Source organism: Lygodium microphyllum, chromosome 25, assembly GCF_053477565.2.
Source record: "Lygodium microphyllum isolate KBCC chromosome 25, Lygodium_microphyllum_v1.1.10, whole genome shotgun sequence".
In the NCBI taxonomy this organism is placed as follows: Eukaryota; Viridiplantae; Streptophyta; class Polypodiopsida; order Schizaeales; family Lygodiaceae; genus Lygodium; species Lygodium microphyllum.
Genome location: NC_141159.1, coordinates 27,965,666 through 28,037,754, shown reverse-complemented (window position 1 = coordinate 28,037,754; position 72,089 = coordinate 27,965,666). Strand labels below are relative to the sequence as shown.

The 72,089-nt window shown below is 42.4% G+C and overlaps 1 protein-coding gene across 2 annotated transcripts; it reads right to left on the bottom strand.

Moving 5' to 3' along the window:
* Positions 1-21,649: 21,649 nt before the first annotated feature.
* Positions 21,650-68,235, bottom strand: LOC148014009 (adenosine/AMP deaminase family protein). 2 transcript variants are annotated; one of them, XM_087666292.1, is made up of 11 exons: positions 67,929-68,235; positions 67,767-67,837; positions 67,369-67,460; positions 66,984-67,043; positions 65,767-66,000; positions 65,558-65,634; positions 65,348-65,417; positions 65,129-65,242; positions 24,020-24,086; positions 22,645-22,749; positions 21,650-22,554 (listed from the first exon to the last, which is right to left on the bottom strand). In XM_087666292.1, the coding sequence occupies exons 1-11, from the start codon at positions 68,081-68,083 to the stop codon at positions 22,430-22,432; spliced, it is 1,170 nt and encodes a 389-aa protein (XP_087522418.1). In that variant the 5' UTR covers positions 68,084-68,235; the 3' UTR covers positions 21,650-22,429. The 2 variants fall into 2 exon arrangements, with proteins under 2 accessions (XP_087522418.1, XP_087522419.1); XM_087666293.1 differs by having other exon boundaries at positions 22,416-22,554; positions 24,007-24,086.
* Positions 68,236-72,089: the final 3,854 nt, after the last annotated feature.

Genomic DNA, 72,089 nt, shown 5'->3' with positions numbered 1-72,089 from the left:
TGGATATCACACCCTTTTATCGGCACATCATCATGAAAGGGTAAGGTCAACTGGGGAATATACTCCCTCAAAACTTTATGCATAGCATTCATCATATGCGTCACTGAATTGGTTGCTCCCTGTGGAAGTGTACACATCCTAACCAATCCAAGCGGTGTCTTCATGGTAGTGATATCTCAGCTTTTTAATGCAAGCTGGAACTAATCATATCTTGAATATAAATCACCCATAGAGTAAATTACCTTGCCTACAAATGCTTCTGCAAATTCATCCACTAAAGAGTCGGACCAACATGTATAGCCGATTGTTCCACCATAGCTACAGGTGCCTTGGCTGCAAGTTCAGCCCTCTTTTGAGCACTGGCAAGTGTGGTGCATGTACCCCATCTTAATTTCATCCGCTCTCTCTTTACCAACATATGCATTGCCTCAGTTACATTAGCCCAATCTGATTTCAACCCTATTTCAAAAGAGGCATCTTATAAACGGTCAGTCAACTTCTCTTACAAGATAGGATCTGCAATCAATTTTCTAACTCTCCAATGATTGCTGATTATCGACATCCAATTGCGCATACCGACTTTAAATTCATGGAGCAAAGCTGTAGCAACAATCAACCCTTTATTGGGCTTTTCAATCCAATCAGTAAATGTCTTTTTAGTTACTAATCCTACATCTTCCAAGAAAAACTCTTCTCTCAAAGCTTTCTTAAAAGTTTCCCAATCAGCATGCACGGCCAAATGGGAGAAATATTGACTCCATACATACTGCGGTACCCCGTGAAACAACATATTTTCTTCATACAGACGGATGAAGGACGAAACATTTTAACCCTTAAATTGCTTTAATTCTTGTCCCACTTCTTGTAATGCATTCATAGCTAAGGAATCAATTATTTCTGCTTCCTGCCGAGTTTGCATCTGTTGTTGTAACAACAACTGCTACTGTTGTTGTTGCTGCAACAAAGCAATCATCTGTTGCAAAGCATCATCACTGCTTGAACATGTAGAATCCCCCATCTTTATACACCTGCTACAAACTTTCACATCAGGTTCACCACTATCGGAGTGTTTGGGGTCGAAAGTCTACTGTGGGAGTAAGAGATAGCAGGGTGAAGGGAGGTTCAGGGAGAGGAGTAGACAGAAGAGAAGGGGTTCAAAGAACTAGAAGATGTAGAAGAATACTCATAGAGGTGAAGCCTTCCTCTATGCTTCTCAGACTACCAAATTGATGCTTCCATTGTCTCTAAAAGGGGGGTAAAATACCAGGACACTTGGCCAGAATTCTACATCACTCCTTCATCTCCTAGTTCTTCGGAGTGCTGTTCACTGCCTGAAAATTGTGATCGTGCATCGCACGATTTCACCAATCCTTCTTTTTACATAAAATCTTCCAAAAATGACTGAAAACTACATGCTTTCTTTTACATGTCATCCTATTCTAGAAGTTGTATACAGTTTTTTAGATTTTTACAAGAGATAATATCTAAAAGATAAAAAATTGGCTAAACTTGTCCAAAAATCTAGTATTTTTGAACCATCCACACTAGGACACTGACATTAATGACTAATATGGCATTGGCTCTCTAGATCAATAAGAAAGCCACATTGAGTTTTTCACACTGTGTTCGCGTAGTGGCATGACAACATGGACAATCCCACAGTAAGTCTCGTGGTTATAAGTCCACATTGACTTATCACTATTATGGGAAGCAAGGTCATATTTAGCCACAATGCCATAAAAGGTGTGATGACAAGTGCAAAGAAAAGGGAAATAATAAAGTGTAGGAAAATAATAATGATCGGAGCATTGTTCTTAGCAAATCCAATGTCAAGATTGGAGAGATTAATGCTATGTATACTGATTTTGATTATGATTGCATCTTGGTAGCTTATTCTCCTGATATTTCATAGTTGACTAATGCCTTCTCTACCTATGCTCAGTGTTGCTTGTTTGATTCAGGGGCTTCATTTCATGTCATCCCTCATCGAGAGTGGTTCCACTCTTATCACAGTATGACAAGATCTGTTAGATTGGGTAATGACTTAACATTGGATATTGTTGGCATTGGAGATGTCCATCTGTAGTTCCCTTTAGGCACTATATTTACTTTACATGATGTATACCATGTTCTAGCTTTAACTAAAAGCCTACTTCTAGGTAGACAATTGGATGATGCAGGTTATATCGTCTCTTTTGGTGATTCCTCATGGAAGCTTGCCCATGGAAATCTTGTCCTAGCACTAAGGTGCCAAGTTTGGCACTCTTTATCCCTTACTTATATTTGGGTCTATAGACCATGTTTTGGCAATGGCTACAATACCACATGTATCCTTATGGTATCGTTGCCTTGGGGACATATAATTAAAGGGAATGAAAATGGTTACCCATTTGCAGTAACTTTCATTATTTGAATATAAGTGCTTTAATTCTTGTAATAATTATCTTTATGCTAGGAAGACATGTAACTTGCATAAGAAGTCTGGCATTATGCGCATAGGTAAGCCTCTAGCTCTTATTCGTTTTGATGTTTGTGGACCTATGCCCTATAAGTCTTTAGGTGGGGTGAAGTATTTGTTACTTTCATTGATGATTACTTGCATGAGGCTTGACCATACCCCATAAAGTAAAAATCAAAAGTCTTGGCTATATTTTAGCATTAACTTGCTTTTGTTGAGAACTAGTCCAAGTATAGGTTGAAATGCATATGATTTGACAATGGGGTTGAGTATATATCTAAAGCCTTTGAGCAATTTTGTGATGAGAGGGGTATTAAGCATCGCTTGGCCTCCTTGTACATCTCACCCTAGAATGGTATGGCTAAGTGCATGAATAGGATGATTCAGGAGCGAGTTCATAGTATGCTTAGCCAAACAAGCTTAATGCAATACTTTTGGGTTGAGGTAGTTACTATTGTCGTACATTTGATTAATCGATCCCCATGCACTTCGCTTAATTATCAGGTTACAAATGACATATTGTTTAGAAAACCTCCATCATATGCTCATTTGCATGTCTTTGGTTGTGAGGCTGTTTGCCATATTTCCAAGGACAAGTGTAATAAATTGGATCCTAAGTTCATGAAATGCATCTTTCTTGGTTATGGTAATGTAGGTGAGATGGGCTATCACCTATGGGATTCACATGCTCGAAAGATCATTTGCAGCCTTGATGTTGTTTTCTATGTGGAAAAAATGTATGAGAAGGTTGTTGATGTACACAAGGATATATGTCAAGAGGAGTCTCATGCCACTGTACAATTGGCTAGATAGCCTATAGCAACTAACACTCCAATGGCCCAGGACCATGATGTTAGGAGATATAGACTCCACAACCTTTTTTGCAATGATCTACTAGAGATATGATCGATTTGCACCCTCTATGGATTATGTGATAGTGATAGATGCTAGTGAGCCATTTACCTATGATAAGCCATGCGTAGAGGTGATAGTCATTCTTGGGAGAGGGCCATGTAGTCAAAGTATGCCTCTCTGTAGAAAAATCATACGTGGGATTTAGTTTCTTTTTGTAGTGAAAAACATGCTTTGCCTTGCAAGTGGGTATACAAGTTGCAGAGTACCCTTGCATGCCCAAAGCTAGCCTATAAGGCTAGATTGGTTGCTAAGGCTTTTAAGCAGGAGCATGGTGTTGAATTTGATGAAATCTTCTCTCCTATTGTCAAGATGACTACCCTATGCTTGATTTTGGCTTTGTTTGCACAGCTCATTCTGGACCTCTATTATATGGATATCAAGACAGCTTTCTTATCTAGGGACTTGCTTGCATGATGAGATTAATATGTAGCAGCCTAAGGACTTTGAGAAAAAAGGCAGGAAACATCTAGTGTACAAGTTGAGAAAGAGCCTTTATAGTCTTAAGCATGCACCTAGGGAATGGTACCTACTTTCATGTATTCACAAGGATATACCCACAATGATATAGGTCTGTGTTTATATACGAAGAAGGCCTGTGATGGCAGCCTTATGGTTTTGGTACTATATGTGAATGATATACTAATTGTTGGGTGAAGGGCATGGGATAGACCTCGAATATTCTTGGGATGCATATCACGTGTGATCACTCTAAGGGGATCCTTCATAGAAGGAGTATATCCAAAAGGTCATTGAGTAGTTTCATATGCATGATGTTAAGCCTATTGGTTCTCCTTTACCTTCTCATGTGAAGGTTACTCAGGCCAATTGTAATAAGCAGAAGATTGAGATGGCCAAGATCCCTTATGCATCCACAATGGGCTATTTGATGTATGCCATAATAACCACTCATCTTGAATAGCATTTGCAATGGGATTTGTGGTGTGCTATATGGCTATATTTGGCAAGTAGTAGCATCCAGATGCTGTAAAGTACCATGGGGTGCCTTAAGGGCATTCTAGACATATGAATATGTTATGGTGGCCAGGATATAAGAGTCATGGGTTATACTAACTTTGATAATAGAGGACATGCAAACAATAGAAAGTCCACCTCTGGCTATTTCTTCACCTTTGTTAGAGATGCTATTTTCAGATATCTAGGGTACACAAATGCATGGCCCTTTTCTAGTATAGAGGTAGAGTATGTTCCATTTAGTTTGCCAAGAATCCGATCTTCCATGCAAAGACAAAGCACATTGAGATGTACTATCACTTCATCAGGGGGTGATAAGTCTGTTGAGCTTATCGAGTTCTCAATTGAAGAGAATCCTATAGATCTGCTTACTAAAAGTCTCTCAGCAGAACATTTTGCCTTTCTTAGGAAGATGATGGGTGTAGGTCCTAGGATGAGATGACCTCTATTCCTTATCTTATTGTACTTTATATACATTTGTACTTTGTCACGTTTTTCTTATTCTCTCCTCACTAGGAGCACATTTACCTTTAAGTGGGAGGTTGTTGGGGTAAAGTTGCATATGCCTAACCACCCATGTGTATTCAATACACTGATAGTACCACACATCTGTATACTGCAAGTGGCAGGTGTCCATTACTGCCACTTTATTCTTTATTCTTTTAGTGGCATTTGAATAAGGGAAGGCCGGTTACACATTGTGTCTATTGGAGTTCTCACATACGGTGTCTCTCGATCTCTTGCTCTCTTGCTCCATTCTCCATAGCTCTTGCTTCCGCTCATGTGCTTCCACTTGGACCTACCTTTCACTTGACAGGTTGGATTTTCTCATTGGCTACTCCCATCATAATTGGTGAGCAAGGTGAAAATCCATACATAAGCATGAATGGACTAAACCTCATAGTCATATGCTTAGTGTTGGGGTAAAAGGCCCTTGGACTTGCCCGTGTACAGTGACCGCCCATATTCTTTATTCATATATATATGAAAGTGCAATAAGGCTGTCATAACATTGTTGACAACACCTACATTGTGTGTGCTCTTCTCTCCCGTGTCTCTTGCATCCCTTTCAACTGGTATCAGAGCCACTCCTTCGCGAAATTTTCCCAGCATCTACATGAGGTATGAGATCTTGTTCTCTCTCATTCTTTAGTCCACATAGGTACAACAGGGTTTACGGGTTGGGGCAGCCATTGATGAGCTTCCCCCTTAAAGCTTGAAGCTTCCCACCTTGCTTGGCTTGTTGAGGCTTTATTTGGGCCTTCATTGGCACCTATTGAGCCCCCTTGTGGCTCCCTTGAGACCTTCCTTCATAAAAAATGTGATCAGCCCCATTCAGGACAGTTTGTACCATTTTTTATAGGCCCTGGACAACACGTGATCATTCTCCAGCTTCCCCACCCACTTGGCTACTCATTGGCACTTGATCTTGGTCCATTGGACCCCCCGACACTTGGCATTTGACCCCTGGCACTTAGCATTTGACTTGGCATTGATTTTTGGGCTGATTTGCTTCAGTCCAGGATTGTTCACATACAATTTACAACAGTGCTACATTAGTATTTTATGTTTGGGCCACATTGGCATTGACACTGGTCGCCCGGTTGGTCCTGAATGCTCCCCGAATGATGTGGGAATGTATGCCTATTATGTGAGATGGTTTTGGAGCTGATCTTGCTCAACCATTAACTGTTTTACACAGTCCACAGGTAGCCCAAATAGGGCAGCCCCCTGTCATTACATTTTATGCTCATGCTACATGGTCATTTGATGCCCAATTATGCCCGGTTGGTGCCTACATGCCAGGGAATGTATGCCTATGAGTTGGCACTTGATTTGAGCTTGGTTTGAGCATTATTTTCCTCAGTTTTGGACTATTATTTGCTGCTGGAAACTTCAGGGCTGAAGCTATTTATGCTACAATTGGGTTATGCCTATTGGTCACGGGGTGCTCCCGGCTACTCGGTATGATGTCATGATGTATTTGGACTATGCCACATATCTTGTTTATGCTTCGGAATGCTTTTGAGCTGACATTAGAGCTCGATTTGGGTTTTATTGTCACTTCTTTGCAACTGGCATTTCATCTATGACATGGTTTATGCCTAGGCTATCCAGTACGGGTTATTATGATGTCTTGGTGAATGCTTTATGCTTTGGCTGTGTGGATGGCAGTTGTTTGAGCTCGTCTCAACATTCATTTGAGTATTTCCTTGAGCAGTTGGATATTGACTTGGATTTTTCCGTTACGACCTTGGATGCTATATGGGATTTGATGCTCTGATTATGGATCTTGGCTATTACCTGGATGCACTTACAGGTATTGAGCAGTGAACTGCTCCCTTGTTTTGGCAGTTGCCTATTGAGCTGTGATTGCTCCTTTTCATTTGCTATGCGGGATACTTACTGATCAATGGACTTGGATAGTGCTTGGGATTTACAGTTATGGCCATCCTGCTTCTCTGTTGTATGGCATCTATGCTATTTGGGCTGCTATTGCCCGTATATGTCAGGGAGCAATTGATCTTTATGGCCACCTATGTATGCATATGGTCAGCTGCTATGTATTTTTCAGAGCCTCTTACTTGGATGCTTTTACACAGATATTTGGGCTTTTATTGGAGCTTGATTCTTGCAGGTTTATTTGCCACCTGCCGTTCTTGGCTGGACATGTATGTCAGTACATGGTATGAGACACTGCAAAGTTATGTATACTCCGATGTTTCGGGGATGCTTATGCATTTATGGCTCTGAGGCATGCTCATGCTTTTATGGCTGCGAGCTACAGTGGTTGGATATGTCATGCTTTTGTCTACTAGGCTTGTCTGTGTGGGAGCTTTTGCATCCGTGGTTGTGATGCCTTTGTGTTCTCTCCTTCTGGTTTGGATGAGTCCCCTTTGTAGTATGCGATGATGACTTCTAGCTCTTCTAGTCATGCAGATAGTCCTCTTAATGAGCCTGTTCTCTCTTATGAGAGTTCCCTTGATTTTTTGAGCTCCTTGGATGTATTGGACAGCCCTACTCATGCTATTACAGAGCAATTGTCCTCTTCTACAGGTTTTACAGGTTCTGTTTGCTTTCATTGTGGAAAGAAAGGGCATGTGAATTGTAAATGCTTCAAGTGGATTAGAGAGCAAAAAAGATTGCGCTCCACTAGACATGAGAGCAGAGTCAGTGATACAGTAGGTGAGATCACTATTAATAGTAGTACGGTGCATGTAGTTACCCATGATGATGCAGCTGAGCCTAGACTCCTGGCATCGTGTTACCCTGCACATTACTTGCTCAGTGATATGGCCTATACCTTTGATTGGCTTTTAGATAGTATGGCATCTTGTCATGTTACTCCGCATATAGAGCTTTGTTCTCTTCTTACAGGGAGGTTGACGGATGTATTTCTTTGGGCCTTGAGCAGGATTGTCATGTTATTGGTACAGGGGATATACACTTGGCTTTGCCAAATGGGTCTTCTCTTATGCTCCGTGATGTCTTGCATATACCTACGCTCAGTAAGAGCATGATCTCTGTCAGTCAGTTGCATGGTGCAATATATTGTCTCTCTTGGGGATACTTCATGGAAAATCTGTTGTGGTTGCTTGGTATTGGCCAGAGGTGCTAGATATGGCAGTGATTATGTAGTGCATGTCTCTCATGTGGGAGATTCTATGGTTGCAGTTACGCAGATACCACATGCATTGTTATGGCATTGTCGCCTAGGCCATGTATGACACACTGAGATGGATGCTTTATGTGATATGGGCTTATTGCCTACTCTTCCCCATGCTACTTGCCCTCATTGTACTCATGGTCTGTGCAGAGCCTCTTTGGCTTATGGTGATCGTGTGATGCATGCTCCTCTAGGTCTAGTCCATGTTGCAGTATATGGACCTATGCCTTCCTAGTCACTTGGTGGAGCGTTGTATTTTGTGACCTTCATGGATCATGCTACCCACCGTGTTTGGGCTTACCCTTTGGTACGGATTGAGGATGCTATTACTATGCTTGACAGGTTTATGAATTTTGCTGGTAGTAGGCCTAGATGCTTGTAGATGGATTATGAGAGTCATGCTATCTCTCCCAGCTTACGGATCTCTTGTTAGCAATATGGTATTGATTTCTTATGCCCACGGTATTATGGGATTGCTCATGGCATGTGCCTGACTTTACAGGCAAAGGTTGCTTCTATGCTTACCACAGCTAGGTTGTCTTATGGCTTTTGGGCTGAGGCCCTTATGATGGAAATCTACTTGGTTAATCAGACGTCGTGTTTCTCTTTGGATGTTATTACTCCGCATGAGGCATGGAGTGGCATGAGACCCTCCTATGATCACTTGAGGATGTTTCGTTGCCCAGCATCTGTCAGTATGCCACATGAGCCTATGTCACGCAGATGCATACTCCTTGGTTATGGAGATGGTGACTTTACAGCTTACAGGTTTTGGGATTTAGATGCCCAACAGGTTCTACGCAACCGTCATGCTATATTTTATGAGATGCAGACACCTCTTAGGCCTCTTGATGCACATTCAGTGCGCTTTATGGCTGATTTTATAGCCGTATGTTAGTCTTCCGCTTTGCTGAGGCCGGATACTGTCTTGAGACCCTGTTTGACTTGTGTCCGGGATGTTGGCCCTCTTTCGATGATTGACCTTGGAGAGTTTGTATGTTCTCCGTTGTCTTTTATGCACTGTGTTGATGCTATGCGCCACTCTCATGCTTGACAGTCGTGCACTTATGAGTTATGTTGCTTGCTTCATGGGAAGAAGTCATGGATTGCTCTATTGTCTAGAGCTATGGGATCGCTTATCTCCTGGATGTCATGGACTTGGGGATACATGACTCTTCTTGTGAGGAGGTTCCTGCCACTTATTGCACAGCTCGCTTTTTGATTGGGCATTGGGTGAGATGTCATGATTCCTCACCCTATCTCTTTTCTTTTGTTTTGTTTTTTCACTCCCTGGTCCATTTTCCTTTTAGTGGAAGGTTATTGGGGTAAAAGGCCCTTGGGCCTGCCCGCGTATAGTGATCGCCCTTTTTTTTATTCATATATATATGAAAGTACAATAAGGCTATCATAACATTGTTGATAGCACCTACATTGTGTGTGCTCTTCTCTCCCGTGTCTCCTGCATCCTTGAGGTAAAATGCCCTTGGGCCTGCTCATGTACAGTGACTGCCCATATTCTTTATTCATATATATATATATATATGAAAGTGCAATAATGCTGTCATAACATTGTTGACAGTACCTACATTGTGTGCTCTTCTTTCCCGCGTCTCCTGCATCCCTTTCACTTAGCACTATTTTAAGCAAACTCTAACATGGGTAAATAATCTTCCTAATTAGATTGTTTTTTGCTTACATATACTTGTAGCATATCTTCTAGAACTTGGTTTACTTGCCCAATTTGACCATCCATTTGAGGGTGATCCACAATGTACTGAGATTAAGCATTGTATCTAACCTTTTGAATATAGCTCTCCAATAGTATTTTTACCACATCAGAGTTTGCAATTGCTACAGCTGCAACAACTTCCTCTTTAGAATCTGCAACAATTGATTCCTCTAGTTGTTGCTCCAATACTATCTCTATTGTTTTCAAAACATCTTCCAAACTAAAAGAGATAATCATCGATGAACTAAGTTGACTGATTTGCAACACATCCACAAAAAAAAGGCCTCCAAATCAACGTTAACCACTAAGAAAGCACCTTTTTCGTCATTGTCCAAGCCTTGCACCATCTTGACTATCTCTACCCACCACTGTGAAAGGGAAGTGGAACGTAGGAGGAAGAAGCTTGGCGGTGAGAGCTATGCTAGATGGAGAGCAAGAGCCAAGAGAGAGAGAGACTCAAAAGTGGGAACTCCAACCACCACAATGTGTGGCCGGGCCTTCCTTTATTCAAACTGTCACTAAAAGAATAAAGAATAAGTGACAGGCGCCCGCCACCTGCAATGTGCAGTGGCGGGTACTGTCAGTGTAGTAATACAAGGGCGGCTAGGGGGAGGCACCTTTATCCCCAACAACCTCCCACTTAAAGAAGAATCTGCCCCAGTGAGAGAGAAAAAAGAAAAGACAGTACAACATGTACGCATGTACAACAGGATGAGGAAAAAGACATCATCTCATCCTATGCCCATCAAACTCCTGAGGAAGGCAAAATGCTCAGTCGAAATCTTGAAAAGGTCAACAGACCTGTCCTCAACGACCTCGCAAATGAAGTGATACCTCACTTCAATATGTTTCGTCTTCGCATTGAAGACCAGATTCTTGGCCAACTGAATGGCACTCATAGAATCCGAGTGCAGTGTAGGCAAAGCATTTATCATACCAAGGTCTGCAATCAAACGGCCTAACCAGATAGCCTCCTCGAAAGCCTCTATGGCTGCAATATACTCGGCCTCCGCAGTAGAAAGGGTCGTACACTTCTGCACCCTGGATATCAAAGAAATAGCCCCTCCAGCATAAGTGAACACATAGCTAGAAGTGGACTTCCTACTATTTGCATGTCCTGCATAATCAGAGTCAGTGTATCCCACGACTCTTGTATCCTGGCTGCCATAATAAAGACACATATTTACTATGCCTTTCACGTATCTCATGATACCCTTCACGGCATCCCAATGTTTCTTGCCAGGTGTAGCCATATAACGTGCGACAACCCCAACTGCAAAAGTAATATCTAGATGGGTGGCTATCATGGCATACATAAGACTGCCCACGGCTGATGCATAGGGAATATTAGCTATCTCGGCCCTATGCTCATCTATCTATGGACAACAATCGGCCTGTGAAACCTTCACATGAGAAGCTAATGGACAGCCAATAGGCTTAACATCCTGCATACAGAAGCACTCAAGGACTTTATGAATGTACTCCCTCTTTGACAGATAGAGTAGTCCCTGAGATCGATCACGCGTAATGTGCATACCAAGTATATGAGAGGCCTGTCCCAGATCTTTCATCTCAAAGCTCTTCTTGAGTTGAGCCGTAAGAGCATCTAGCTCCTCATGAGTTGTCCTTGCTAAAAGCATGTCATCCACATAGAGTACCAAAATTAGTAAAGAACCGTCATGGGATTTCTTTGTGTACAAGCACCACGGATCCATAGCACTGCGGCTGTAGCCCTATGACTGCATGAATGCATCAAACTTATGGTATCATTCCCTAGGTTCTTGCTTCAAGCCATATAGACTTTTGTTTAGCTTGCACACTAGGTGTTCCCTGCTAGGGTCTACAAAGCCCTTAGGCTGCTCCATGTAAATCTCATCATGCAAGTCTCCATGTAAAAAAGCTATCTTAACATCCATATGGTAAAAGTCCAGGTCAAGCTGTGCAATCAAGGCCAAGACTAAGGGTAGGGTGGTCATCTTGACCACAGGAGAAAAGACTTCATCAAAGTCAACACCATGCTCCTGCTTAAAACCCTTAGCAACCAATTGAGGCTTGTATGCCGGCTTGGGGTGTCCAGTTGTATGGCAAAGCCTTCTTACCTTAAGGCAAGGAAACCAAATCCCAAGTCTGATTCTTATGCAATGAGTCAAGCTCAGACTGCATAGCCCTCTTCCAAGAGTGACAGTCACCCTTGCGCATAGCCTCATCATAAGTGAGAGGCTCTCTTGCATTTGTAACCAGTACATAATCCATAGAGGGTGTAAAACGGTCGGGAGGTCGTCTATCTCTAGTAGACACCTCAATCCAGGCCCTACTGCTTGACCAACATCTTGTCGAATATCAGCATGTCTAGCATTTGGGGGGCCATGAGCATCAAGTGATGATGTACGCTGTCTAGCTGGCCGTGGAGTGGGCTGAACGAGAGAAAAAGGCTCCTCTTGAAAGATAACTCTACGTACCTCAACCACTTTCTCAGGCTGCATATGCATTTTGTCCTTATGAAAGATGATATCATGGCTGCGAATCACTTTCCGCACCTGAGGATCCCTTAGACGGTAACCCATCTCTCCTGCATCTCCATAGCCAATGAAAATGCATTTGACACTTTTAGGATCCAGCTTATTACATTTTTCCTTGGGCACATGGCAGAATTCTTCACATCTAAAGACACGCAAATGATTATAAGAGGGGGGCTTGCCTGCCCATGCCTCCTCTGCAACCTGAAAGTCAATGCCACTGCTAGGTGACTTGTTAATGATATGCACTTCAGTAGTAATTGTCTCAGCCCAAAAGTGTTGCGGTAAGCCAGCCCGACTGAGCATGCTACGGACCCTTTTCTGAATGGTCATATTCATGCGTTCAGCCATACCATTCTAGGGTGGGGTGTAAGGGGCGGTCAACTGACGCTTAATACCCCGCTCATCACAAACTGCTCAAAAGCACGTGATACATACTCACCCCCATTATCTAACCTTAGGCATTTGAGCATTTTCCCAGATTGGTTTTCTGCCAATGCAAGCCAACGCTGAAATGTGTCTAAGACATCGGATTTGCTTTTTATGGGATAAGCCCAAACTGTACGTGAGTAATCATCTATGAAAGTAACAAAGTACTTTGCCCCACCAAGTGACTGACAGGGCATGGGCTCACATATATCTGAGTGCACAAGAGCCAAGGGCTCACCCATGTATTTCTTACCAGACTTTTTATGCGTATTTCTAGTCTACCTGCCATACAAACAATGATCACAAGAATCAAAATGCGAAGAGTCAAAAAGGGAAAGATACTACAAGCACTGAGCATTTTCATTCCTTTAAGAGACATATGCCCCAAACGAGCATGCCAAAGGGATACATAGGGGATAGAACCCACAGACAAAACATGATCCAATGTAGCTTCAGATACAAGTAAGGGATAGAGGCTGCCAGGCTTGGCACCTCTTGCAAGTACAAGCCTGCCACGAGTAAACTTCCATTCAGAGTCTCCAAAGGACACAAAATACCCTGCATCATCAAGCTGTCCAGTTGACATAAGGTTGCGAGTCAACGCAGGTACATGACATACATCATGCAAAACAAAAGAACTGCCAAAAGGAAACTGCAACTTAACATCTCTAATGCCCACAATGTCAAGAGACCTGTCATCACCAAGACGCACAGAACCAGACATGGTACGATAAGTATGAAACCAATCTCTACAGGGCGTCACATGGAAGGACGCACCCGAATCCAAGAGCCAGCACTGTGTATACATAGAATGTATCTTAGAAGTCTGTAAGGCATTGCATGCAGAAGCTGCAAGTATGTAATCATCATCTGAATCAGTGGCATGCATGACATTAGCCTCTTCTATCTTCACACTGGACTTTGCAGGTACAATATTGCACTCAGAAGACTTTTTCTACACTTTTTCTTTTCCCTTTTCCTCCTTGCACTTATCATCGCGCATTTTATGGCACTGCGGCCTAATATATCTTGCTTTCCCACAATAATGATAGGTAAGATTAGACTTCCGTCCACGGAACTTACTGCAACCACGTGACTTGGACCTGGACTTCTGAGAGTCCCTGCCCTTATGATCATTATCATGCCTACCATTTCTGCCACCTCTAATGGTCAATGCATGTGAAGAGCGGGAAGCATCATTGTTTCTCCCATTGATTTCCTCAGTCAATAAAGCACTCTCAACATCTTTGATTTTTAGCCCATCAAGCTTGTTTGTGCATATGGCAGTACGGAATACATCCCATGATTCAGGCAAGGTGCCAAGCAGAAACAATTGGTGCAAGTTGTCTTTGAACTCAATACCATGTGACAACAAACTCTTCATGATAGCATGAAATTGACTGAAATGAGATGAAAGGGAGATCCCCTCGTTCATGCGAAGGTCCATTAACTGCTTCAGCCAATACATCTGTGACACAGGACTTTGCTGCACATAGAGCTCCTGAATCTTCTCCCATAAATCCCATGCACTTTGATTTTCATCTTCAACAATATTATGATGGACCTCTTCTGAGAGTGACAAAATAATGGTAGACTTGCATAGCTCATCAACTTCCATCCAAACATCATCATCCATATCCTCAGGTTTGACACCCTTGAAATGCAAGGATTTAATCTGCAACTTCACCTGCCATATTTGGGACGTCCAATACCCATAGTTGGTACCATCCAACTTGGAAATGTTAAAGAGAGCTATATCTTTTAGATGACCAGCCATACTGTCCCAAATCAAAGCAAAAATGCAAAATTGCAGGTTGTTGTAATTAGAAGAAAATGCACTGAAACCACTGCTAAAACTGGCTGAAAGGGTGGATTTCACCAAGAGAAGCACCTGTCCACCAAATATGACCAAGATAACATCAAATAGTAAGCATTACCCTCATAGAAGTGGTCAAAATCTGCAGATTTCAGCTTACTGTAATAAATGACAGCAGTATGTAAAACTGTCCCAAAATGAAGCAATCGTTGATACATATGTCACTGCAACTGCCAGGTAGCAAGATACATCCAACAGTGAGTTTCTAGGGGCAAGAAGGTACCAATAACTGTCAAACCAATAACCTGTCAGGCAAGAGACATCTCATAGGTCCAGAAGTCATGTATGTAATGGGTCTCGGGGTAAGAGAAGAGACCAAGCACAAGCATAATTGATAAAGCCAGAAGCTCAATACATAATCATCCAAGATGCATACAAAACTGACAAACCTGTGACAGAGATAGGTGCCTGCCCCAGTAGGCGTATCAAATCGGCCCACTACAGACAAACTACAGACATAAAGCTCTCAAGAGAGCAAATGCATGTAATTATCCCACAAGCTCATCTGTAAATAAGTCTCTGTGTACAGCCAAATATACCAAGAGGCTCCCATTGGAAGTAAAGTCAGATGCAAAGAGAGCAAACAACACTCTAATATATCAAATACATAGCATCAGACATGCCAAATCCCAGTAGGGTAGATTCGGAGCATAAATCCCAAGCTATCTCAGACACGTAAAGGATAAGCCTGAAAGCATTCAAAGAGCATGTAACTGACAACCAAATGTAATGCCCAGTAGATCCAAAATGCTCAAATATATCTGAAGATGAAGCTCCAAGTAACTGTCAAGCGTGGGCAAACCAAGTGGCATCCATATCTAACCAAAGCATAGATGCAAGAAGCCTAAATGTCAAGCAGTGACAATAGGCATAAACTGGTCCAAAATATGCCAACTGAAGCCAAATGCCATTGAAGAACGACCAAGTCGGAGCTTAATCCAAGCTCAAAAGCATTCCGGAACCAAGAAGAAGCATTTGAAAACCTCCAAATACATCGGTATGATTATTCAAACCTCCAGGAAGCACCCCCGTATCCATGAACCAATGCATACACCAAGTAAATGAGCTTCAGCCCATTGTATTACAGCAAGCAATTTACTGCTATATGAAGCTTAAACAGTGCTCAAATCTGCTCCAAATCAGTCCCAAAGCATAGACATAGAATCCCATAACATCCAGGCATCATCGGGCATCAATAGGCACCAAACAGGCTATGCCAAGAAGCATTAAACAGTAAATGTCAAGTGCTATATTTTTTGACAGTCATGGGACTGTGTATACAGCAAAGGGCTGAAGGGGGAAGCACTCGAATCGATTAGTGGGAGTGAAGCACCAATGCCGGGGAGTCAAAGAATGCTCAGGAAGGTTGCCAAGAGTGCTGGGAAGCTGAGGAGGAGCAAGGAAATCCCGGGGAGCAGATCAGCCCAGCCCCCTAAAAATGCGCCGAAAATTGTGCTGGCTATTCCTGGGGGCTGGAAGATATACAACAGCCCTCGGGGGCACTTGGCAAGGTCAAGGGGGCTCTAATGCAGCCCGGGAAGAAGCCAATGAAGGTCCGGAAGCTCGGGGAGGAGGCGGGAGATCAAAACGTACATGCAAATGAAGGTGCCATGGCTGCCATTGAAGCTCGGGTTGAAGCTCTTCAAATCCGGGTTAACGAGAATGCCGGGCAAGCTCCAATGCCTTTGCTCTGATACCAGTTGAAAAGGAAGTGGAACCTAGGAGGAAGAAGCTTGGCGGTGAGAGCTATGGCGGATGGAGAGCAAGAGCCAAGAGAGAGAGAGACTCAAAAGTGGGAACTCTAACGACCACAATGTGTGGCCGGGCCTTCCTTTATTCAAAATGTCACTAAAAGAATAAAGAATAAGTGACTGTGACGGGCGCCCGCCACCTGCAATGTGCAGTGGCGGGTACTGTTAGTGTAGTAATACACAGTCGGCTAGGCGGAGGTGCCATTACCCCCAACAACACTGGTCAAAATACGAGAAGTAGGTGAGAAATCTTATAGAGTGAGAAACGAACCTTGTGATAATGACGACAAATGGTCAGCCCATGATCACAATCCCAATAGCCACCAATGATCACAATCCCAGTAATAGTTGACTCTAGCCTACCAATTGCAACCAAGGCCTCTCTAACAAGAGGTAATAATCTTCTCCCACTTGCTCCATGTTGAGAACCACCACGGCAACTAGGAAGGGAATATCGACCACTTCAATTAGCACTGATGGATTCTTGATTAGCCTTGCGAACTAAAAATGGGACTAGCTCCCAATCTATTAGCCCAAAAGTTGTGCATGTTGCCACTATAATGATTTGACCTCATATCCACTATCTAGAATAACATCATTAATAACTTTGCTACCACATCGAATAGAGATGACCAGAATAGTCGGATCCAATAAGAGACTTAGGGCCATAGGCGCCTGTTGAACCTTTTGAATTTCTTTGGATATGACTTTTGCCATCAGAGCCATGACCTCCACGTGCTATATAGGATGATCCAATTGAATCCTTTTTAGGAGATGGTCCTTGAATGACAGAACCAAATTTAGCAAATAATCCAAAGGAATAGTGATGAAAAATGGCAAATAGCCCGAGTCAAAGGAAGTACATCCATTACATATTGTTAGAAGCATTTGTAAGTAGTGTTACATATTATATTCATAAATAGAAACATCCTTTACAAATTATATCTTACCAATAGTATTTCCACATTTCCTTGTCTTCCAGATATTTCGTTCTGCATTTCATACTAAAAACATTGGAAAGTCTTGATAAAGAATCGTTCTAGCCTCAAGATGAATTCTATTGTACACAAACCATTTGGTGAGAGTAGCTTTTTGGATATTCTCATTTTGCACGACACTAGTTATATTATCTATATCTTTAAAAACCACAAATTTCTCACCCAAAAAGTGCACATGTGGTTTGCCCTAGATTGAGTGGGACTAGATCCTCTGCGGATTGGACTACAAGTGGTGGAACAGGAATAGGCTGTGGATATTGCAGTGCCACCAGCTCTGGTGCGGACCATCCCACCACCTGATGATAGAGCACCTCTTGTTCCACCAGTGCCCTTCTTGCAAGTAGAAGAAACATTGTTGTCTCTGAGGGGGGCGAGGAAAACCACCCACCCCAACCACCTCAACTCTGTCCTCGACCTCCGTGACCGATGCTCTAAGTCAGTTAGTCTTGTTGAGTATAAGTGATTGATGGCGCTAACACCACCGATGGCCTCAGACCGCGCTCCAATTGGCAAGAAGATTCCCTCCTAAGCCTTTCCATCCTCCTGGGCACGCCATCGGAGTACGCGAGTTATACTAATAGACCTTAGTAGTGTGAGTTGTGAAGTCTTGCAATTTCCCCACCATCATTGATTAAGATCACAATCAGCCACACTAACTGGCTTGGATTATTACACTTGATGTGTCACCAGAGGGTCTTCCTAGTAGATTTGTGAGTGCCCCCTCCAAGGATTTGTGGATCTTGTCCTCCTTGGGATTCTTCTCTACCTCCTCGTTAGAGGCCTCTTCATCATTGCTACTATCCTTCTTGGTATTCGAGTTCCAACCTGAGCCACCATCATCTGAACTATATCATTTTTCAACAGACTTGCTTGACTTTTTCCCCCTTCCCTTTGTACGTTTAGAAAGCACTTACTCCACCCACAGAGCTTGTCCCACAAAATGATTCATATCATGTGATCCTAGATCCTATATAGCCAGTGCACAACAAAGATATGGTGTAACCCTCAGACATATATGGAGTGAAGCATTTCTCCTCCTGGCTTATTGGTTGGGGTAGAAATTTGGTCCAATAACACCTGAAAGCGAGCCACGTAGTTTCGAACAATAGAATCACCGTGCTTTAGACTACACAAATGATCCAGCTTTTAGGTATCAGTCATGTCTTGTTAAAACCGCTTGGCGAATGCCACCTTTATGTGGGCCATCCTTACTTCTTAGCTAGCCATGCCGCCACCTTCTTTCACATATAGGACTCAAACACTGCCTCAAACTGTTAGATTGGGAAAATTGATCTCATAAGCCACCTCAAACTGTTAGATGAAGGCATCTAGGTCCTAAGAATCCATACTTTTGTAATGAGAAAAATCCACCTGAGGCACCATCTTGCGACCAAAAGGAGGGATAGAAGGTATAATAACCGGAATATGAGAGGAGAATACTTGGCCAACCAATTTAAGTGGGGTTTGAGGGGCAATAGCTAGAACTAAGGGAGAACCCCAAGCTGGAGGAAGGGATGGTGACCAGTAAGGGCACAATGACGCAGGAATTTCATCCTCCTCAAGTTCTTTATTGCTCCGAGAAGTATGTAATCCAGGAACCTCCAGAGTACGAACCCGCCTTGGTTTATGCCACAAACGATTCCCAACCATAGGAGTACTGGGGAGCATTGTTGGAGCTTGAGATCACATGTGCATCCAAACTCACAATAGAGGGAAATATCATTGTGGTCACCAAGTGTAATCAGGTTTAGCAAAGATCAAACACCACAATACTCGAACCCAACACATGGAACTTCATATTGTCAATTCATTACTTCATTGCATAAAAGAACAAAAAGAATGCTGAGTGAAGACAAAACAAAAGATTCATTGCACTTCATTATTGCTCTCAGAATACATCATCATTGTCATTGACACACTAGAATACATTATAATACAAGAATACATTCTACTCAATCAATACATGACAAATAGACACAACTCCAAACATGACTCTTGACTCTTCCACATGCACCTCCTAACTCCATGACATTGGGTCCACATCCTAACTCCAAAAATGTATAAGGAACTAACTTGATCTAGGATAATTACACTCATATTCACATATATATACTTGAATGTTTTTCTATTATGATATCTGAATGGAGAAATTTCTAAAGTAAATGCATTTTATCTATCTACTGCAATGTCTTAATCTAGCACATGAAACTTAAAGACAATTGTTTATTTCAATGTATCAACTCAGATAGGGGCAACCATGCCAAACTAACATAAGCTCTGTCTTACATGCTCAAAGAAAAAAAAGAAATTATCCAAAATGCATGCTTCATTAAATGCGTTTAAAAACAACAAAATTCAAATGCTCGTTTGTATTATGTGAATCCTTGTTTGTTCCATTGTCTCTCTTAAGTCTTCTATAGTTTTGAACTCCTTGTCTTCACAAACAATACACTCATATATTTATAGTAATGGTCAACTGCAGATGTATATTACATGCATCCTTGTTTGTTCCATTGTCTCTCGAAAATCTTTAATAATGTTGAACTCTTTGTCTTCACAAAAAGTACATTTTACATTTATAGTAATGATTGAGGTATTGGATTTAATAAAATCCAAGTTTGATTTTGAAGTATTTAAGCCCTCTCATTTCTTAATTTAAAAATATTCAATACGCCAATAAAGGGGCACCCTCAAATAAAGAGGATAGCACCCTCCGTTCTTTATTAATTTTCTCCATTGATAGCAAATTTGCCAACATATCAAATTGTTTTGATTTCGTGGAAGGGAAGGCAACGATTGGGTTGGGTGTGACTTTACTATTGGCCTTTTTGATTTTTGTATTTCCATGAAGAGTTTATACCTTTATGTGATAAAATTATAACAAGTCATTCAAACCACTGCTTCTTCATGAAATAGATACATTTTATGAAGAACTGCAGAAGTAATTGCCCACCTCCCCTTCATGGTATTAGCATGTTACTCTCTATGAAAAATCACTTATTATCATTACAATAGATATAATGAGAATATCTATATCTAGAAAAACAAGAATAGTATACTATGATGGAAAACCAATGCCCTCATTATGATAGCTCAAACTTTAACAAGGTTAGGAATCAATACTAGTTGTCATCACAAGAAGTTGCTTTAGGTCATGCAAACTTGAAGCGGATCACATCATCCAAGTTTAGGGCAAAATTTTAGCTACATACTGACCAATAAATTCACAATGAATGGCAATGGAGATATGTTGAGCATTGTCATTTTCATGTGCTAATAATTTATAGTCTTCAATTGTATTCGTTTTCAAACCTTGAAATTCTATTTTTATATCCATATATCAATAGAATTAAATGGTGCTAATAATGTAAGATATGATCGCAAATAATCATTTAAAAATACCAAACAAAATTCCAAGTATACTTCGAGTTAGCATTGCCAAAAGAGCAATCTATAACAAATGTGTCAAAGCTTTAACATGAGCTATTAGACACTCACACAATCAAATTCGATGTATTTGCTTTCTCACAATTAAAGGTTTTTGCTTTGTGTTTAAATTTATTCTAGTCAATTAATTAATTGGTCATGTTCCTCTTCCTTCCTACTATTGAGAACATAGGGGCACACTAAGTTTCCATCTATTTCTCTTACATGTGGAAATATTGTTTTCTCTATCACCTGATCTTTTCATGCAATGCTCTTACTAGTAGGGTTAGTGGATTGATTAAAAGATTCGCCCCCATGTTGAATTGCAATAATACTACACCAACCATAATCATTCAATAATGAAAGATTAGTAAAATAGTTTTGTGCCTTTAAATCCCTTTGAAAAGTAAAGGGGAGCTCCTATGAGGCCTTCCAAATCAAAAGTTAGGAAAACCTTCAAATTAGAAGTTGTGGGGAAGCTTGCAATGTTTTCACAAGATACCCATTGCCATAATGCTCATAAAGTATTACAAAGAAGGCCTATAAAAGGAAAGTTAAATGACGTGCAACTGCAAAGCTATATCCAACACTTGGCTTTTTTCACCTCACAACATTTAATTGAAGGAATAGCTCTTACCACAACTACCATTATAATGTCTAAAAATTGTTTGTGGTCAAGGATTGACCTAGTAGACCTAGTGCAAGTGTAATTCAACAAAACATTGGCAAATTTGAGCTTTCTGCAATGTTTACAATTTGTTAATAGATACAAAGACCTTTTAGCTCAAGGGATTTTTCGATCAAATTTATTTGCCATTTTTATAACTTTTTTTTTCATGTTTTAAGATTTTTAAACCTCATTTTGAAAATTCTATAGGCTTTTCTTGAAAATTTTGCAATTAATTATACATCAAACCTTGGTAATTTATGAACATTGGGTCTTAGAGAAAGGCGCCAATAGCTCCCATAATATTGGCCCATTACTAACCCTATGAACCTTACTTCATCATAGGCACTCGCCCCTCCCAAAAGAAAAAAAAAACCCAAAAGAAAAGAGCGTGACATTACTTGTTGTAGCATTGTATTGACCTATGAAAGCTGTTTGTGATGAAGAGCTGTTAGAGATATGTCATTAAAATTTTGCGTTTTTTTGCACTTCACAACATCTAGTCAAAGAAGTTGCACGGACAATGCCATAAGTTGCTATCTTACCCTGTAACATCTTATTTGTGGTCAAATACGTGATCTTGTCGAGGTATCGTAAGATCGTCCAAGAAAGCCTTGGCATAGGTTGCATTATCCAACTCGAAAGACGTGTACACAAAGGTAAGGGCTCTAGCTTAAGGGCCGCTCACACCTAGTTAGTGTTTTGATTGAGCTTTTGAGCGGCGCCCCTTTACTGTAGAGTTGTTATTGTCTTCTTCTTCGCATGCTTTTGTCGCACACGATCAAGCTTTAAACGTGCCAATCCCATCCTAATAGAAACAAGAAGGAAAGTTGGTGGTGGTTGTGATCCTCCCCCACCACTGGAGGTGCTATTAGGTCCCTTTGCACGATGTTTAGGCACTTCAATGTTTTTGCTCTGTACAATTTAAGCTGAGCATTCTTCAAAATGATACAAGTAAAACCCATGATCTGTGATTCGAATGATGAATGCATGGCAAATGTACAGTTTTGAGGAAGGCTGCGGGTTCAACAGCCGAGCTGCTTTTCCACCGCGTTGTAGATGTCCTGTAATGCATCCTTCACATCAACCGTGGCAAAAATATACTGGACTGCGTTACTCGCCAATTCCAGGAGCTTTAGCTTCGTCAGTCCTGCGGGCAAAGCCGAACCACCACGCATGTTAAAAGGCTGCGATAAACCCGTGGGTGGCGTGGCGTCAGACAGAAGTTTGAATCTCTCACCAAAGCAGACTGCCGTAAGCGCGTATTCACGTGAGATGTCTGTATTAAATATTCCAGGATCGTCCGTGCAGATAACCAGCGGATGCCTTGACCTGTACAAGGAGGCTGCGGCAGCAACAATTGTTAACGCTACCTGGGCCTCTCAAGTTGCAGCACGACCTAACTCACTCGGGAAACATCCAGTACTGGTTCCACACATAACAGCATTTCAAGGCAAAGGATGTGAAGAAAAAGGGAAAGTAAGAAACCAGCTAAATAAGAGATGTGCATACAAAAAGATGTCAATGAACCAGCTTAGAGGGAAAGAGTTTCCTGGGATCTAACAAAAGTCTAAAACTTACAAAAAGAGAACGTCAAAACGCAATTACGTATCCCCAAGTAAAACGTCTGTGACTTTGGCTGAAGAAGCATCTCCTTTGTGCCTTGTATAATTTTACTAAAGGTTGGCCATTGAATGCTGTGAGAGCTCTTCCATTGGTGTCTAGAATCTCTGTTATAAAATCAGCGCTAGAAGCAATTTCAGACTCATCGGAGGCTGTGTGATTCATGAATTTCTGGATTTTCCTTCAGAGGGGGTCACTTTCTATTCTCCTCATTCATCAAAAGAACCATGCTTTTCCCCCTCCATATTGCACCTTGGTTAGGGCCGTGGTTTTCATCCTTCTCTTTTGCCACTGACACCCTGGATCTACAGGCTCTACCTAGGTTGGTGCCTTGGATGTTTCATAGCCATGACTTGATGGCTATGCCTTCACATTCTTACGAACATGGAAACACACTATTAGCACTATTAGCACACCCTGTCTACTATTCTTCCTTACGGGTTAAAATACTTGGATTACCACAGAAATCTGACACGACACCACAGTAGCCTCACCACTTCACCTTTCATGATGTATCAATGTAAATACAATTAGGGCATTTGTGAGTCTTGCATATCTAATTAAAAAATCTACAACAAATGGATAGAAACAATTTGTCAAACCAGGTAAAATTCACTACTCCAGAAGAAAACCTGCCTAATTAAAACAGAAATAGCCTCATACATCTCTGATTCTTTAGTTGCACATGGTGTCAACACTGCAAGTGGGGAACTCAATTATACCAAAAAATTCATCCACAATTCAAGCCTAAACTACCTTTGCCAAGACACCTACAACACTGCAAAGAGCAATGAGCACTAATCAAGGTGCACATGGTGTCAACACCTTTCAACTCTCCAGCTGTAAATTTATTCACAAGAGATCATCCACAATTCCAGATACTCAAAACTATATTTGTGAGCACAATACATACAAATGCTACACATCATTAACCAAAACAAACAGATGTAAAATAGCATACAAGGGGTGAACTCATTACTTATAGAACGCACCAAAATGATGATCCCGTATAACAGGCACAGTTTCAGTGCGGACATTTGAAGTCAGGCAAACTTCAACCTGTTTATCAATTGTTTCAAAGCGTTAGAAGCATAATTCTTTGACCTCAAGTTCCACTCTGAATAAAATGATCATTTCACATATGTCTTACACAAGCAGACCTGGAAACTTACTATATTACATACTTCAAACTCCTGAATTATTTACTTTCCTCTAGGCTTTTTCCAAGGACTTACTGAACCTAGCTTTTGCTATATGTATTTACCATGTGGCCAATCACATGTCATAAGAGCACTCTCTCTCTTTCCCTCTCTCACACTAGGGAGGGTTTTGGACCTCTACACCTCTTTAGGCAGGGTTTCAGAACTTATGCCAGATCATGTACTTTGAAGATCAAAGATGTTTGGGGCTATTTCTATCAGAGCTCCAGCAACATACGGAGACCCTCGAGAGAGATAGGAGGGCAGCGATATTGGACTGACCCACACAGACAGTCATCACCGACTTCTTTTCTACGGCAACATTCCCCATTCCCTCACAAGAGACTACTCCTCTAGGTCAAGGCAGACCATCATCATGAGGAATCACCTTGAAACGAGCCTTGGCCCTAGCAGCAGACTTAGGAGACCGTCCCACCACCCTTACCATCAATGGATTAAAGCCATCACATGCACCACAGGAGGCGCCCATTGAGACAGCTCAACCCCAACATGATAGGCTGTAGAGTAGGTCTTACAGTGGCCCATGAGATAGATACTAGCTGCCAGACCAACCTTGTGATGTCATTACTTCAGTCTTTTGTTGGGACTAGATTGTTTTCTCATCACCTTCTATCCATTCATAGACATAGGAGCTTTCATGTTTTACAGCTATACAGCTTTATCTAGAATTTTCATAGCCCTTTTTAAATACCATAGTCTACAAAGTCTCACAATATCATAGTCTACACAATCTAGGCTTATTGTGTTGGAGCTCAGGAGATGCAGGGAGACACTTCTGAGAGATCAAGACTACTTTTACCAACCTCAGGTCCACTTGGCAAGAGACCCCTCAAAGTTCTTCACTACAGCCATTGCTAGAGAACCCACCCCTCCACCAACAGGTACCACACCCTCCTTCCCCACATTGATGGCTCTGCATAGACCATCCTTAGATTACATGATATCCTAGTTAATAAGATTTAAAGACTTTATTTAAAAAGTTAGATTTATCAATATGCAAGAACTTTTAGTTGTAAGTTGGAACATGTTAATGAAGCTAGAAGCTGGAATGCATTATAAGGTAGAGAGAGAGAGAGAGAGAGAGAGAGAGAGAGAGAGATGAACGGACTATAGTTAGAACCAAATTGTGGGCACAATCCTCATTTCAATTGTTCATTTTTAATGTTCGTGTGGAAGAATCAAGATTTTTCTTTTATGAAAGGTCATGATTGAAAGGGCTAGTAAAGATCCCTTTTAACTTGTAACAGGTTGTATTGAAATGGCTCATGTGATTACGCTTGATCAACACTCAAAATGGCACATTTGTGACTTAAAATTTATTATGTTTTCCCAAACCTTCAATTTTTGACCATAAACATTGCATCCTATTCCATGCAGACATTTTATGTCCCAAAACATTTTCTGAAATGCCATGTGGCACCATTTCGCAGTTCCGAAACGTTTCAGTCTAGAAAACACGTTTCAGGAGATTTTGACCTTGTTTCGGCGTTTCGCCTCTTCCTAAGTGCCGTTTCAGGCCGTTTCGCGTAACTATGCCACAGAGCCCAAGGAGAAGAGCTCACAGCCCATGTCCGTCAGCATCTGACATAGGAGACACCCACCTAGATACTTGAGCATAATGAGATAGAGCAGCAACAATAGAATCCCACGGCGGACCACAGCCTATAAAGAAAGACTCAAAACCTTTGTATTTGTAGTTCTTTCTTTTAGTGATTGTCTTTTGCTTTCAGACTCTGCAACTCTCTCTCTCTTTTTCTGTAAAGGTAATTGTATTAATTACTAGAAAAGTACAAAATTCACCAAAAAACTAAATAGGCAGTAGAGGAATAGACGAAACTGCCATATGCCAAGAGACCAAATCATTCTTAGGGAGAACACCTACATACCACATGATTCCAAACTATTAGTGAAGAAGACCTCTGAGTTGAGCAATGCAGCGCTGCACTCCTAAATTGGAATAAAAAATGAAGGCAATCCGGGTAGTCCAATTATTATCAAAAGTGGATGTACTGATGGAAGCGTGGAAAACTGTTGTAATAGACTACTAAACAGAAGATAGAAGGAAAAGAGAAACATTGCAAAAGAAAAGAACACTGCACAAAGAACTCAGTAGCAAGGAGATACTCAAAAAATGGAATCCATATACCAAGATATGAGACAGTACAAATCCAATGTGAGTCACTGGTTGTCAAGGCACCAGCACCGGCTCCCTCTCTCCACCAAAACCTGGAGGTGAATGACAATGACTGAGGAGATAGCATAAAAAATGCCAAATTGACATGAAATGTCACCAAAAGAAAATGCCTAAAATAACTACAATGTGCCTAGCCCTAAATGGCATGCATTGACTCATGCATGAACTAGCATATCCACTAACACCCTCTCTCAAATCATGGGTGATTTGGTATAATATAATGATATAATGATAAGAACCCATCGAAGGACCAGAAGAAGAAGAAGGAAGGAAGACAAATCTAGGAAGAACAAAGACAAGGAGTCTACTTGTCACATTTGTGGTAAAACAGGTCACTGGAAGAAGGATTGCCCCGACAAGGAGAAGAAGAAGAAGGAGAAGAATGAGAAATCTTCAAAGGATTCTGGAGCGATGGTTGTTCCCTCATCGACTGCTTTCCTCCATTTGGAGGTGGTTGAGGATTCGACCCTGCCGGCTTCTAATGCTGCGTTAACGGCCCCATTTACTCGGGAGTGGATTGTTAACAGTGGTGCCTCTAGACACATGACCCCTTCTATAGCAAGTGTTACTCATTTGCGGCCTTCTCATGGTCAATTTCTTATCGGCGATAGTTCGTCTATTCCTATTCAGGGACAGGGCAACATGCATCTTATTCCAGATGGGCATGGTGGTGTCCATGCTTCTGAGGTACTTTATGTGCCGGCTTTGGGGTATCATCTTCTCTTGGTGCACAAGATTTTTGCCCTCGGCCTCTCAGTTGAATTTGGTGTGGATTCTTTTTGAATTCTTGATCAAGGATCGAGAGCGGTTCTTTCTTCAAGTTATAAGAAGAATGGAGTCTACAAGTTGCGGTCTCCTTCTGCCTTGACTTCTCTTCTTCTTACCTCCTAAACTCAGTCTGAGCTTTGGCATGCTCGGTTTGGTCACCTCAATTATAAATACCTTCGGAAGGCGTCTAAGGACCAGTTTGTTGGAGGATTGCCAGATCTTGTGGTGAGTCAGCAGCCTTGTGTATCCTGCATCCATGGAAAGCAGTCTCGTGATGTTGTTCCCAACAAGGCTTTGAGGCAGTCTTCAGCACCCTTGGAGCTTGTTTCCACTGATCTTTGTAGACCGATGAGGACGGAATCCCTTTGAGGGAGTTTGTATTTCATGCTCATTGTAGATGATTATAGCAGGATGACATGGGCCTATTTCTTAAAGCTAAAGTTGGAGGTTTTCTCCAAATTCGAGGATTGGTTGCTCTTTGAGGAGAACTGATCGGGGCGGAAGTTGAAGACCTTACGAACGGATAAGGGCAGAGACTTTGTTTCTAATGAGTTTGCTCGGTTTTGTGCAGATCGTGGCATACACCAGGAGTTTGCCAATACAAACACCCCTCAAAAGAAAGGCATTTTGGAGCGGAAGAATTGCAGTGTGATCGAGATTGCCCGTACTATGATGGTGGAGCATTGTCAGAAACCTCAGTGTCTATGGGCTGAGGCTGTGGCTACTTCATTTTACATTCTTAATCGTTCCCCTACTTCCGTTGTTGGTATGACTCCTTTTGAGGTGTACTTTGGATCAAAGCCCGATATTTCTTATTTCAGGGTTTTTGGGTGTGATGCTTATGTTCACATCTTGAAGACATAGCATGACAAATTTGAAGCAGCTTTTAGAAGACAGGTGTTTGTGGGCTATAGCTCACAATCTCAAGGCTACCGATTGTATGATCCTGTTAAGCGGGATGTCTACACGAACCGTGATGTTTGGTTCGTGGAGGTTCCAACCCTAGAGGAGGGTGAGGATCACCCTGTACTTGGATATCCCGGTGATAGCTGGGCCCTAGCGATTGTTCCTCTTGAGTCTATGTCTCTTGAGGACTCTTCTTCGGATGAGGAGCCTACTACCCAGCCACCAGATTCACCGATTGGTCCTCTATAGATGGTGGACCTTCTAGAAACTTCAGCAGATGGAGAGCGTCGAGGTGAGATTCGGCCTCCTCCTCATTGGGCCCATGACACGCTCCAAGATTCAAGAATCGAGGGGTCCCTAAATAGTAGCAACCGCAGGATGGACCACGGAGGTCACGGCGGCACCAGGCACATATTATGGAGCTTGTTTGCTCTAACTACTATTTGATGTCCCGTGTTATGCAGGATAGAGAGCCTACATCAGTGAAGGAGGCTTTGTAGTTAGATCATTGGCAGAAAGCGATGGAAGTCAAGTTGGAGGCTATTGAGCGGAATGGCAGTTGGTACCTTGTGCCTCATCCCTCTCATAAGAAGGTGATTGGTGTCAAATGGGTCTTCAAGACCAAGTACCATAGTGATGGCTCTTTGGACAAGCACAAGGCTCACCTTGTTGCTAAAGGTTTTGCACAATGCCCAGGTGTTGATTTCCATGATACTTTTGCCCCTACTACTCGCATGGTGACTATTTGTATTGTTCTTGCCTTGGCTAGTCATAGGAGATGGCCTGTTTTTCAGTTGGATGTGAAGTCAGCCTTCTTGAATGGTGATTTGAAGGAGGAGATCTATGTAGAACAACCTCCTTGATTTGGCTCCTTAGATGGGAAGGTTTACAAGTTGAAGAAGGCCTTGTATGGCCTAAAGCAGGCTCCGCGTGCTTGGAATGAGAAGATTGATTTGTTTCTCTAGGCCAAGTTGGAATATCGGCACTCTAGGGCCGATCTACAGCTTTATGTGCACACTTCTGAGGGTGGTCGTGTGTTGTTTGTTTTGTATGTTGATGACTTGATTGTTATAGGTGATCATGCCCAGAAGGTCGAAGAGACAAAGGTAGCCCTACATCAGCAGTTTCAAATGATAGATTTAGGACTTCTCCATTTTTTTTTTGGGCCACGAGATTTATCAGTCTCAGAGAGGGATTTTTATATCTCAGCAGAGATATGCATAGGAGCTCTTGATGACTTTTGACATGGAGGATTGTCGGTCCATTTCTACTCCTATGGATCCGAACTTGAAGGCCATTTCACATGCAGATTCTCCTTTGACAAATGCTACCCGCTACCGTCAATGATTGGATCATTGATTTGGCTCCTAAACACATGGGTTGATCTATGTTTTGTTGTAGGTCTTTTGACTGGGTTCATGAGTGCACCTCAATAGGTGCATTGGTAGGTTGCTCAGAGGATACTTCGGTTTCTGAGGGGGATGTCCAACCTCGAGATTTCCTATCCAGCAGGTACAGGTGCTTCTGATCTTGTTCTCGCAGATTGGAGTGATTCGGATTGGCCTAGCGATGTGGATCAAAGGAGGTCTACTACAGGTTATTGTTTTACCTTGGGCGCTTGTGCTATCTCTTGGAGTAGCAAGAAGCAGCCCACGGTAGCCCTATCTTCGATTGAGGCAGAGTATCAGGCTACGCCTTCTACTACATGTGAGACTATGTGGCTTCGGCAGTTGTTGGAGGAGCTTGGCTGCCCTTAGACTCGTCCTACTATCTTGCGTTGCAACAATGAGAGTTGCATTGCCTTGACACGGAATCCCATATTCCATGCCCGGACGAAGCACATAGAGATCCAGTATCACTTCATTAGGGAGAAGCTTCTGGATGAGACCATTGATGTGGAATATTGTAAGACCAAAGACAATCTTGCAGATTTGTTTACGAAGGCACTTCCCTAGGCTTTACTTCACCAACACTCCAGATTGCTTCGTCTGCTGCCTTGTCCAGGATCTGAGAGGGGGTGTTGAGAGTCATTTCCTGGACACACGCGGCCACATCAGCAGTGCCATGTGGTAGCAGTCAGACAGTCCAACTGCATCAGTCAGCTGCATTTAATGCAGCCCGACCTGATCATTTATTGATATTATTTACAGCTTATAAATAGGCTAAGTTTTCAGCAGTCTACACATTGTCTCTGATGACAGATTTCAATCTGCTGATTGCGGAGATTGCTCTCGGGGCTGACGGAGATCGACATCCTTGAGGTGGAGACATACGCAGATATTTTCTCTGTACCCGTCTATAATTCTGCATCCTTATACAACATTCTTCACTGCAGATTTTCTGCGTTTCACTGCCTCTTTCTCTCTCTCTCTTCTCTCTCTATTCACTCTTTGTCATGGTCATTCGCTTCTGCATTGCTTCACTTTGACAATACTTGCTGCTAGTTATTGAATCAAAGTCCTTTCCGACTATAAGGTAAACCCACGTGCCCTCTTGGAGCTCTCAAGGAGTATGGTTTTGGCTGGCAACATAGTACGATCCTAGGCTGTTTTGATGTTTTCCTTACAATCATTAACATTTCTTGAGCTTCACCAAGGAACTACAAATTGCATTTTGATTCCCTTCAGCTCAACAAGAATTAATGGTTTTGGCTCATAACCGTACATCAGCATAAACCATCTATATTGAGTAGCCAAATGCTCAGCATTGTTATAAGCAAACCCAATCTATAGAAGATAACACTCCTAATCAAATTGTCTATGATGGGATACATATTTCATAGCATATCCTCCATGGTCTAATTTGTCTTATTAGTCTATCAACAGATAATGTCCTTCATAAATTGGAAGGATTTGTACTATTCAATCAAATAAATTTGAAGAGAGTGGCTATCATCAAATACACGTTCGAAAAGAAGATGTGCTAGAAGACAATTCTCAGGAGAACCTTTAGCTTGTATGAGTTTCTAATGACTTTGTTTGGGCTTGCTAATGCCCCAATAACATTCAATTGGATGATGGATGGGATCTTTTGTCAACACCAAGATCCTCCATTGGACATTCTTTCATGATATCATTATCTACTCAAAGAATGAGATGGAGCACTGGAAAGATGTAGCTATAGTCCTTTAGAGAGTGAGTTCTTCTTCAAGGAGATTCACTTCTTGTAGCACACAGTCTCTAAGGATGGCGTTAGGAGGGGTCCAACTAAAGTGGAGCCATTCATAGTGAGCCAGATTTGTAGAATTTACCTGATGTTCATAGTTTCCTTGGATTTGCAGAATCTAAATGATGTTCATAGTTTCCTTGGGTTATTTTCTTACTACATGAGGTCTATTCACCAATTGTAGAAATCGTCTATCCTCTTCATGCTTTGTAGAAAAAGGGAGTGCCTTTAAAGTGGGCAAAAAAAGATATTGCAGGCCTTAATGAATTGAAGGAAAAGCTTACTTCAAATCCAATGTTGATATTGCCTAATCTCCAAAAGGCTTTTGTGGTTCAGTATGATGCTGTGGGAATAGCATTGTAGTTCCACACAAGATGGCCAGTGCTGAAAAGAATTTGCAAGTTTATGAGAAAGAGTTGTTAGCTATCATACATGCTCTTTCTATGTGAAAGCACTATCTACTAGGTGTTGATGTTGTTTAGACTGATCATCAAAATTTCCATTATTTTTTGACATAGACAAAGTTGTCTTAGAAGCATATGAGATGGGCTAACTTCTTGTCCATGTTCCAGTTCCAAATTGTTCCTGTGGATGAAAAGAAGAATGTTGTGGTACATGCTTTATCCAAGAAACCATAATTTTAAGCTATGTCTATTGCTTATCATCAAGAATTGGATGCAATGAAAATACAATATGCATAGGATGAACACTTTGGAAGATTTGTGGTGGATATGTGTTAGTGGGTGCCTAAAGCGAGACCTTGGGCAAAAGACATTAATTGTGCCCTTGGAAATAATGGCTTTTGGTGTCATGGGGATTAGAGAATTAAAACATTTAATACTTTGGACTAAGATTAATGAAAGTTTGAATGCTTTCAAGCTCAAAGGGCTTAGGATTTTAAGATGAGAAAGGGTAGTGACCAATTCTTGGGGCAAGGCCAATGAATTTTTAGCTTTCACAAATTATTATCTGCTGGAAATTCAGTTTCTAGAGGTTGAGGATACACGGGTAGGTTTGCCATTTGGCACAAAGAGAGAAAGCATGCCATGCAAGGTTGAGGCAGCCTGTGCAGAGCATTTTGGGCTGTCTGGAAGTGAGAGAGAGTGCAGTCAGGCAGGATGACTGCTGCTATTAGGGTTTTGACAGTACTGGAAGATTGATTCTCAGCTGGCAATAGGATTTTTGCTCCATTTGGCATTAAGTGACAGCACTTCTCGCATCCAAGACAGCAATCACTTGTTTCTAGGGCTGTTAGACAGCTAGCAACTGCTGTTGGGGCTCTATTTGTACCTAGATTTGAAGATCTCTCTCTCATCTATTGCTCATCTCCTCCTCTGCAAATTTGAGGATTCTCAGCACTGATTTGTTGTTTTGGACCCAAGGGTTTTACCACCTGAGTTGGGACATTCAATGTTCTCAACCCCAAGGAAGTAGCTTGCAATTGGCGAACATGTGAAGATATACTAGGGTTTGCACAAAGAAAACATAGAATGTACGAACATAGCTGATACACAATAACTCCAATAGTAATGCAATAAACACGAACACAAATAGAGAAGAAAGAGAACTCTAAAGTGAAAGAATCAATGCTGTAAATGAATGAGATAATGTATAAAATGTTCAAGGCCAAAGCTGTCCAACAGCCGGTGGCTCCCATAGGAGCAGGTTGAGGGAGATTTCAATGTGTCACGTGTGTGTTGTCCACCAAAGACGGATCTTGAGTACAATAATCACCAATCAGAGCAAAGAATGATGAAGGAAAGTGCTGAAAATACAAAAACAACCTACTGTAGATGCAAATGCAAATCATGCTGATGCCGGAAATGGAAGGGCAGGAGGCTGCAAACCAAAACGCAACAGTCTTTGGGGCAGGAGCTAGTAAACACAGCAATGTAACTGCCTGAAGATGATGGCAACTAATCACCCGCAACATTGGAACATTGGGTGAAGTTGTAGATCATGTAGCAATAGATGTTAGGGGTTGGACAACTAGTGGAAGAGGGCTAGCAGCAAAATCCTGCAAGACAAGGATGGGCTGAATGGTGGGCAGCTTGTCTATTTATACATGTAGAAAACCCTTTCAAATTAGGGTTTTTCTTATGGGACACAGAAACTCTCTAGGACTGCACACCGTTTAATGAAACTTTTGGTGATTTACATGTTTTAGGGTTTTTCTTATGGGACACAAAACTCTCTAGGACCGCAGACCGTTTAATGAAACTTTTGGTGATTTGCATGTTTTAGGGCTGTTTTAAAGAGCTAACAAGTTTGTAATGCATTTTTAGCTCAATATTCCCTCTCAAGCCAAAGCTGGAACCAAGAAGGGACTAGAAGAAAAGCTCAAGCCCATTTTTACCTCAAGGTATCCCACCCCAAAGTAGCAAGGGCATCAAACAAAGGGTGCACGCCAGCTGCCCTCTACGGCCTGTCAAGACTAGAGAGGTGATGGTTATCTTACCAAGAAAGCCCAAGTGATCACTCTAGAGAGGCCAAGACATTGGACAAAGAGTGCTCGTCGATTGCCTAGTGACCTACCAAGAGTTGCAAAGGCAATTGGAACCTCATCGACCCTTTTTTAAAAAGAAGATATGGTTTGTAGCCTACCAAGTAATTGTGCTCGGGGGGAGAATGAAAAAGGAATGGTTAGATCCAACACATCACAAAATAGACAAGCTATCCTTACCCTCCAAGGTGTCAATGACGAGGGAAAAGGGAGAAGTATGTAAGGTATCATGGTAAGGTGATAGAAGAATTGCCGGTGGAAACAACTCAAGATCCACTCAGGGGTGTTGTGCACAATGATATGTAAAGAGTATGCTATATGATGAGAATGCATATGCAGTACGTGCCACTCGGACAATGTTCCTCATGGGGAAAGTGTTTACTTGCCCAGGCGTCCTTTTACAAAGGTGATGGTGAGGTATAGCAAGAAAGGGAGGCCGATATCACATATGCTGAAACTTGTAGAATACCAAGAAAGGGCAGGAATCCCCAACCATGGATGTCGATGTCAAAGGAGGAAGAGGAACTTAATATTGGTCTTGTGTGGTGCCGAGAGCCATGAAGAAGACCTAACACCCCTTAGCTAGAATCAACCATTTGGATATGCAAAACATGCCCATACTCGATTCTTGAGAGAGGGCTCCAATGCTAATCAAGTGGCATAGCCAAGCCCAAATCTCAACCTCGGGAGATGGCTCCATGCTAGTTAAAAAAGTGCCAAGAGAGTGGTCCACCATGCAAATAGATCAAATGGATGAAGAAGAAAGACCTGACCCTCCCCAACCACAAGGGTGGGGAAAAGTCAGCCACCAAGGCAATTGGGATGGGTCTGTACTTGAAGAGAGGGCTCCAATGCTGACCAAGTGTTGTAGGCATGCCTGAAACTCGACCTCAGGAGATGGCTCCAATGTAGCCAAGAGTATGAAGGCATAATCACCAAAGTAGCAGTCCACCTATCATGAAAGTTAAACTCAAAGTTAGATTAAAAATACCTCAACTAAAAGGGGAGAAAAATGGATACCAAGAGAAGAAGAATGCCAAAGGCCCAATCTCAAAAGAGTAGATACTCTCCATCTCCATGTTGATGGAGGTAATACTCACCAAGGCAAAAACTGAAAGACAAACCTTTAGTCCAGGTAGGATTGGTATACCTATAATGTTAGTCCTAATTGGAACACAAAACCCAGCATGAAAAGATTAAGAAAGAAACCTACATACCAAATGTTTCATATTGAGATGGTCTAGATGTTGTGAGAGTGAGATGCAACAAAAGTGAATGAAAGAAGAAAGCTTGTAGTGGAAGACTTCAAAAAATATGGCTAAGCCTAAAGGAAAGTAGCTTAAGGTTCCTAAGGATGACCTTTGGACTCCTAGGATACTGGCCTAGGGGAAGGTAATGGCCAAACCAATTAGAGATGCTATGAGGCACCGACTAAGGGGGAGATCCATGATCCACCACACTGGTGGCTAGCCACTAATAAACACAGATACCACGGGGTGGAGAAACTATGCTACCTCCCTAGGGAAGACCCCCCTCTCAATGTCCTTGGAGTGACACTACCACTACTGGAAGGGGCTAAGGTTGGTTGAGAAATGGGGATTGGATTCAACTTTGGTGTGGGTAGAAGTGTTAGCCTACCTGTGTCAAAGTTTGATAGAGACATATGAGCTCTGGCAGTTTAGGTGCATTTTCTTTATTTGTTGGCTTCATGTGTGCATTATTAGGTCAATTACTACTTTCCACAATCTGCCTACACCTGCTGGACATTGTCATTGTCATTTGGGATTTCTCCGGGATCACTCCTATTTTTTTGACATTTTTATCTTCAATGACCAGCATTTATGGCCCCTACAGGAGCAGGTTGGCCAATTTTTTGGGGATTTGGCTATTTATAGCCAGCCCCACCCACTTGGCAGATATACACACTCTTCAATCTTCAGTCTTCCCTTTGCAGGTGCACACTCCAACACTCCAACTCTTTGTGCTTGGTGTTGCCACATCATCAACTTAATTTGGTGCCCTCGTTGATGCTTTGGACTGCATACAGGGACTAATCAATCCATCATCATTGTATCAGCATTCTTCACTCACTGCAATATTCTCTCTCTCTCTCTCTCTCTCTCTCTCTCTCTCTCTCTCTCTCTCTCTCTCTCTCTCTCTCTCCGTAAAAGGTAATTGTATTAATTATGAAAAAAGGTACAAGTTTACTTGATTACAAGATACACGGTGGCTCTAAGCGATCGTGTGTAAATCTCTCTCTCTCTAAAGCACTAGACTACAAAAGAGTTACAAAAAGTCATGGCAACGACGCAGAGGAAATTGCCCTATGCCAGGGAAGTAAGTCCTCCCGCGGGAGTAAGTCAGAGTGCCGAATAAGATCTATCTGCCAATGCAAGAGGCCTTTAAGCCTAGCAATATGTCCCTGAACATTATAGGCTGAATCAAAAAGAAAAGCATTCTGAATGGTCCAATTGTGCCAATAGCCCTAGTATCTAAGAAAGTGAAACAAGATCTTCATATGCGACTGAGCCGATGTGGGGTATTTGGGCCGCGCAAAGACCCAGTCCAAAGGGCTTAGCGAGAAACCAACCACTACTCGCCAAACTGCCGACAAGAGTGACTAGATTTTCTTAGCAAGAGGGCAAGAAATGAATCGATGACGGGCCGATTCCACACTAGTGGTGCAAAAGAAACAACTGCCGTTGGAGATTCGACGCTTGGAAAGGGCTGAAGCAAGAGGAAGACCACCAATCATCACCCTCCAAAGAAAGACCTTGCATTTGAAAGGTGTCTTGTTCATCCAACCCTCCATCACAGTTGCCTTCCACCATGACCGAGATTTACGCAATCCCCATACAGTATTGGCTTTAGTAACCAGCCATTGATGATCTTTAATCAGAAGATGATACACCTAGTTAGCTTAGGCCTTTTCCAAATTCAGGCGGCCCGCAAGGTCCCAGTCCTGCCAGGGACGATCCATAGCAAGGGCAGGAAAGGGTTGTCTGCTCTGGAGCACCATCAAAATCTGTCCCCATAAATCACGATATCCACGAGGGATCCTGAAAAGCCTTCTGGCTGTACGAAATGATATCAACACGACTAGCAAGGGTGGCATCTGCAACTGAAGTTAAGCCCAAACGTGCCATACGATTAAATTTTGGTCTGAGCTCATGTTTGCCTTCCCAAGAAAGTAATCGCGAGGCTGCCAACAGTTCCTGTTGAAAAGAGTTAGTGGCTAAGCGATCCTCGACTAGATGCCATTGAGCCTTCTTGAGAACCAATTTCCAGGAACATACCAAGTGAGTGGGATGATGCAGGACTAGAAAACCGAGAGTCTGTATTAAGAACATGCCACCAAGAGCTCCGAATTTAAGTATTACCATGCACCAGCCCGTGATTCTCAAGAAAATAACGGGCTATCAAGACCCGCGGGTGATGATCCAAGCACATGGCACGAAAAAGAGACCAATGGAGTGCCAGCATATGAGTTTCGGCATCCAAAATAGCCCCACCACCCATGCGTTTGGGAGTGCATGCATGCGACCAAGAGATCCATGAAATACCTGCATGTAAGGAGTCCTTCTTCCATAACATGAAACGAATGCACTGAGTAAGAGTATTCAATGTAGTGGTAGTCCAAGGCAACAATGGCAAGAAATATGTGAGCATTGGCAATATAATTGTCTGAGCGACTTTGAGGCGAACATGGAAAGGCCAAGCCTGTGACTTCCAATACAGAAACTTAGCTGTCAATTTCTGTGAAATCCACTCTAACAGTTGTTTCGACCGAACATCAACACCCAAAGGGTGCCCAAGATACCTGACAATGGAACCACGGGAAACAACCATTCCCTGCCAGTCCAGTGATTGCAAATCTGACTCCGTGCAACTGAGAATGGCTGATTTCAAAGCATTGATATGAAGACTAGAAGCTTGACCAAAGAGAGTCTAAACATCTAATGCTTTGCAAAGATTATCCTTATTCGCACGCAAAATCATAAAGTTGTCATCAACCAAGGATTGACTAAAAAAGTGCTGTCCAAAAGGAAGTGACAATCTAGCCAACTGAGTAGAAGCTGCCATCTGAGATAACATCGAGAGAACCAGATGAGTCACAAGGGCAAAAAAGAGAGGACTCAAAGGGCAACCCTGTCGCACAGAGCGTGTAAGGACAAAAGGCTCGGTAACACCACCATTCAGCATAACTCGCGAAGACGCCGCAACACTAATGGTGTAAATCAAACGAGCCATCCGAGTACCAAAGCCCATAGTAGACATAAGGTCTGCAATGAAGAACCAGTCTAAATAGTCAGAAGCCTTTTCCAAGTCCAATTGGATCAATACCACCTCCTGATTAGAGTGCCTTGCATAGTCAATATCCAGTTGCACATTCAAGACATTATGCAAAATGTTTCGGCCCTTAATGAAACCATATTGAAGAGGATGTACAATGGTAGGGAGATGCTTATGGAGCCGATTCGCCATTACTTTGGAGAAGATTTTATACATAGAACCCATCAAAGAAATTGGTCGCCAATGTGTCAACATAGACGGCGACGAAAGTTTTGGAAGCAGGTTGATAAGTCCTTCTTTCCATGAGAAAGGCATGAACCCCATTTCCCAAACTTGCTGAAACATAGCCATCAATGGTTTCACTAGACTGGTAGCAAAAACCTCAAAGAATTCATTGGTGAGACCATCCCAACCGGGACTTTTATCCTTGGGCAAGTGTAACAAGACATCCATAACCTCTTGCCTCACAAATATCTATCTCCAAAGTAGTTTGCATGTCATGTGGAACCTGATTGCGGAGCAAATCATAGAAAACAGAGCGAGCATGAGTAGTTTGGTCCAAAGGTGAAGGAGTAGAACCAAGAAGGTCTAGAAAATAATTCCTAGACATATTCACAATAGTCTAAGGATCAGTGACCATTTGATCTTCTGCATCCTGGAGTCTAGTCATATTCTCTCGAGCGGGGGATGCATGAAGAGCACGAAAGAACTTATGAGTCTGACAAGCACTATCTTGCAAATTCTCTGTCAAATTTTGCAATTTGGCCTGTTGATAAGATTTCAACAGAAACTCTTTAAGAAGATCAACCAAACACATAGCCAATGGCAGTAGAAATACATCATCTGGAGTCTCCACCAGTAGAGAACGAACCAAACCCAGTAATTCCTCTGCTGCGTGTCGACGCCGCCAACAAAGAGAGGCATGATGGATCCCATACTGCCGTGCAACCCGCTGCACATTAGAGAGCAATCATTCAAAAGAAGCATTGCCTTAGAAGGGAAATCCAATAAAAATCTATCAATCAATTGCTGCATATAATCCTAAAAGATTGAATGCTTTAAATAAGACGAGTTGAAACGCAAAGGGAGTCTATCCAGAAATTGCTTAAAAGGTGCAATGGGTTGGACAAGCATTTCAAGCTGTTGAGGAAAATGGTCTGATAAGGCGTAGTGTTGCAACACTTTCATTTCCAGCATCTCAGGCAGAAAAGCATCATCTTGCATTATGTACATGCGGTCCAACCGCGACCATGTAGATGTATACTGCGCAGAATGAAACATAAATCCTGTAGAAGAAGGGTGTAGCCATGACCAGAGATCTTGCTTAAGTACGGCAAGAGCAAAGGCATTCCACACACGGCTTTTCGGAGTATCCATCACCGAATGCTCTGATGTGGACAAGGAGGTCTGCAAAGTATTCCAAAGATCCCGGCGGGATAAAGGGTCATTTGGAGCATAGAGCCCAAGTAACCATAAGATCTCTCCTTCAAATAAAACTTCAATCACCACAAAACGACCATGTACATCATTCTTGATAAGAACACGTTGATATTTCTCATGGACAATCATAAGCACACCAGAATAATGCATGTCATGGGTCCCTACATAAAACAAGCGAAAGCCATGGCAATCCACAACTTTTCCTACTTCGCGGTGACTCTTGTGCTCAACAGCACACAAGACATCCCACTAATTCTCATGCAATAAACTCCACATGGCATGCTGCTCATTGCGAGAACAAATGCCTCTCACATTCCACGTGGCGATCTTCATGTATATTCAAAAAGAGGATCAAGAACGAGGCAACACTTGCCTCGATTTAACCTTCATTGCTAGAATGTCAAGGACTCCCTCGTCCAAAAAATCAGCCAACACGGCAAAAGAGTTCCGACGGGCAGATTTAGAGGTAGACGGTATATTCACTGACTTGGGGATGGAACGGGGATAAGGCCGATCCAATGGGGTAATCACATTACCTCTAGCGTCAAAAGACAACTTAGCAGGTGGGCCCTTTGGACCATCCGAATATACTTTCCTCATGGGCTGATTGCGAGGAACAGACAAAACCATAGCCTGAGAAGGGTGCCCTGATGACAACATGTCTTTCCTGCACGTATAAGTACACAAGGAATCTTGTGAAGCACTAGGCACAGTATCCGCCATGCCAGCATCAAACCTTTTATCTTTTTTGGCACGTACATCCACCCAATCATTGTCACGGGAATCCAAGCCCGAAACATGTTGTTTTCCTTTATCCAAAACTTTAGGGGGCTGGGTCGCATCCTGCGACGAAGCATCAAGCACCATATCTTCCCTGGGAGGCAAAACATGCTCCGCATCTGAAGTCAATTGCTTTGTTGGGCATTCGGCCATAAAATGCCCCAATTTACCACACGAAAAACAATGGCCTACAAAGTTACCCCATTTCAGACAAAAGTACAAAGGATGCATGCCAGAGCAGTTAAGACGTAACCAAGCAGGCCTTTTCCAAGCAGTGTCTCATAACATACACAAATGGTTACAGTTCGTGGCCCTTAGGCTCGGAGGGACCAAAACAGTGCCCACAACGGCCATGGCATCCTTTAACAGTGGCCAATAGACAGCCGGACAGTTTTTCACCTCAACCCACACCGGGCATTTCTGTAGAAGCAAGCACTGAAAATCTGCCATTGGCCGCCATGGCACAACATGGACCAAACGGCGATCAAAGAACAGGTGTAGTTTAGATAGCAGATCGGCACGATACTTCTCAGATTTCAACAGCACCTCATAAAAGCCTCGGGGCCCAACAAAAATCTCTTCAACACACTCCCCTTGTAGTAGACTTTGCAACCACTAGCGAATATGAGAAAGCATTGGAATCCTGCCAGTGAAGAAGAGTATAACAGCACGTTCATAAAACACCGAGAAGAAGCGCAGGACATTTTTCGAGTCCACAGTGGCTTCCTGAACATCTTCAATTCCAGAGTCGGAAAACACTTCATGATTATGTTGAACATAATCGCCAAGCAGAGTGTTGGCAAACTCCAACAAATGCTCCCAATCAACATCCCGAGAATCCACAGAATCAGAAGCAACCTGCGCATAAGAACGTTCCTGATGATCCATTGTCTCTTCTGAAGTATGCTTGGTGCATTTGCCCGCAGGCTGGAAGTCAGAACCAGGGGGCATCTCCTCCATACAAGGAACCATATCCTCTGGTTCCTCTATATCAAAATCTGGGCCAAGGGCTGCCACCGTTTGGTCGAGAAAGGCCATATCCAGACCGGCCATATTGTATCACCACTTGTGCAGGTTGGATGCTGAACCAGGAGCTCACAAAAGAAAGAAACAACACCGGCCTCTCTCTCTCTGTCTCTTTCTCTCTCTATGTGTCTGCTGTATCACAGCTCGCTGTCTGCTGTGATAGAAATCTGCACCTCTGCTCTCTCTCTCTCTCTCTCTCTCTCTCTCTCTCTCTCTCTCTCTCTCTCTCTCTCTCTCTCTCTCTCTCTCTCTCTCTCTGTGCCAATCGCTGCAGGAACAGGCAGCAGGCAGCTGAGATGCAAACGGGTGGCTCACAAGTCGCAGTCCCACAGGGGCGCAACGTTACGCACGCAGACCTTCGTCACACGAGCAGCACACGCGTAGGCGCAGGCTTTCACTTTCTCTCTCTCGCTCGCGAACCAGGGCGACCCCAGAAGGAAGGTCGCAGCCAATAAGCAGCAGGGGTCGACGGGGTAGTCACAGGACGACCAGCGCATGGAACACTGTGGCGAGTGGGCAGAATGGACCCGGCAGACGCCTAAGGGGAGAACTCAGGCAGGGCGCAGGGCAAGAAGAAGCGTTCGCGCGTCAAGAGTCAGATCCGCCATGAAACGTTCACGCGTCAGGAGTCTCTCTCTCTCTCTCTCTCTCTCTCTCTCTCTCTCTCTCTCTCTCTCTCTGTGTGTGTTCGTGATTCTCTTCCATTGCACACTTTGACATGGTATTATCGCCTCTAAGTGAGGACATGGTTTGGAGATTTCTTGCAAAAGAGAAAATTTTCATTGCAGAGGAGCAACCCAGATCTTCAAAATGCAAGATTTTCAGCCTATATTTACAACCTGTACAGGTGCTCCAAGATCAAGCAACTTTGTTCAATCATCAAGTGGCCCCAACTTTTTGCGTTTTGCAAGAAAACACAAATTTGTGTTTTGCAAGTAACCACTGCCTGGTACAAGCGACAACATCTTGCTACAAGCGACAGCTTCCTGAGCATAGGCGACCACTGCCTAGTGTAAGCGACAACAACTTGCTACACGCAACAGCCTCTTGAGCATAGGCGATAGCTTTCTGCTATAGACGACAGCTTTTTGTATAAGCAACAACTTCTTGGTGACAGGCAACAATTGTTTCTTTGATAAATGCAAATTTCTGGGTGATTGCAAGATCAAAGATATCTTACCACTTCAGGAGTTTTGATGACTCAGAGGAGGAGCTTCTTTCCAAACACTCTTCTGAGCAGAGATGCGATCATAGTCGATGAGAGGAGTCCCCCATTCGCACCCATCTCCTTCTAGTCATCTTTCACAGAAGGCTCCGTCCTCAATGAAGATGCTGTCCTTGATTCCCTCAATGTAGGTGCCTATCTTACCTTCATTACCTAAAGAAGGCAAACTCGATGGTTTGAACTATTTGTTGTGGTAATGTAAGGTGGAATGCATACTCGACACCTTCGATCTTTGGGCTCTTGTTTCAAATTCCATCCCTCATCCTAAGGAGGATCCAATAGATGGGACTTCTATAGATCGTGCAGCCTTGTGGAATCGACTCAACTCTCGAGCTCGATACTTTCTCTTTGTAAGTTTGTAGGATTCTGTCCTTGTGCATGTTCAAAGGTTGAAGACCACCGTGGAAGTGTGGAAAACGCTTGCGTCTTTATATCAGCACAAGACGTTTGCCCACAAGATTTCCCTTGAGAAGAAGTTGTGGATGCCTTGTCTTCATGATTCCTCCTCTATGAAGGAGCACATTACAAAGATGGAGGACATGAGAGGTGAGCTTGCCTCTCTTGGTTGGACGATATTCGCTGAAGGCATGGCTATGATCCTTTTGACTCAACTGCCATCTCCTCAATTCAATGTCTTCTACACCAACCTTATCACATCGAGGACCTGTGAGACTCTCTTATGGGAGAAGCTTTCCCCACTTGTCTTGAAAAATAACGAGTGACTCAGAGAGATTGGAGCTAGTGGTTCTGGCTCCAGGCCCAAGTGCGCACACTGTGGATCCCAAAGAGAAATCCTGTAAAAAGTACCCCCATTTGAAGCCAAAGGAGAAGGATTCGAAGGATTTGAAGGCTGCCCTGGTGACAATAGAGTTTGTCTTTGTGCATGTATTTGCCAAGGAGAATACAGCTCTTACTTCTTCCACTCAAGAGAAGCCTTAGCTCGTTGTTGACAATGGAGCCTCTTCTCACATGACCTACAAACAGGATCAACTTCAAGACCTGAGTGCTAGGGGGGACACAATCATCACTGGTGACAATTCTACAGTTCCCGCTCGAGGAGTGGAGACTATTCCTTTGTTACCAGAGAGGCAATCTTTTTCAGCCAAAGTTCTCTATGTACTGGATTTAGATTTTAACCTCGTCTCTTCATGGTCTTACATAGCTTGGTATCCATGTGGCATTTACAAAGGATGCGGTGACAATGGAGGGTGCTTCTATAGGTGTCATTCTTTGGACAGAATCCCACAAGGGTGGGATTTACACGCTCACAGCCTTAGCTGCCAGGTCTTCCCACGAGCTTGTGCTGCTTTGATATGCTTGTTATGGTCATCTTAATTTTGACACTATATGGAAAAAGACGGAGGGACTTCTTGACTTTCACACTTTGTGCCCTAGTTGTTTGAGGGGCAAGCAACATAGACAGCCACATCCCCAAGCTGCCACTAGGAGGGCTTCTATCCTGCTTCAATTGGTTCACACTGACCTTTGCAAACCTATGGGCATGGCCTCCCTTGGGAAGGCCAAGTATCTAATCCTGAACGTAGACAACTTCAGTTGTTGTGTGTGGCCTTATTTTCTGGAGTACAAGAGTGAGGCATACTTCCATTTCTACGAGTGAAAGGTGTTTGTGGAATTCATGGCATACAAGCATATCATGATGGAGAGTTTACTTCTAACCTCTTTTCCCAGTTTTGCAGAGATCACGGCATTCGGGTGGAGTATACCCATCCAAACATACCTTCAAAGAATGGTGTGGTGGAGCATGCGAATCGAACCATGCTAGAGATGGCTATTGGAGCAACGGGGTCTTTCTCATTCCCTTTGGGGTGAGGCAATGGCTATTGCGGTTCACATCTGCAACCATTTCCGACCTTTTGTGTTACAAGACATGACTCCCTACCAAGCTTTCTTTGGTTAAAAGCCCTCCATGTCTCACTCCCACATCTTTGGATGTGATGTATTTGTGCACGTGGACAAGAAGAAGAGGAAGATGAAGCTTGACTTGAAGTCCAAGAAGCTTATCTTCGTGGGCTACAGCACTACCACCAAGGGCTATCGACTCTACAACCCGACAACACGAAAGCATGAGGTGAGCAGGAATGTGATCTTCAACAAGGCTTCAGCCTCCGAGGATCCTATTAATGGTTCTATTCCAGGTGATTCTTCGTCATCGACTGACCCTCCCCCACCCTTAGTAGTTCTCTTTCCTTCCAAGTTGCCTCTTTGTACCCTTTCCTCATCTTCAACTCCTCCCTCTCCTCCTCCCTCTAGTTCGGCTTCCCTACCACCTTTGACAGATGCGACTATTGAGATATTGGCAATCACACCTAGCTTAGCCTCTTTGTATGGAGCAGTGTGGGCTCAGGATGCAGAATCCCATATGCACAGTGGTGGAAAGTGCAGCCTAGTCTATCCCTATAAAGCATTGTACTTGCTCTCTTTTTTAATGATATATCATAATGCTTTCCTCTTTTAGTTAGTGTCATTGTCAGTCCATTACACAAGATTGTGTTTATGAGTCCAAGCTTCCATCTTGGAACCTAATTCACTTGTGTAACAGTTGTCTACTCATTGTCTATGTCAACATGAATCTAACCTTCATCTTCTATCCACCATAGCTTTTACCATGCTCTAGATCTGACATTTTAACATGCTATTAGAGCTCAGCTAAGCATGACCCAGCTCTCCTTTCACTCCTCTTAGCTCCTCTTCATCTCAGTCCAGCTCAGTTTGAGTGTATGACCCCCATCTTCACTTGAATCTCACAGTCACCTTGTGGTAGCCATAGCCAGACTGTACCTACCTCCATTAGAGCTCTTAGATCTTCCTCTACAAGCCATATCTCCACAAGGTTCCTTCTAGGCATATCTTTGTGGACTTCTACGCTCCTCCCTAGCACCTCAATTGGTAACATTGCTACTCCCTGGCTTCAGCATTGCTGAAATTCGTCGCGCTGCCTTAAACTACGCCTGCAATCTGTCATACGTTCTGATCTCTCTCCATGCAGCGCAATTCATCATGTGAGTTTAGGGCAATTGAAGGTCCATATATGAGCTACCTCCCACATAAATCTTGTGTCATATGATCCATTGTAGCAGCTGCAATCATAAAAAAACCAGACCTGCAGAAAACCCTAACAGACAGACACCATAACCATCTTACTTCAAGCTCAAAACCACTTCATTTTCTCACTCCTCTAGACTCAACAAAGCTTTTACCACTCTGATCTAACTGAGAAATCCAAGCATCAAACTCAACATCAAGTGCTTGAAAGCATAGTATCTATTGATACTTATCAAGTGTTATTTGACACAATTAAATCTTCTGCTGCTTAAATCTGAGAGTTTTGGTACTGATTTGCTACTCTAGCATGGGCAAAGACTCTCCAACTGTTAGGTTCAAAGGGGTCGGGTTTCACACCTCGCAAACCCGCATCAAGCTCATCCTAATGAAGAAGGGTCTTTGGGCCATTACAAATGGCAAAGAGAAGAAGCCTTGAGATGCAGACCTTGCAGCTACTTGGCAAAAGAATGATGGCAAAGCACAGGCCATCATTAAGCTGGAATTGGATGACAGCTAAATCCACCATGTGGATGCCTGTGAAACCTCTAATGATACATGGAAGAGATTAGATACTTTGTTTGGTGTACAATCAAAGTCATCTAGGTGTGGATTACTGATTGAATTTTTAAGGCTAGATATGAAATCAAACATATCTCTTGCAACTCATTTAAACTACATGGAAAGTCTCTCAACTCAGCTTGCAAGAATTAATCTCAAGATGGATGAAGATATTGGTATTGGTGTATTGTTTAAAAGCATGCCTTCTGACTATAATAATGTGTTAACTACATTAGTCAACATGCCTAGTCCTAAACTGGTTGACATTAAGGCCTCCCTGCGAGAAGAAGAAAAGAAGATAAAATCCAAAGAAGAACCAAGCACCTCTAAAGATGAACAAATGTTATATGTCGGTAATAGGTATAAGGGCAAGAAAGATCAGCTGGTATATGACTTCTGCAAAAAGAACGGGCACACGGAGAAATTCTGTTATGCCAGGAAGAGGTCTCAAAAGGCCTATCTAGCTGCTATTAAAGAATAAGAGGACCATGGAGCAAAAGAAGAAGAATAATAATAATACCACTAGGAGAAGGACAAGCCTCATCAGCCCTTCTACTCCTATTCTGATAGAATTTTTTAGCCTTGTATTGCCTAGCCCTAATGCTTCTGACATAAGCTTGTAAACTCCTCATGTAACCTTGTACTATAGCCTCTGTACACTTTGTGAGGCCCCTGTTACAACCTCTGGATATCCACCATGTCTTTGGTACCCGCACTTAGCCTTTTTTGCAATAGCCTCTGGTGTTTACCATATTTGTGGTGTGCCCACACTTTGCAGGTGGTTGCTCACTGAAGCCTCTACACACTTTGTACTCTTGTGGTTGTGATTGAGGAGGGGTGTTGAGATATTGGCAATCACATCCAGCTTAGCCTCTTTGTATGGAGCAATGTGGGCTTCAAATGCAGAATCCCATATGCACAGTGGTGGAAAGTGCAGCCTAGTCTATCCCTATAAAGCATTGTACTTGCTCTTTTTTTTAATGATATATCATAATGCTTTCCTCTTTCAGTTAGTGTCATTGTCAATCCATTACACAAGGTTATATTTATGAGTCCAAGCTTCCATCTTGGAACCTAATTCACTTGTGTAACAGTTGTCTACTCATTGTCTATGTCAACATGAATCTAACCTTCATCTTCTATCCACCATAGCTTTTGCCATGCTCTAGATCCAACATTTTAACAGCAACTACTACTTCATCGCATACTTGCACCCCTTTAGACTCCCCTCCGAAGTCTTCTCGGGCTGATCAACCGTCAGAGATAGAGCCTTCTTCAAATGAGGAGGATTTACCTTCCCTTGGTGAGGGGAAATCCTTACCCCAAATAGGTACATTATAGGTACAAGAGACTACTCAGTCTCCCTCACAGCAGGATGAGCCCATTCGGATCCCTCGTTTGGTACCAATTGCCCATGTAGGATTCAAGTGTTTCTCACATTCTTGCTACTCCTCCAAGTCCACACAAATCAGCTTGCTTACAGGCCCAACGGAATAGTTCACTTTGTGTGAACTATGCTCTTATGTCACAAATTCTTCATGCCAATGAGCCTACTACAATTGAAAAGACTCTTGCACATGATATTTGGCATCAAGCCATGCAGGAGAAGCTCAATTCTATCGAGTATAATCAAACTTGGGAGTCAGTTCTGTATCCTTGGAAGCAGAAGGTAATAAGTGTAAAGTGGGTCTATAAGACCAAGTACCTTGCAAATGGCTCCTTGGACAAGCACAAAGCTAGGCTTGTTGCCAAGGGTTTTGCTCAGAGGACAAGTTTGGACTATTTTATGACTTTTGCACTTGCGGCTCAAATGTCTACTATTCCGCTTATTTTGGCTCTTGCAGCCTATCACCGCTAGCCTATTTATCAAATAGACGTCAAGTCTGCCTTCCTAAATGGTGTCCTTGAAGAGGAGATTTATGTTTCTCAACCTCCAGGTTTTCTTATGCAAGGGAAGGAGGACAATGTCTATAGATTGCGGAAGATCCTCCATGGCCTAAAGCAAGCTCCTCATGCTTGGTACTAGAGGATTGATCGCTTCTTTCTATAGAGCGGCTTCCATCGATTAGCTCATGACTCCAACCTATACTTCAAGGTTGAGGATGTCAACTGTGTTTTGGTCATCTTGTATGTGGATGATCTTCTTATTACAGGGAGCTCTACTCCGAAGATTGATTGTACTCCAGAGATTTTGCAACAAGAGTTTGACATGACGGATCTTGGGATCCTCCACTTCTTCCTTGGATTGGAGATCTATCAAATGGTACAGAGCTTTTTTCTTTCACAACAGAGGTACATTTTCGAGCTTCTCTTGGAGTTTGGTATGGCCAATTGTTGGCCTATTTCTTGCCCCATGGACACAGAACCCAAGCTTTTGGCAAATGGAGTTCCCCTTACCAATGCCACCCATTATAGGTGTCTTGCTGGATCCCTCATCTAGTGTATTTACACTCGGCAGGATGTTTCTTTTGTTGTGGCATTGTTGTCTTCTTTCATGAAAACTTCCACTCAAGAGCATTGGAGAGAGGCCTTACACATTCTTCGTTATTTACAAGGGACTCAATCCTATGGGATCATATATGGAGAGGGGATACTCTCTCTGGTTAGAGTGATTCTGACTAGGCAAGTGATGTGGATTCGCAACAGTCCACCACAGGTAATACCTTCTTCCTTGGATCAAGAGTTATCTCGTGGAGCAACAAGAAGCAGCCTATTGTGGCCCTTTCTTCTACAGAGGTAAGAGTATTGTGCCTTATGTTCTATGGCTATGGAGGTAGTTTGCCTTCACCGCATGTTGACAAAGATTGGTTTTCCTCAGCCTGGACCTCCAGATCTACATGTGGACATCCAAAGTGCTCTAGCTCTAGCAGAGAACCCTTTATTCCATTCTCGCACGAAGCACATCAAGGTTCAATATCACTATGTTCGAGAGCAGATCCTGGATTTCGAGTTAGCACTGGCCTACTCTCCCACGGAAGACAATGCAGTAGATCTCTTCATGAAGCCTTTGCCCAAGGCTTCTATGCTTCATCACACGAGGTTGTTGGGTCTTCAGACACTCCCAGATCTAAGAGAGAGTGTTAGCTTGACTATGTTAACTATGTCAATCTATTATCTCCTAGTTGTGAGCTTCTGTCAAAGTCTGATAGAGACATAGAAGCTCTAGCAGTTAAGGTGTATTTTCTTTATTTGTCAGCTTCCTATATGCATTCCTAGACCCGACTACTACTGCTTTCCATAGTCTGCCTAAACTTGCCAAACATTGTCATTGCCATCTAGGATTTATTCAAAGTTACTCCTATTTTTCTGGCATTTTTTCCTTCAGTGAACCAGCATTAAATACTGGTCGGCCAGCATTTATGGCCCCTACAGGAGCAAGTTAGCCTATTTTTTGGGGATTTGGCTATTTATAGCCAACCTCCCCCCACTTGGCAATACACACACTTTTTAGTCTTCAGTTGTCCCTTAGCAGGTGCACACTTCGACTCTCCATGCTTGGTGTTGCCATTGTCATTAGCCTAAACTAGTGCCCTCACTGATGCTTTGAGCTGTGTGCAAGGATTGATCAATCCATCATCATTGTATCAACATTCTTTAGTCAGTGCAATATTCTTCCTTCATCCTGTGCTCTCTCTCTCTCTCTCTCTCTCTCTCTCTCTCTCTCTCTCTCTCTCTCTCTCTCTCTCTCTCTCTCTCTCTCTCTCTCTCTCTCTCTCTCTCTCTCTCTCTCTCTCTCTCTTTGTGTGCTTCTCTTCCATTGCGCACTCTCACAAGAAGACCCTTAGTTATTTGGGGATGAGGTGATTTTACTTTTTTTAAAGGCAAGAAGTACCAGGAGGGTTTGTGTGAGGTTGTAAGTGTACCTTCCCACCATTTTCCGAGCCCTACCTGCCATTTTTTGCAAATATGGAAAAAAAACGCAAAAACCCTAATTTGGGAATTTGGGGGTTTTTGAAATTTTGTACAATTTCTCATCCACATCACCTACCCAGTCTGAGTCACTCCATTCAAAAAGATTAGCCCCCTCTCCATACATGATCCCATAGGATCAAGTCCCTATAAATAGCACAAAACGTGCAAAATGCACAAAACAGTGAGCTTGACTAGGAGTCTTCTCATAAAAAAAGACAACAATGCCACCACAAAGGAAATATCTGGCCGAGTGTGAATAGGCCAGATCAACAAACCAACAAGACACCTATACCAGGTAGCATCTGGAAGGGAATCACTAGTCACCCAAAGCCCAATTGGACTCCAGGTCCATGGGTCAAGAAATAGGCCGACACTCCGCCATATCAAACTCTAACAAAAGTAAGTCAGAGATGTACTTGTGTTGAGATATAAAGATGTCCTATGCTATCTAAAAGATCTCCAAACCAAGGAAGAAGTGTAGGACCCCTAGATCCCTCATGTCAAACTCCTACCTTAAGATCTCCCAAGTCTGATCAACCTCCTGTGAGTCACTCGCTGTGATAATCAAGTCATCCACATAAAAAAATGAGCACACACCTGTCACCCTAAACCTTATAGTAGAGGTTGGGATCATGATCTAATCAATGGAAGCCACTCTATAAGAAGAATCAATCAAACCTCTACTTCCAACCTTGAGGAGCTTGCTTCAGGCCATAGGAGGTATTTTGCAACTTGTAGACATGGCCTCCTTCCCCTACACGAGAAAACTAGGAGGCTATGAAACATAAATCTCCTCCTCCAAAACCCCATTCAGAAAGGCAGATTTTACGTCCATCTCAAAAACAGACCAATGATGATGAGCTGTAAGAGCCAAGATAGCTTGAATGGTGAACATCCCCACTATAGGTACAAAGGTCTCCAAGTAATCCAACCCTACTCGCTAGGTAAATCCCTTAGCAACAAGCCATGGCTTATGCTTGTCTGAGGATCCATTTGTAAGATACTTGGTCTTATAAACCCACTTCACACCAATCACCTTCCGCTTCTTTGGACATGGAACAAACTCCGAAGTGTGGTTGCTCTCGATAAAATCGAGCTCCTCTTGCATAGCATGATGCCAAATATCCTACACAAGAGCCTCGTCAATAATAGTAGGGTCACGACCTTGAAGAATCAGTGACATAAGGGTATAGTTCACACAAAGTAAACTATCCCGCTAGGCCTGCAATTTAGCTGATCTACATGGGCCTATAGGGATAGCAAGAAAATGGTAAACACGTGGAATGGTAATAGGCTCATCTTGCTACGAAGAAGATCGAGTAGCCGCTAGTACCTGTAAATCACCTATTTGGAATAGGGACTCCTCCTCACTAGGTGAAGGCAAATCCACCTCATCCAAAGAGAAAGGTTCCCCTTCTGATAGCTCAATACCCCCATAAAAAGCCTGAGGGATTGGGGATGAAGTAGGAATACTCGAAGAAGGAGCCATCAAGGGAGGAAAAAAAGCAAGTGGAGAGGAAGAAGGCGAAGGAATCATAGATGAAGAAGAAGTGCAAATGGGTAACCTCAAAGGAAGGGCAAGGGCTAATGGTGGGGGATATTAATTGAAGACGAAGAACGACCTACAGAAGAACCATCACCAGGATCATCAAAGGCCAAAGTCTCATCAAAGATCACATCCTTGCTCACCTCAATCTTTCATTTTGTCAAATCATAGAGCTAATAGCCCTTTGTGGTCGTGTTGTAGCCCACAAAGATAAGCTTTTTTGACTTGGAGTTGAGTTTTCTTTCTCTTTTCTTATTATCCACATGGACAAATGCATCACACCCAAAGATGCGAAAGTGTGAAACAAAAAACTTCTTTCCAAAGAAAGCATTGTAGGGAGTCGTATCTTGTAATGTAGAGATAGGAGACTAGTAAGCCACAACCTCACCCTAAAGGGAGTGAGAAAGACCCCTATGCTCCAGGCCATTTCCAGCATGGTCCAATTGGCATGCTCCACCACACCATTCTCGGATGGTGTGTTCAGATGGGAAAACTCCATTCAAATGTTGTTATCCCTACAAAACGTAGAAAACAGATTAGAACAAAACTCACCTCAGTGGTCTACTCGAATGCCTCAACCCTTGAAAGGCATTTGCATTTCCACAAACACCTTCCAATTGCAAAAGTTGAAGGAGCCTTGCTCTTGTACTCTAGAAAATAAGGTTACACATAACAGCTGAAGTTATCAATGATCAACATCAAATATTTGACCTTCCCAAATGAGGCCATGCCCGTTGGACCACATAGGTTGGTGTGGACCAACTCCAATAGTATAGAAGCTCTACGAGAGATAACCTATAGATGGGGTTGCCTATGTTGCTTGCCCCTCAAGTAGCTAGGGCAAAGAGTGTGAATGGGAGGGAGATCTAAAAGTCCCTCAATGATCTTCTTTCAAGAGGTCCGTCTGATAGCATCAAAGTTGAGGTGTCCATATCGGGCATACCAAAGCGGTCCTAGCTTATGGAAAATACTTGCGACAAGGGCTATGAGCATATAAAGCCCACCCTCATGTGTATCTATCCAAATAACCACTCCTATAGAAGCATTCTTTGCAATCATTGCATTATGTGTGAACACAATGCAGATACCTAGCTGGGTAAAACCATGAACAGACAATAGGTTAAATCCCAAATCTGGTACATAAAGAACTTTGGCTGAAGAATGTTGCCGATCCAACAAGAAGGGAATGGTCCCCACTCCACGAACCGGTATGGAAGAATAGTGAGGCAAGCTCCTCCCAAAGAAGAGTCTCTCAAATCCTCAATGTTAGAATGTTGGTGTAGAACACATCGAACTTTGGAGATGGCAGCTGAGTCAAGAGAATCACTGCCATATTCTCTTGAGACATAGTCTTCTCGAGAGATGCAAGCTTATCCCTCATGTCCTCTAGTTTGTTGATGTCATCCTTCATGGAAGGGGAGTCATCAACACTAAGCATTCGAAGTTTCATCTCAAGAGAAATCCTCTGGGAAAACATCTTTTGATGATACAAAGATGCAAGCTTCTTCCACACTTCTCCCGCTATCTTCAACCTACAAACATGCACTAGGACAAAATCCTGTAAGCTCATGAAAAGGAAGGATTGGGCTCGAGAGTTGAGCCGATCCCATAGGGCTTCCCATGGTTGTTCCTTCCCGCGGATCCTCCACGGGACAGGTAGGTAGGGTAACAAGCTCCGAAAGATCAAACGTGTCAAGTATACATTCCACCTTACATGACCAAAGCAAATAGCTACGACCATCTAGCCAATCCTCTTTGGGTAAAGAAGGGAGAACAAGCACTTAGATAGGTGGTGCCATCTGCGGCAATTTAAAGCCAATAGAACCGGCTCTATGGAAAACATGGAGAAAGGGGGGAGGAGAAGAAGAAGGCTACTCCGAACAATGAGACTATAAACTGGGGATCAAAAATCTTTCTATAACCTACAAACACATAAAGGTTGATGTGTTTCACTGTAGGAGAGCCTGAACGGAGGGAAAATCAGCGACACTTGCAAGAAGGGAGTTATGGATGTCCCGTCATCGTCGAATGTCACCTCGAAAAGGTAAAATATTTGCATTTACAGGAGAGAACAGCAGGTTGAAACTTGAGTTTTCAGCAATAATGTGATCTTCTCTTTGGTTGGAAACTCCATGTCCTCACATAGATACCATGTGAGAGTGTGCAACAGAAGAGAATCTTGAACACAGAGAGAAAAGGAGAGAAGAATGATCTACACTAAACAAAGAAGAAGGCTGAATACAATGAGGACTGATCAGTCCCCACACACATCCCAAGGCATTCGTAAGGGCACCAGCTCAGGATAACTAATGATGACAACACCTTCGACAATGACAATGACAGAGATAATGCAGCTTGCTGTCCACGATGGAAATGGATAAGACTACAACCACGTGATGAAGCACCTCTGAGACAAAAAAGTGAATGATTGCCCCAACTAAGTGACCACCTATATATAGCTGAAAACCAGCAAAACTGGCTGACCTGATGCTGGCTGTCGGTAGGATTAAAATAATGCGAAAAATGCTGACATGGCGTCTAGGCAGTCTAGAAAAATTTTCAATCACCCTCAGGGCTAGAAATCATCCTACAAGGCAGTACAACTGACAAACACACTAAAACTAAGAAGAAAGACACAATCAAATCTCCAAAATGTCCCTGTCAGTAGTCTTTGACTAGGGCTCACAACCAAGAGATAACAAACTAACAAAATAAGGCAAGCTAACAATAGGAACAATCGAATGCAGGCATTTAGCTTGTCCCAATGTGCATGTACCTTTGCCAGCTCAACTTTCTCATCTAAAGAAAGCTTGGATAGATCACAAGCTGTAGGATGGTCTATGACCTCAGTCACGAGCTCCACCAAATCATAGGACTCCAAGATGGCAAGCATCATTACCTGCTATATGCGATAATTCTCCCCATCGAATCTCTGATCTTGAGGAAGAGCCAGTAACACAAGGACCTTATGGTCCATAATAGCTTGAAACTCCATGTCAAAGTTGGAAGACATTGTCTTGAATAACCTGCACAAAAACAAGGTCAGCCCTCTCTGACTCCAACAAAGCAGTTTGCTGGGGCTTCCTCCGCTTGTCCTGAACCTGCTTCAACTGCCAAAGGAAATGAAAACTCAAAATCTGCAGCAAAAGGCTAAATAGCCTTTTCTCCTTCATGAACAGAAAATCTGCAAAAAATCAGCAACTTTGCTCCTTTCCCACACTTCTCTGCTCATCTCAGCCTTGTGTCAATTCACAACCCTCCTACTCGCCCTCGAACACTGAAAACACAACCTTTTGTCGGGCTGAAATCTCCCCTTCAGGTCTGCCCATGATCAATCAGCCCTTCAACACTGCTTTGATACCATGTTAGAGTGTAGAAAATGCGGAAGTGTATGTCTGGACTGAAAGAAAGAATAGAACATAGGAAGGAGAGAGAGAGAGAGAGAGAGAGAGAGAGAGAGAGAGTAGAATGCAGAAATCTGCAGTGATCGAACGCTTAACAAGGAGAGCAAATATGTACAACAGGCTATCAAATGTATCCGCTAGAGATCTCTCAACCTGCAAGCACACAATCTGAATGAATGTGTCCCTAGGCAAAGCAGCTCGTATATAGGCCAAATAGAATAATAGAATATGACAGGTCAGCTGGTAAAATACTAGCCCACTGTAGTAAATCAGTCCTACTGCACAAAAAACAATAAATTAATGCTACGTAGGCAGGCTGCTTGCCTCCTGGCACATGCCATATATCTTCTCTACTCAGCACCATCAGATGTGACCAAAACTAGTGTGATCATGCTATCACGGCTGCTCCAAACTGTCCGACATGATCCGGAAATGCAAAAATCTACCCTAGAATGACTGTAGATTGCGTATGCCCATCTAGGGAATGACTAAATCTCTAACAGATACCACCTTGTCAAGCTAAAAAAGACACATTACACGTTAAACCTTCATTATGTTATTAAACAACCCCAAAACTCAAATGCACTCTGTGTGTTTCGGTGTCCCATAAGCAAACTCCTCTGTTTTATCTCCAGCTGCTGCCCTTCAGCCTGGTGGTTCCTACAGGCTGTGTTTTGATCCCAACTTGTTGATGTCATCATCAGGCCCAGTCTGCCTTTACATTTTTCTGTTTACAACAGGAGTCTGACTGCTGGTTATATTCTGCATCATCCACACAGTCTCCTCAACACCTACAACCTTGTTCAAACCTTCACACAACTACCGGCCTGATCAGAGTCACTGCTGGTGGACAGCTGCATTTTTGGTTTAGGTCAGGCCTGATTGCTGTTTTGCTACTCCTTGAGGTCACCTACTACTTTGGCTTCAGTCCTACAGGCTTTGTTTTGCTGCCTGCCCACTTCTGCATCAGATTTCAACTCCAACTGGTGGTCACTACAGTCGGGATCCATCTACCTCAACCCACTCCCATGAGAGCCACCATCCTATCAGACAGCTTTGCCATTGAGCATTATGTACACTTTCATTCATTATTCATTCGGGTTATTTTCTTTCTTGTGTTTGGTGTTTCTGCATTAGTGCTTAAGTTCTCTTTGTTTCAGTCATGGTTGTACACTATGTGTTTGCTTTTGCAAACCCTAGTATATCTCCATATTGTATCAAAGTTAATGCTCCTCTAAAGAGTAACTTGAGGCTATTGTGTTTTTTTTTTTCCTGATTACACTATTTGTCCCATGCTGACTCACGATGGCTTGAACCACTCCATCTTGGGATCCTCTGATGGTCTCTCAGGTTATTCCTTTGAAGGAGGTTCTATGAAGGCATTATGGCCTTGATTTGGAGGACTACACTCAGTTCTTTGTCTCATATTCCTTCACAAGGTGCTTCTCGATTGGGGCACTCCACCAATGAGACTAATCATCTCTCAGTTGAGGAAAGACTATCCACTTGGGACACAATGGAAAGTTCAAACTCTTCACAATCAAGCCCAATGGGAGGTTCATGCAATCCATATGATCCTAACTATATCTATGTTGCTCCTTCAGTTATGTATGCAAGGACCTACTGCCAATCAATATGGAGACCCAAATATGTACTAGTATGGATTAGAAAAACACTCTATGATCATACATGTTTCACAAGGTGATCCTTTACCTTCTATTTCGCTGAGTGAGTTTGGTCCTTCACATTCACCTTCATATTTCCTACCCTTCCCTCCCATTTTCAATGCACATTTAGACTCCTTTATATTAAATCTAGAACCCTCCTTAGACCTACCATAGGTTATCCAACCGTAGCACACATTGTCTTTGATGCACATTTAAGCTTCAGGCCATCATTAGACACCCTGAGATGTTCCACTATGCACCCTAGTGCTTTGTTGCCATGAACGCCACTCAAGCACTAGGCACCTCCCCCGTATCTATAAGTACATTACTCTGTACTTTGGCCTGGTCGTGTGGGGAATCCCCCTCTAGCACACTATACCTGTTGAGAAATAGACAAATGATGTATGCTGCAGGATGAAGTGCTGTATCCCATAAGCACAGTGAGGAGAGTGGAGAAGTTGGAAAGCTATAAAGGCATGTACTTGGTTCACTTTTCAATGCAATGCTATTGTCCATTCAATCAAGTGTCAGTGTCATTGTCCTTACACACAAGAATGTCTTTATGAGTCCAAGTCTCAATCTTGGAACCTAATTCACTTGTGTGACAATTGGTCTTGTCTAGTCTATGTCTTCATGAGTTTGTACTTTGAGTTCCAACCTCCATAGCTGCCATGCTCTAGATCCGTGTTTTTCAACATGGTATCAGAGCTCAGTTGAGCATGGTTTAGCTCTCCTGTACTCTCTCTCAATCCCTCTTCAACTCTAGTTAGCTCAGTTCTAGTCCATGACTTCATCTCTCAACTCTACCTTCACTTGAGCTTCCATGTCAGCCATAGCCAGCAGCACCCTGTCATCTTAAAGCTCCTGTATCTCACTCCACATACCAAATCTCTGACCATGTACCACCTCATGCGGAAGGATTTGTGGGACCTATTTGAAGATGAGGAAGAAGATACAGATGACAAGAAGGAAGATGCAGAAATCGGGATACTTGCAGTAGCTCCACCAAGAACCAAAGAATGGAAGAAGATGAACAACAAAGCTCTAGGCATCATTGCGTGGGGACTATCTGATGATGTCCTGCATCATATCTCTGGCATCAGAGATGCTACAAAGGCTTGGGAAGAGCTTGACAAGATCTTTGGTACTCAAGCAAAGAATTCAAAGGTAAAATTGCTCATGCAATTTTATAAGCTAGATATAAAGGATAGTGCTTCCATGTCCATACACATTAATAAGTTTAAGAGTTTAAAAACCTAGCTTGCAACTCTTAAAAAGAATATTGATGAAGATGAAGCAATAGCCGTACTGCTTGCAAGTGTAAACAAGGATCCATATGAAAACCTTGTGTCCACTCTAAGTAATGCTCCGAGTCTCTCACTCAAAGATATTGAGCACTCACTGCTTGATGAAGAAAGCAAATTTAAAAGCAAAGATGTAAAAGAGACCAGCTCAAGGGAAAACTTTATACACTAGAGGAGATACTGAACCCAAAGGAAGAGGTCGAGGATTCAACACCGACAATAGAAGTCGGATGACATGCCATTATTGTGGTAAGACTGGCTATGTAGCTAGTAAAAAGAGCCCAACGAGTGCAAAGTGATCATCACCAGAACCAGTTCATGAATGAAGAAAAAGAAGAAGAAGATGCTTCCGCTACCATCAACAACTCTGACAGATTGTTTTGAAGAATTTTTATTGTATCTTTCATATGTTTTTCCCATAGTGGATCTTTCTGGATTTGACTTTGTAAAACACCCTACCAAAAATGTACAATTTCAAGCCTTAACTTGACTAGGCTGCCATAGAGCTAGTCTCCTGGTCCATCTTTGTATGCAGGAGGGGCAAAAGCCAGCAAGGGTAGAGATTCATCATTTGAGGGGGGATGTTGAGAAATAGACAAATGATGTATGCTGTAGGATGAGGTGCTGTATCCCGTAAGCACTGTGAGGAGAGTGGAGAAGTTGGAAAGCTATAAAGATATGTACTTGGTTCACTTTTCAATGCAATGCTATTGTCCTTTCAATTAAGTGTCAGTGTCATTGTCCTTACACACAAGAATGTCTTTATGAGTCCAAGTCTCAATCTTGGAACCTAATTCACTTGTGTGACAATTGGTCTTGTCTAGTCTATGTCTTCATGAGTTTGTACTTTAAGTTCCAACCTCCATAGCTGCCATGCTCTAGATCCGTGTTTTTCAACAATACCACCCTCCCCGATTGCTCAAATGCATGGCCCCTCTCTTGTGCTGATGAGTTATCTCCTTTTTTGAAGAACACAAGGAGTGGAAAGAAATTATCTGCACATTTGGACCCAATCCCACCTTGCCCAATTGATGCTAAACACAAACCGTGTTCTAACATTGATGCCCAATCTCCATTGAAGAAAATAGGGAGTGATAAAGTCAAAACATCACAACAACCTTTCTAGCATTACTTGCCCAAAAAGAAAAGGTTTTGTATATTTTGCCAAAAACCCACGGCCATGTACATGACAACTCCCTTGAAGGCCAAGGGTATTAGACCCACACCCAAAATGACATAATCCATAGCTAAGCGTATTCAACCCACACCAAAAGCTAAATCCAATCCCAATCTCGATCCCTTTCAACACTGGTAGTGCCACTCCAAGAAGGTTGAGAGGGGATCTTCCCCAAGGAGGTTCAAAGGGGATCTTTCCCAAGGAGCTAGCATAGTTTCTCCACCCCCCAATATCCACAGTGTTGATCAAGCTAGACACTAGCACAATGAATTTTGGATCTCCCCTCAGTTAGTACCTTATGGCTTATCTGACTTGCTCACTCATCATCCCTCATTAGGCTAGGTTCGTAGGATTCCTAGAATTCTTAGGGTAGTCAAGGTATATAGTTTACCTAGGCCACTCTAGGCTAGGGTTGGTTATCGGGTTCTTGCTTTAGTGCGTATTGCTTTAATATTCTTGGTCAGTTTGGAGATGTAGATAGTATCTTCTCTCCTAAGACCACATGCATCTTACATATCATTTTTCCTTATCATGGCATTTGTCTTTCTTTCCTTTCAATTGAGGTGTTTTTATAGTCATTTACAATACTAGTAGTTTATTTTCATGTTAGATGGGCTGCTACCTTGGGTGATTGTGCCTTTGATTCTCAAGTCTCGACTAGCACAAAAGCCATCTCACGAAGTCAAGTTTCAAGCATGCAGGAACTGATCAGTCCTCTCCTTTGTATTCAGCATTTTTCTTCAATCAATGCAGATTCTTTCCTCTGTGTGTGTGTGTGTGTGTGTGTGTGTGTGTGTGTGTGTGTGTGTTCATGGTTCTCTTCTATTGTGCACTCTCACATGGTATCATCATCGAAGTGAGTATACAGAGTTACCCCTTTGAGAGGAGACCCTCCAGGCTGAAAACACAGATTTTCAGCCATCTGCACCTTGCTGAAAACACAAATTTTGTGTGTTTTACTACTCCATATGACATAGGCTGACCATCTACAATCCTCCTATTGCGGAGATGTAGCTAATTTCTACCATTCGGGACAATCTACAGCAAAGCACAAATTCTTGTGGGTGTTTGCAAGTGTTGAAGATGTCTTATATGGCTTTGACGACTCTGGCAAGGAGATCTCTCAATACTCCTCTAAAAGACTGCAGGATCATCAAAAAGACGGGAGATCTCCAAGCCCTTTTGTGCAATCTCACCATTTGGATCACCATTGTCCTTCACCTCTTGCTTCTCTCCATGGTTCCCATCAAGTGCGTTCTACTAGCTTTAAATTGCCTCACATGGCACCACCAGTTCACGTGCTTGTTCTCTCTTATCTACCCAAAGAGAACTGGCTAGATGGTTCAAACTATTCGCTTTGGTCATGTAAGGTGGAATGTATCCTTGACACCTTCGATCTTTGGGAGCTTGTTACCTTACCTATTCCCTATCCCGTGGAGGATCCCCATGTGGGAACAACAATGGATCTTGTGGCCCTCTGGGATTAGCTCAATTCTCGAGCTCAATCCTTCCTTTTATAAGCTTACATGATTCTGTGCTAGTGCATGTTCATAGGTTGAAGACAACGGCAAAAGTATGGGTAAAGCTTGCGTCTTTGTATCACAAAAAGATGTTTGCTCGCAAGATTTCTCTTGGGAAGAAACTTCAGATGCTTAGTGTTGATGATTCTCCTTCCATAAAGAATCACATCAACAAACTGGAGGACATGAGAAATGAGCTTGCATCCCCCGAGAGGACTATCTCTTCAAAGGATATGACAATGATTCTCTTGACTCAATTGCCATCTCCAAAGTTCAATGTGTTCTACACCAACCTTCTAAAATCAAAGAACCAAGAGACTCTTCTTTGGGAGGAGCTTGCCCCGTTGGCCTTGGAGCATGACGTGTGTCTCAAGGAGGTTGGTGCCAGTGGATCCAGCTCTACGAAGGCTTTCACGACAAGTTTGGGAGGAGGGAGGTACACAACAAAGCTAAAGGCAAAGAAACAGGAGGACAAGAAAGAGGACACAGAATACTAAGAAGAAGCCCAAGTGCCCATATTGTGGGAAGGGCACTCATCCGGAAGAAAATATTGGCAAAAGTACCCCCTTTGAAGCCCAAGGAGGATCTAAGGCTATCCCAGCTACTACCACTGAGTCCATCTTTGTACATTTGTTCAAGATGGAGAATACCACTCTTGTTTCATTCTTCTGAGGAGAAGCCTTGGCTCATGAATAGTGGGGCCTCTTCCCACATGACTTATTGCCAAGATTGGCTTCAAACCATGAGATCCAAAGGGGGTTCCATTACCATTGGTGACAACTCTTTTGTCCCTGTTCGTGGAGTGGGGACCATTCCCCTATTGCCGGATCGGCACACTTCTTTGGCCAAAGTCCTTTTTGTACCAAATTTGGGCTTTGACCTCTTGTCTATTCACATCCTTACACACCTAGGTAGTAGGTATCCATGTCATTTTTACCCAAGATGCAGTCATTGTGGAGGACATGTCTATTGGTGCTACTCTTTAGACAGCTAGGTATCCTCACATGAACTTGGACTGCTTTGGCATGCTCGTTATGGGCATTTAAACTTTATTGCTATTAGGCAGGCTTCTTGGAAGAAGATGGTACAAAACCTTCTCGATTTCCCTCCCATTCACACTCTTTGCCCCAGTTGCTTGAGGGGTAAGCAACATAGATAGTCTCATCCATAAGTTGCTATTCCTCGAAGGGCTTCTACACTACTCAAGTTGGTTCATACCGACCTTTGCGGACCTATTGGCACGGCCTCCCTTGGGAAACCCAAGTATCTCATGCCGATTGTTAACGATTTTAGCCATTATGTGTGGCCCTACTTCTTGGAGTACAAGAGCGAGGCATACTCCAACTTTTGCAAGTGGAAGCTATTTGTGGAAACACAAATGCCTTTCAAAGTTTACAATGTACGAGGAAACCACTACAACAAGTTTTATCCTAACATATTTTCTCAGTTTTGCAGGGATCACAGTATTCGAGTAGAATACTCCCATCTAACCACACCATCCAAGAATGGTGCGGTGGAGTGTGCCAATTGAACCATACTTGAAATGGCCCGAGTATGAGAGTCTACCTCATTCCCTTTGGGTAAGGTAATGGCTACCGCGGTTCATTTGCATGCTGACCATCAAGGGATGCTGGAGGAGCCATGATAAGGGGGATACAAAGAAGAGGAAGAAAGACAAGGGATCTTCAAGGAGAAAAGTATGCCAAAAATATAGACTCACAAGGATTGCACGAGTTCAAAGCAATAAAGAAAGCACATAGAGAAAAGATCGACAGTATCCAAAGTGTGCTGGTAAGAGCACAATAATTTGATGCACATGAACCCTTTCTAAAGGTGAGCAATGTATCACAAAGTGAAAAGACGGACCAAACACAACCAGAACCAACATGAAATACTATCACTCAACCCTACACAAAAGCAAAAGAGGAAAACGCAGAGCCAGATCAGTAAAACACAAACAGGAACTGCATTAAATGCAATCGATCTGCATAAAAACAGGTCGCCTCAGTTTGCTGTCCCCAAAATGCAGAAAAGTAAGGGTCAAAAACACGTCCCTAGTCCTGAAACAGCCTAATAAACTAGAAATGCAGATGGCAAACAGCAAAACGCTGATGGAAACAGGCCGAAATTTAGGAGAAAATGGTCACCCAAGCTGTAGAACAGATGCAGCAGCAACAACAGGTCCAAGCAACAGACGAGAGGTCAAAGCGCAAACCTACACCAACATAAAACAGCAACAGGAACAATGATGCTAAAATCCAATACCATGTCAGAAGTAGACATAATGATGGAAGCATGGAAAACTGTTGTAATAGACTGTTGAACACAAGAGACAAAGGAAAGACTGCACAAAGAACTCAAAAGCAAAGAGGTGCTCGGGAAATGGAATCCATATACCAAGATATGAGACAGTACAAATCCAATGTGAGTCACAAGCTGTCAAGGCACCAGCACCGGCTCTCTCTCTCCACTAGAACCTGTAGGAGGTGAATGACAATGACTAAGGAGGAGGAGGAGCCCCAATATATAGGCATAAAATATGCCTCAAATAAAGGCTAGTCCACCAGCATTAATGCTGGCTGACTAGCATTATAAATGCCAAACGGACATGAAATGTCCACCAAAAAAAATGCCTAAAATAACTACAATGTGCCCGCCCCTAGATGGCATGCACAAACTCACACATGAACTGACATATCCACTAGCAAGGTTTTGCTTCCTCCCTTGGATCAAGCGCCATCTCATGGAGCAGTAAGAAGCAACCTATTGTGGCACTTTCTTCTACAGAGGCTAAGTATCCTGCCCTTGATCCACAACTATGGAGGCGGTTTGGCCCCACCAGTTGTTGGCGGAGATTGACTTTTCACACACACGTCCCACTTAGCTACACGTGGATAACCAAGGTAACTTAGCTCTGGCTAAGAACCCTGTGTTTCATGCTTGCACAAAGCACATAGAGGTTCAGTATCATTATGTATGGGAGTGGATTGTGGATTCCGAATTAGTGGTGGTCTATTGTCCAATGATGGACAATGCGGCGGACCTCTTTCATGAAGCCTTTGCCCAAGGCTTCTATACTTCATCATATGTGTTTGTTGGGTCTTCAAACTTGCCCAAGATCTAAGAGGGGGTGTTAGCCTGCCTATTTTAGTCTATCAGTCTGTCATCTCTTGGTTGTGAGCTGTATCAGAGTCTGACAGAGACATGGGAACTCTCACTGTGTTTTTTTCCCACTAGATTTGTCAGGCAGTTTTGAGTTTCTGCAGCCAGTTTCCAAGGCTTGCCACCTTCCGACTGCTCCAGCAATGCCATGTCAGCATTATCACTACTACATCAGCATTTTCAGCCCATCCAGCTGCTGTCGACTGCAGATTTTTTGGCATCCTCAGGCTGCAATCGGCCAGCTTTTTGAGTTTTCAGCTATATATAGCTGATTGGCTGGCTGGGCAGATCACTTCTTTTTCAGGCACTCCGTTGGTGGCTGCAGTCTCCTCCGTCTCCAACAAGGACAGCAGGCTGCATACTCTCCGTCTCCGCCACCATCTCCATCATTGTCACTATTGATACTACTGTCATCATTTGAGCCTGATCCAGTGCCCTTATTGATGCCTTGGGCTGCATGCAGGGACTGATCAATGCTCTCCTTTGTATTCAGCATTCTTCTTCTGTCAGTGCAGATCCCCCCCCCCCTCTCTCTCTCCCTCTATGTGTGTGTGTGTGTGTGTGTGTGTGTGTGTGTGTGTTCGTGCTTCTCTTCCATTGTGCACTCTCACATCTTCAAGTTTCAGCATTGTCATCTCTTGTCTTCAATATTGACATCCCTTCCCTATTGTACCTACCTATGCATTGCATGATGAACATCTTTGTAAAATGACACTTGGACAAGGGGCAAGTGAACAATTGTGCATTCTCAATGCAATCAAAGTTTGGGGATTCTAACTCCTTGTGAAAACATCAGCCAAGCTTCTTCTTAACAGATTATGGGAAGCGGTTGTCGATGTGCAATGGCACCAATGACAGTGTCCCTAAAGCTAGATCTAATCTTGAGGATGGCAAGGAGATTTTGTAGGGCATAATGTGGTAAGCTGACTCAATAACAATGATTTAAACAACAATATGCTGAGCTCTTGTGGCATGCAGATCTCTGCACATTGATTTGAGATCCAGAACACAGCCTGCATTATCAACTTGCCAGGTCAGCTTGTGGGTTTTATTGCATTGGTAGGAACAAGATAAACTAGATGGTTCGACTCAATCTAAATCTGTATATCTGGATTATGCTTTCCCATCCTATCAATCCTTATAATTGCACGGTAAATCGAATGAAATCCCCTGATCTGAACTTCTTTAAAAGTTGCAAGTTGCTACTGACCATAACAACTCAGAAGCTTCTATACCGGTACTCTTAGCAGTTCTTAGCCAGCACTCACTGGAATAGATGAAGAAAAAAGTGACGTCCATTCAGATTCTTCAAGGCAGCAGGCATGGCCAATCCTGTCGGGATGGAAAGACAGCATGCTTTGCACTTCTGTAGGATTTGGCACCTGGCAAGCAGCATCATGTATGATCAGAAAGACTTCCGATACTCAAATAGCAACAGTAAATGTGGTAACAAACATGCCATGCAGAAGGATTTTACCGCAACTAACCTCACCACAGTGCAGGGTTATAGGAAGTCCATGCTTTCTAGCCAGAGTCAAAGCTGGAACAAATGTCTGCCTGAAGGGTACAAAGACAAACAAGCCTGGTCATACTAGATCAAGAGTAAAACAAGTCAAACTTGAGGATAATTTAGTCATCTCCCTCAAACTTTCATACCTAGCGACATCCTACAAAATTTCTAAAACTTATCAACTAACCAATCTCCAACACGAGGATTTCCAGAAAGATCTACTCCAACAACTCCACACCTCTGCAACTCTACTGCCAGCTGTACCTGCATGATGCATGTACTCTATTTCAATATCACTAATGTAAGGAAATAGAAAGAGGATTTCACACACCAAACAAGAAAAAGAAAAAGAAGAAAACAGCAGTAAACTTAGCAAGCTAGGGTACGAATTCTCACTGTATCTATTGCCGCTTCAGTGCTTTCACGACGATCAATACTCAGGAGCAACTTCACAAAAATTTTCGACTTATACAATTTCTTGCCGTTTTGGGCTGAGAAATTTTCCAGAATTTCTGAGCTTTCTGTCTTTTGTAGAGACTCACACAAGACTTGAACGGTTTCCACTGCCTTCAGTCCCTCAAGTACGGCTTCCATGTATGACTTCTTTGTCATTCCCACAGATGTATTACACTATGAACATGCCATTATAGACCAACATTAGAAATAGCTTTGCTTAGCCATTCAATATATAAGGCTCACAATTACAGATTGCTCAAGCTGATTACTAAAGAGAAGTGGAACATAACCACAGCCAAATATTTTCCAAGATGATATGCTTCCATTCTGCTTCTATTCTACAAATTCTTTCGCAAATTAACACTTCAGCACAGTTTATTGGTTGCAAAACTGGTCCTAAACCTGATCCTTAGAAGCTGTAGGTCCTTAGTTTTACTGATCTTTGGCATCGGAGTAGGTAGATTACAAAGCATAAAAAGTTGCAAAACTGGTCGTAAATTAGACACCAGAAGCTCTAGGTCCCTGATTTTACTGTTATTTCCTTAACGGAATTTAGGTAGATTACAAAGCATGAATATTTCACGTAGCAGCTCTAGCTCCTCAATTATACCAAATAAATTAAAAACAAGTCAATAAGCAGTGCTGTATATGGGATTTTGCAACTTACACATGATAGAATATGAAAGGGATAAACGACCTATGCATCAAGAAAACAATACTGTGGACAATGGACCACAGGACAGCTGCAGAATACACTTATGCACAAATCACATGCTTTCAAAGTTGGTTTCCAATTCTGCAAAATCAACTAATCGAACCTCTACAAAGTAATACATAAAGTATAGTTCGTCAGCATGAAATATCCAGAGACATAAGCTGTCAGCAGCATTATGATGCCAAGTTTGGACAAAATGGACCATAGTCATCTAATTTCTGAACATTGTTTACAGTAGTAGCTGCAGCCTACTAAGCCAAATGCTTGAAAATGGAGTCATTTACTACTTCATACTCAGCTTGACAAGACAGATCGACACTCTGAGAAGCCAACAAAGAGGCCTTGTTTACTTGGCTAGTATGAGTTGGTGTGAATAAGAGACAAAGCAGAAAAAAGAATGGGTAGGGCATTCCATAAGCCCACGTGGGCTTACCAGCTATACCTTTGGAGTGGTTCGCAATTCCAGGTAAATCACATTCTCTGCTGCAAAATCTTCAATCACCTGGAACAAACAGAGCAAATCAGGTGAGCTGGTTGTCAAAGTCTGCACAAAGGATGCTGTTATACAGCCCTAGACCAATTGGTGTTAAACAATGAGATGCCTCTTCGCCAAGACTAACTGGCATGACTGCATCTGGGGCCACAATTTGTGAACAACTATTTTCATGAGCCTTTGGTAAATCTCAAGACCAAAAAGCAATGCCAATAGAACAAGACATGGCTTCATACAAAAAGAGCTTCAAGTCTTTCAGTTCTAGAGTTCTACATACAGTTCAAGTATGAAACAGAGTAAAAGAACGGCTAGCAAAATAAATGGTGTTGCTCACCTCTTTTGTGATCCTGGAAATTGTTTTGTGGTCTGTAGTAAGCAAGTGGATCAAATCAAAGAGCTTAAAACATTCAGCAAGAGAACGATCACCTGGTAAATCCGTATAAGGAAGTTAGAAAATCAGGAAAGCTTCACTGCGAACAATTCAAAACGTGTTCCGTGAAGAGAGGCCAAGAGGTCGGTAGCTAAAGAAGTGTTGCATTGTAACTGAAGAGAGGGAATTCCCCGGAGAACCTCAACAAGAGGAAGAAGGAAATGTACTCCGTGAAGAGGGGCCAAGAGGAGGACAAAATTAACTTACAACGACAGTGAGCGATATTGCAACTAATTAAAGATGAAGAGAATGAATTTACTGGAGAAATCTCAGGAAAGACGAAGGAGGGGAAAAGCGCACACCCTTCGATATGATTCTTTCCACCTCCAAGATATCGATAAGGCCTTTCTGGCTCAAGGCGGCAGCAAGCTCACTGTGGAGAGATATGGAGCATTAAGAGACGTCCAGGAAAACTTGTTAATCATATGCACGGAGAGAGAGAGAGAGAGAGAGAGAACTCTCACAGAAGAGTCGAAGAACGAATGGAGCCGTTGAGATGAGCGTGGAGCTCGATCTTCGGCAGAGAACGGCACCAGGGAAGCCATGATCGGAGGGCCACTTCGTCTTCCCCGCCATAGTCATGTCCAATTGCTGTGCCGGAGCCGCAATTTCTCGCCATTGCGGAAGTACAATACTAACACCAACAAACAACAACAACAATTACAGACCGCTGCCTACAAAACCAGCTGCCTCTGCCAATCCCTTCTGTTAGGAACCACCATCATTCATCGTTCATCATTGTCATTGTTATTATCCATTTTTGCATCTCAAAGCCATATATCTAATTTTATACATAATCCATTCTTGCCTTGAAAAACATTTTATATAATAATTTGTGGGCCAATGAGACAACAGCTGGCCCATTGCTTTTCGGCCCTTTGACGATGTGGGCCAATCAGGAAAGATCCTCGATGGCCCACATTTTCTCCTCGTTTTTCTGGGGGCAGATTTCAACGATCTATGGCGTTGAGCTTTAGCCTTATAACTCAGCCCGCCGACCGGCTGCTTTCGACCTTCCTTTGAATGGTACTTCAACTATCTGAATGTCTTAATAAGACGTTAAGATGGTGCCTAGAGTGCTAACCATATGGCATAACCATGTTCCCATTAAGTTCTTCAAATATGATGTTAGAATCCTGGTAGCACACATCCTCACATCTGACGACACCAATATCCAGCCAAATATATTTAACCACACCTTTTAAGCTAAATCATACAAAATCAAAAAGCTCTTGCAATTCATTTAGAGGTGCTTATTAAGACTCAATTTAGTGAGCATTAGTCTCAAGGCAATTCCACCTCACCTAACAAGTTTGGACAATGTTGCCGATTGATGGAGTTGCCTCTTGTGGTTGTGAAGGCAAGGTACATTTGATGGTTTGAAATCTAAGAACCAAGACTTGTCAAGATTGTTACTATGAAGCATCCACAAATTAGTGGCTAGTTTGGATGCAATGAGGCAAGCAAGCACTTTGCCATCTTTTAGGCTAAGAACCAACCATGTTTGTTTTCTCACTGTGAACATAGATTTGTCAACATTGCACTATAATGCATCTTAATGCAAAGAACATGCTACAATGCCTGTAGCACACCCCCTTTTTACCAACCCACTTACCAAAGTGATCAATCACTAGATCATCACCACATGTCTCATAAGATGCCACTTACATCGATGGTCTCTACCTTATTGGCCCTTCCAACCCTCCTTTAATCCCTTTTGCCACCAACATTTTGAGTAGTCAATAACATGTCATCACACATGCATACATCACCTTCATGCATGGCCATTGTAGCCTATGCAAACACAAAAAGTCAAGAAAGCTTTGTTGAGCTCCCAAACCACTCAAGAGAATTGCCCATTTAAGAACCACGTTGGTGTCATCAAATAAACCTATGGACTCTATATTTAGACTAGTCTTGGTGAGTCCATACACACTAATCGCCAGTCCTCTTACCCTTTGGTCTATGTACCCCCGTGCTCCTTTCATGGCACCTTATGCCCTATTGTATGCTACCCCTTGACCTTTTAACCTCACCAATGCCTTAGCCTGCATGGCCATTGTTCACTGCTATCATCATTATGATCAAGCTAACCAACATACCACATTTGCTTGTGACCCTTATCCGAACATTAAATCTCCCATCCAATCAAGAGAATCGCCCATTTTAGCGCCACATTGGTGCATTTAGGCATACCTATGGACTCTATATTTAGACTAACCTTGGCGATTGATGACTTTAGGCATACCTATGGACTCTATATTTAGACTGATCTTGGTGATTAGCCATGCATTGCTAACTTTAGGCATACTTATGGACTCTATATGTTAGACTAAACTTGGTGATTGATCGGCAATTCTTTGACCCTTTGGTTCATGTACCCCCGTGCATCGGCTCTATTACTTGACACCTTGACCCCATCAATGCCTTAGCATGCTACCATTAGCTTTTGGGTTGAACTATACAAATATTGTCTACTCAAGACCTTGTCCTCACAGAACATCTATATATTATGACTTGGGACATTTTAACTCTTAATCATGTTGTCCTTGATGCAAAACAATAATGATTGTATTAATAAATTATAGAAAATGCAAAGGTTAGGGCAAGTTGACTCAGGCCACTACTATCATTATATTGGCTAGATCTCTCTCCCTGATCCTTCCCAACTTATAAACTATACCCCAAAATCATTAAGCCTTAAATGCTATGTCTTCCCACTTCACCTATATCCTAATTGACTCTATTACTACTTTGAGCCTAGCCTCTTGGGTGGCTTCTAAGGCCTTATGGTTTGGCATATAAGTTTCTAAACCTATTTTGTACTCTAAAGTCTTCAAAGGTATAAGATTCCACCTTTTCTTAATCCTTTCTGAGTAAAGACAAAAGGGATGTCATCCCACAACTCATCGGCAACAATGCATCCATCCAAAAAGAAGTTCAAGAAATTCCTCTTTTCCACAATTGCACATTAGCACTAAGCATTACTTTCCACAAAAAGTCTAAATCTTTACAAGACAACATCAATATACGATCTTTAACATGATCCATTCACTTGGGCTTTAGCAATAGGAAATTTCAATGCTTTGCATACTATGTTCCACTTCCATGTCCTCTCTATTCATAGGTAATGGAATGGCCTTAGTACATAAGACATGCTAGCACTTATCTCATGTGTATTTTAACATCCTTGCATGATGCTTCACAAGCATCTTATTCATCAATATGAGACCATTAAATATAAAGTTCAAATATGTGATTATGAAAATGATTTTCCTAAGGTGTGCCTATGTGATCAACAAGAGCCCATGCCATAATCTTAAGTATCTATTTTTCAATATGATGTTTGAAGGCATGGTTATGTGATGAGTGTAGCTTGATAACTTCCCTTTGCTCACCAAAAACACATACAATACCACAAATCAATTAAAGTGCAGTTACCAGGCCTTGCCAACAAGGCTAGCTAGCTATCTAACAAGGAGTTATTGTGCATCTAATGATAATGAAGACAGAAGACATGTTAGGGACCATAAAGGAATGATTGACACATGCATTGCAAACTGAATGTTGTGAGAGAACTTGGGAAAGTTTTTTACTATAGCACATGGATGTAAACATTTATTTTCCATAATATAAATTGTTTTTCAATTTCTTTAACTGAAAATGGTTTATGATGACCACCATAAAGTGGAAAGGAGACAAACTAAAGGTAGTGCCATTCATGACACTTGACTAGACTTTCAAGAGTATAGTAACTAAAGGAAGTCATATTTTTAGTAAGGAAGGAGGTAAAAGCTTGCAAACTTTTTTTGAGTAGCCTATATTTTTAGTAAGTAAGAATAAAGTTTCTAAGCTGGATAAAATCTTAGTGATATTGCGATAGACAGTGTTCCTTTTTAGGAGATGCAAATGTTCCATGCACTTAATATACTTCTTCTTTCACACATTTATTAAAAAAAAGGGAGGCAAGAGAACATGCCACACCACGTTCAATTTACTTTTAAGACTCCCACAAAGCTCAAAGATGAATATTTCATCACATTACTTAGTTAAAAAGCGAGGAGCAAAAGATGAAGTAGGTATAATTAGATGTAAAGATCTATTTATGATTTTTTAACAAATTTTTATTTTTATGGTACCAAGGACTTCCACAAATGAGAATTAACATAACCAAAATATGCATTTATGGAGCTCAATTTATTGAAAAAGCTTATGTTGGGTTTTGCCAAGCACTTGTCACCCCTGTTGGATTGGCTTAATTGCCATATAAGTTGTGACATAAGGCAACATGTTTGAGTATATTACAATGCACGTGGCAAAAAAGGTACCAATAGGATCTACTAGAATCTCCACCTTACAAATAAATGAGTGAGCTCAAAGACATCTTTGACCTTACATTGTTCAATTCTCCTTAATGAGTGCTTCGTACTGATGGATTGCATTTGCATTTAAAAAAATCACTCAAATTTTCGGAAGGCCCACATGTGATGCCAAAATATGAAACATTTTGGAGTTACTAGTACCCTATTGCCTTTAGATGCTTGTGTATTATCTTTTGAACAAGACATAATTCATATAGCACACAATATGGATATAATAAGTACTAGAAGGACACTTTGTGAAAC

Coding starts and splice junctions, on each gene's coding strand:
- LOC148014009 (XM_087666292.1), bottom strand. CDS start 68,083: ATGGCGAGAAATTGCGGCTCCGGCACAGCAATTGGACATGACTATGGC. Junction 65,243..65,347: donor TAACCCTGCACTGTGGTGAG/GTTAGTTGCGGT, acceptor GCTGCTTGCCAG/GTGCCAAATCCTACAGAAGT. Junction 24,087..65,128: donor TTTTTTCTTCATCTATTCCA/GTGAGTGCTGGC, acceptor ATTGATAAACAG/GTTGAAGTTTGCCTGACTTC.